Source organism: Acomys russatus, chromosome 8 (assembly GCF_903995435.1).
Source record: "Acomys russatus chromosome 8, mAcoRus1.1, whole genome shotgun sequence".
NCBI classification, from domain to species: domain Eukaryota; kingdom Metazoa; phylum Chordata; class Mammalia; order Rodentia; family Muridae; genus Acomys; species Acomys russatus.
In genome coordinates, this window is record NC_067144.1 from 4,308,965 (window position 1) to 4,381,053 (window position 72,089).

Sequence of the window (72,089 nt, forward strand, 5' to 3'; positions counted from 1 at the left end):
CAGAAGCAGAAAGACTCACATGGTATATACTCACTTATATTTGCATACTAGCCCAAGATGCATGTCCCATGAAAGCCTTCACTTACCAGGAAACTGGGACAGAGGGGAGGACATCCTATTGGGACTCTAGATGAGAGAAGCATGGGAAAATAGCAAAGTAGAAGGATCCAGAAGGTCCTAGAAATCTTCTTGTATTTCTTAATGGATATAGTCATTTCCTCCATTAGCATTTTAATGCATATACATTTAATGTTATTTTCTTGAGTTTCAGTTGTGTTAGGGGATCCAGGGCTGCTTACAGTATGATAACTGGGTTCTGAAGATGCCATATTGCTCTGGTTTTTGTTGACTGTGTTTTCATTCTGGCCTTAGTCATGTGGTTGACTATGGTATTGGCTGGTATATCCTTTTGCCTGATGAAGTTTGGGGAGCATCCAGAAAGAGCCCTGGGCAAAAAGATGGATGTTCCTGTGGGTACCCTCCTCAGATTGGTGGGAATGATCTCAGACTGGCTGGTGGTTCTCAGGGACTTGCCTCAGATATTTGATCCTGGAGACCAAATGGACTACTCAGGAGCCTGGGGGACCCTCCCCTCTCTCATCAGGGGAAGTCCTAGAGTCAGCTGCCCCACTACTGAATTTCTTGCTCTAATTTTAATGAGGTTCAGCTGCCCTGAGACTATGTTCAGACACTGTGATCACTGAGGCAGCAAGTCCAAAGTTGGAGCTGCATATCCCAGTAACAGAGGGTATCCACTCCATGGGAAGGTCTGAGGTTTGGGCCGTAAGGTCTGGAAGGTATCTATTGTGTGGCAATGAGAGTGGGTGCCTGAAGTTGGAGCTGTGCAACCCCAATACTACAGTGAGAGAAGGCATGTGGTCTGAGGCTCAGGCAGTGCCAGTGGGAGCTTGTAAGGTTTTTCTTGTTTTTTTTTTTTTTTGATAATCTGATGTTGGACGTGTGAGTTTACCACACTGTGGCCTGTCATTCACCTGGGAAAATGAGACATTTTGGTTTTGGGTTCCACAGCATGTCCTGTTGGTACCTGTTTCCTCACTGCTGTCCTGCTGTACACACACTGTGCAAACTCAGCACCACCATCTTGAATGTGGTCAGCAGCTTCTTAAGACTGGTTCAACTATCCTAAAAAAGTCATTTGTCTTGGGAAATTTCACTAACAGGGTATATTTCATAAACTAGGAACTTACAAGTTGAAGCAATTTTCTGATGGATTATTTTAGAACAGTGTTCTAATTTTGAACATGCTATTTTTGAACATTTTGAACAAATTTTGAACATTTTGAACAAAATTTGAACACTACTACATAACCAACCATTATGTTATTTGACTTAAGGCCTACTCTGTGACATAGAACCCATACTTTATACTATTTAAGTGAGCAAAAGTCTCAGAATAGATAGGACATGGGACCTAGGGCAAAATAAAATTACATATATATGTATATATACACATATATAATATGTATATATATTCCTAATAATATTCTACTATACTCATATCCAGGTTTGCTTAACTCATTGGAGAAGCCTCTTCTTGCAGCAGATAGGAATAAATACAGAAACCCATAGCTAGACATTACACAGAGAAATGAGAAACCTTGGGTAACTAAGTCCTAAATGGCATGCCTGCATTAAACCTCTTCTTTCAGTGGGCAGGAACCGTATAGAGCAGGGCAGAAAAAGTGTAAGATCCAGAAGGGTTGGAGGGACACCAAGGAAACAAGGTTCTCATAATCAGCACACTCAGACATCAAAGCACATATGAACTCATGAAGACTGAGTCACAATGCAAAGCCATGCACAGGTCCATACTAGGTCTTCTGTGTATATATTATGACTTCCAGTTTAGTGTTTTTAAGGGAGTCCTAAGTGTGTAAATAAGTAGATATATGATTCTTGTGCTTTTCTTGGGCTTTTTTTGTTTGTTTTGTCTGATTCCAATGTGTTAGTTTTTAAATTTTTTATTTCATATTATTCTTTAGAAGCCTATTCATTTTCTAATGAGAGACAGAAAGAAAGTGGACTTATATGGAAGTTGTAGTATTGAGGAAATGGGAAGAATAGAGTTTAGGAAATTTTCCCATCCTGAGTTTTGAATGGACAAGAATACTCACAGTAGAATTTCCCCCTATAGCATTACTGTAAGACAGATGCATGGTCCAATTCAGATAATTTTGAAGCTGTCATAAAGAAGGTTTAGGACAAGGAGAAAAAGAAATGATGATGAGGAGAAGGGGTAGAAAAAGAAGGTGGTTGAGGAGGCAACTCTGGGAAGTCATGAGCTAGAAAGGAGCCCTGGAACATGTCAGAACCAGAAGTTATGTCCCTGGACCCTCAGCCTGACAAGGAACATGTAGAGTGATCAGGGAACATAGTCTGGTGATAAGATGCTGAGAACAGAAACAATATTAATCATACTAACCATTTCCCATTGCATCAGTTTGATTCTCTTGTGATATGGTAAAATAGCATGGTCAAAACTAACTTGGAATGAAAGTCCTAATTTCACCCTACAACTTCCAGATAATATCCCTTTACTGATGGAAGCCATGGAAGTAACTAAAGGGTCTTGGTGAAGGATGTGGTCCAGGAATACTCTTTAGGGATATTATGTTTTCCATGGTTCTCTGTGCATGACCTGGCAACTGTATGTGCTATGAAATATATAATGTTGGAGCATTAGGGTTAGGTAGCTGTTGGCTGTGTACTTGTTGTTGCTTTAGTTGCAGAGTTTGATTGCTTTCCAGGCCATTGTAATAGCACCTGGGTAGAAATAATTGATCAGACATCCATTAAAGGTTTGTTAGTCTGGAGCTCCTCACGGGAGGGTGAGAGCTCAGACAGAGGCTATGGGCTAAACTGTAGTCCCAAAGAGAAGGGATTGGGAGGACTGGTGTGTGTTAGTTGTAGTCTGACAGCAGGGTACAGGTCTCTTGATGCAGCTGGGGCCTTGTACTAGGCACTTAATGGACTGTGGACAGAAATCAAGAGGCTTAATGTACTCATGTGAATTATTATCCTTAGTCCCTAACTCTTGGTAGTCACATGAACCTTTGGATCTACTCTCTAAGACAAGTTTCATGTCTTCCTCTCTGTTACCTTCCCTTGCTGGCTGGAGAATCCATAGAACTCATATATATTCTTGAATCCATGGGTCAGGACATTTTTCTGCTAGGTCCTGTGTTCTTGACTTTCACGCACTGTCCTTTGTCCTGTTTCTATTTCCCTCTGTTTTGGTAATTTGCTTATTACCAGTATATACCCCAAGGTCCCTCATTTCAGTATCTGCTAACATAGACCCAATGTGCTGCACTACACCATGAACTGTACTCTATGATTGTATTAGGAGCACTATAGATTTTGATTTATGTATGTATGATTGCATGGTGCTAGTCATGGTCCTGAGCTGAAACTCTAAAGCCTTTGGGGGAGTCAGTCCTAGAATATCCTTCTGTTATGACACATGCCTGATCATTGGTAGAATGAGGCTGTGTCAGTGAATTTGGACCCCACCTTTCTTAAGTTGTTCCCTCTGTCTTCTAGGAGGCAAAGAATAAGAATCATGATCTTCATCATCAAAGGAGATACTTCTCCCTTCTTTATTTCATTTCCACTTCTTCCCATATTTTCATATTCTCTAGTCCAAGGGTCCCTCTCACTGATTTGAAATGTTGCAGAGTTGAATATGGGCCCTGAGAAACAGAATTGGAGTAAGGTCACTTTAGTGATAGAAATAGAGACTGCTTACTAAGGAAGAATGAGGCATTTCTTCCAATAATAAAAGTTGGTTGGAAAGATAGAACAAAGTATAAGGCTCATAAGTACCAAGGCCCTCAGAATCATGACTCTTTAATAGTCATTTAAATATACCAGCTGATTTTATTCACATTTATATTTATATGTTCCATATAGCCCTGATTGGTTGGAAGAGATTTCCAATACTTTTAGTAGTTGGCTTTCTTCATATGTTCATTTTCATGCTTCTTGCCCCATGCACTATTCTGCCACTGCAACTCACACTAAGAGCTGTGATCCCAAATTATTTGGAGCTATCTTTATGCTGATGATCTCCTGTAACATCTTCCATGACAAAAAGGGACACAGTCCCTGCCTGAAAGAGACTATAAAACTCTCTTTGCATTATTTATATGTTGCATATGCAGCTTTGAATTCCCTATTGCATGAGTTAACTGGAATATTTACATCATAAATTTAATTTAAAACTAAATTATACCTTATGAGATACAAAAATTTCAAGACTACACATATGGGTTTAAGGGCTGATGAGAAGGCTTAGCAGGTGAAGGTACTTGCCACAAACCAATAACCTGAGTATGAGCCTGGAACTCACATGGTAGAAGGTGACAATTGAGTAGTTTATAATTGCCCTCTGACAATGTGATCTCTCTCTCTCTCTCTCTCTCTCTTCTCTCTCTCTCTCTCTCTCTCTCTCTCTCTCTCTCTCTCTCTCTCTCTCTCTCCCCACTTCTCAATAAATAAGGAAGTTATTTTTAAATACAAAATTTAAGCAGGAATAACACCATTTAGCCAACCAATAGCCACAGAAAAGGCAAGATTGAGGAATGCCATGACCATAATTGTCCTAAGAGAGCATACAGGATAGTTATATATCTGAGTAGATGTAAATATGAGAGGACAGTAATCTTGATAATAAGACATTCAGCTCAAGGTGCCTCATGTTGCGGTGACCCCTAACTGTAAATAATTTATGTTGCTACTTCATAACTGTAATTTTACTACTGTTATGAATCACAATATAATGTAAATGTGTTTTTCTGATGGCCTGAGGAACCTCTGTGAATGGTTCATTTGACTCCCTCAAGGGCTGCAACCTACAGGATTTGGATCCACTGGGATAAAATAAGTAAGTGTAGGAGAGAAAATTCATTATTATTCCTATAACTCCAGCCCACAATTGTAATGTGAATATTAGAAAACCAGGAAGATGCGCAGGAGACACTATTATTTCTCTTATAATCCCTTAATGGGTCATGTATAAGCTGTAGATCCTCTGAGATCGCCACTGGTCTGACACCAGAATTAGGTTCTGGTCACATATTTGTTGTGTCTCTTTAGCCTCCCCATTCTGTGTAACAAAGGCATCCTCTACCTTAGAGGTCACAGTTGTGATATATGGATAGAAGTCACTGATATGACACACACATAGTGATCTTCTTGACTTGGAGCTTCTCAAAAGATGGTAAAGACAGAGTGATTGAAGTGTTTTTTGAGCTCATCAATAATGTGACCATGGTGAAGAATGAGAGATATGCTTGTAGCAGTTGAGCTCAGTGTGTGAATAAGGCTCCATTTAGAGCTCTGGTTGACAAATTCATGATATGCAATGTAGGATAAACTTTCTTTAATTGCTTCCAATGTTCTGAAGATTTCTTGGCCTAGATACCTGTGTACAACTTTGTGAGATTATTATACATCATGGCCTTCCTTACATGAAAATTTCCATGTCTGTGCATAACAAGAAGAAACAAGCAACAACAAAAGAAAGCAGATTATTTTTTAACTTTTAGAAAATCAAGGAAAGGAGATGCAAGCTTAAGATGGCCATCTTAGTCACTCTGCGAAACCATACAATACTGTGAAATAGATTCATTAAAAAGTGTGAGTTTTACCCAAAGTTATGGTTGCAGCCTTTGGCTGCAGCTGTACTAGGGGCATGCCTAAATGTATGTGTCTTCATGAAAGAAAGTTGATCTCACTGAAGATGACTAGTGTTGGACGTCTTTCTTTGAAAATACTACATATTCTTGGAATTATCTTCCAAAAAATTCTTTTTTTTTTCAGCTGATACTTTATAAACTTTGTACAGAAGATCAACTTTTCATGAGTGCAGAACTGCTACCCACAACAACTGAGGAAGATCTTGGGCTGTGAGAGAAACAGGAAAAGAATCCCAGCAGCAAAAGCTCGGCTGTTTTATCTGCTGACTGGATGGGAACCAGACTGACATGTGGACCTCACAGTTTCCAACAGCCTAGAACACACTCACATATGTCTTTTTAAAGCTACCTTTCAACTTCCTATAGACAGAGAAATGGAGCTTTCAATACTTAAATACAATTGAGAGATTTCTCAGTGAAACATAAAATAAAACTAGCAACACAGACAATAAAATGAGAGAAATCAACAAAGAACTTTTAATATTAACTTTAATATTTTGGTTTCAGCTCCTCATCAAAAGACCCAGATTGCTTGTCTAGATCAAGAAACAAAAGTCCTATCTTTCAGATGTATACAGATAAAGAAACAAGAAGGGATGAAAGAGCATGAAACCACTAGAGTTTATAATATCTGTGGATATGTGAAGACATTACTCTTTTTTGATGTGCAAGGTTGTCCAAAAATTCTGTTTAGACTTGATTTTGTGGGCATTTTAGTTATTATTAATGTATAACTATGGTGGGACATACACAAAAAGACAAGCTTTCAAGATCCGCTTCAGAATTTTGTATTAGGAGAGTGTTAAGTAATTTAATAAATTATTCAGTGGCTAATTAATGGGAACATTGCCAAAATTTCTGTCCCTGATATTCACTATTCTCTGTAATAAAAGAAGGCAACAGAAGGAGCATTGTCTCTGGGTTGCAGATGGGACTCAGTTGATACTGACCTTGCCCTCAGCAGAGCTACTGTGTTGGTAGCAGTATTTTCATAGCCTAGAACACACTGAGATATGAGATTCAACCTCATTTAAATGTCTTTTCTTTCCTGAGGCCATTACCTCTAAGAGTCACAGAAAGTACTTCTGTGAAGCAGAATCAAACAAATACTGTAAGATCCAAGTTTCCAAAAGTTTCTTTTGTGTCAAAGGCTGGGGTTTGGATTGTTGTGGCCAGGAGCAAGTCTTACTTTTATCTTTCCTTCACTTTGTACCATTGTTGAAGATGTCTCCAGATTTTCAGGACTATGTCACTGAGCTGATTTCTGAACCAGGAGCTCTGGTGCAGGCAGCTGCCATGTACCTTGTGAGCAACAATGTTGTACATGGGACCCTAGTATGAAAGATTAACTAAAAGGAGTAAGTCCTGGGTCAAGGGAGAGATGGGGGTGCTTAGAGATTCTCTACCTTGTGACTTGTGTTAAGGCCCATGCCTACCATCAGTCTGGTGTACACACTTGATGAAGTTACACATGAAAGGACATGAGGCCAATGGAGAAACATGTGGCCCCACTTAGACTTCCTGAACACCTGGCTTTGGTGGACAGTTCTCAGACTACACCCTGCTTTGACCTTGCATGACTTGAGTCTAGTCCTGAACTCAATCTGAACAGCTTTTATTATTAAGTTAGAGTTCCTGAGTGCTAATCTTGGGGCCATTTCTAAGTTGAATTTACTAGGTTTTACACTAAAATAGGTGGAGAATGCCCAGATCCTAATCTTAACAATTAACTCATGCTGTATCCCTAACCTGATTTAATATTCCTTTCTTATCTTAACAATTTATACAATGCAGTCTGATCACAGTTTCCCATCTCACATCGCCTCACAGATACTGCATATTTCCATGCCCATCCAACTCTAAGCACCCCTTCTCTCCTCTATTTTAACAGATGAACTAAAAACCCAATTAAAAAGCACAGTACACACAAAACCACACAATTAAAAACCTTAATATATGTAACATACAAGCAAAAGATCTTTAAGTTTAAGAATGCCCAAAGCAATATGAGACAAAATATCTACAAAATCCCAATTGAGTTTCTTTTGTGTGGCCCTCTACTGCCAGGCATGAGGTCATGCCATAAATGTGGTTTATATACTCCCAGTGAGATCTATTGGAGAAAAAACATTTTTGCAAGCAGTTGCCAATTGAAATAGTTTTTTGATTAAATAATGGCTAGTTCTTGTTCACTTTCTCCTATCTGTGCTAAGATCTAAATCTGTGCAGTCCCTGTGAATACTATCACAATATCCAGTGCTCCTATGTGCACCAGCTCTATTGTGTTTGGAAGATACTGTTTCCTTTGTGTCACTCATCTGCTTTAGCTCTTACAATCTATTTGCCTCCTCTTCTGCATAGCTTCTTGAGCACTGACAGGAGGGATTTGACGAAGACAATCCATTTAAATCTCGATATTTTATAGTCTTCTGCACATTGATCACTTGTGAGTCTCCATATTAGTTTTTATCTTATATAATAGGAAGTTTCTCTGATGATGGCTGAGTAAGACACTGATTTATAGGTATAGCAGAAAGTCATTAGGAGACATTTTATTGATGTGTCTTTTTAGGAGAACAATACTGTTTGGTTGTCCTCTAGGCCTATGGACTACTTAGTCTCAGGTTCAACAACATTCAATCAATGCCAGTCATGGGTTTTATCTTGCGCAGTGGGTCTTAAACCCAATCAGAGAGTGGTTGGTTTCTCTCACAATGTTTGTGCCATTATTGCCCTAACGTGTGCAGACTGTTTTAGATTGCAGGTTTTGTGGAAGGATTGCTGGTTTACCTTTCTCCTCTGGTAGCATTCAGAGCACCTTCCAGTATTATGAACACTAGACACTAGGGATAAAGGCTCTACTTATCCACAAGCTCCACATTTTCATGTTCAGTGAGATATATAAGCAGTATTGAGTAGTATGAGCTTATCATCCATTTGTCAAGAGCCATCAAAAGTCTTTGGAACAGCCTGAGTTGTTTGGGGCTTTTCATGGGGCCCCTTTGCCAAAAATTCAATTATATATCACACATCCCTGGCACAGGAAGTTTTACTTGTGGGACAAATATGTATGGTTGAAGCATTGTCTCTATTATTATTTGATGAACCCATTTATATTTATTCCACATAGGTGCATATTTTGAGATGCTAATACAGTAATTGGTTGCTATATAATTCCTCAACTGGCCTTTGGTGTTAGTTCTCCCTACCTCATCGTTACTCCCCATTCCTACTTAATCTTCCTCTTCCAGTCTCTCCCATGCCTCCCCACAATTATGTATTCTATTCAACCTTACTTGAAACATACTTTCTTTCCACTTATTTCTATACTCTATATTTAAACTCTGTTGTTATACAGACTGGAGAATACATATCAAAGGTTTAAAAGCTAGCATCCCTCCATATAGCAGCTAAAACCTCATGGTATTGAGGGTCCCTCTAACTATACAGAGAAACCCAAGAAGCTAAAAATTAAGTATTGAAAAAAAATAAGACACAGCAATAACAGAAACTGATAGTGGTATGTTTTATCATTGTTTGGAATCTGAGAAAAAAAATCATATAGGCTGATGTGAGATTACTTCCTTGCAGCCATTTAAGGTCCCTAGAGTTAGGTCAAGTCTCATCCATAGTGCTCTCCTCATGGGTTAACTAGAAGGTGTATCTTTTATGAGATATCCGTAGTTCTAGTGTCAGGTAGTCTCTAGCTACGTACTTGCTGATGTTGTTTGCAGGGATAGTGGAAAGGAGTAGCATATGCTCTCCAGACAACTCTCATAGTACTCGAATGAAAGCTTTCGTAAGGCACAGAAGTTTGTAGAAAGTTCCTCAGAAGAAGAAGAGAGTAGAATGACTGGGAGTTGGCCTCTGGCAAAAATCAGAGACATTGTGTGCATTAGTCTTGAAGTGATACATAGGCCTAAAGCTGAAGAAGAGACTTTGCTAGGGTTCCCTCCTGAACTCAGATCAGAAGTAACAGTCGGGAAGCTATTTATTTGAATGATATTCTCCAGCCCTTGGCTGTTGCTGCTTCACATCCCACTTTGCCTCCAGACTCTTGCACAGCCTCACATACTTTCATTATCTATCATGGTCTGCTCCTCCCTCATGTTAACTGGAGAAGCCTTGGGTCCTTAACTTTGCTATGGACAATGCTGCCTGGTCATCCCTTGCCAGGTCCAACATTCTGGATCTTCATTTGGTATCTTTGATCCCTAAATTCAGATTATTTAGATGTGGGGAAATTAGCTTGTTTCTTAGGCACTGACCTGGTCCACTCATTCCAGCTGTTGACCACGGAAAGCCCTTTGCAGCGTTATAGAGAAGACTTGCTTGGCAGGCCCTGGACCTCAGTCTCAAGGTTTATATGCAGTTGTAACTGATCCTACTTTAAATGCTATCTTAAAGTCTCAAGAAAGATCTGTCATATTGAGACAGATTCTTCTCCAAACCCTTTGCTGTCATTAGTTTCTATCAGGACTTTCCCCCAAGACTCTTCTGTGAAGTTTCTTCAGTTGTAGGACATAGATTTGCCAACTTTTCAATTTTAGTCATAAACCACATGGTAACTGGAGTATCATGCATATCTTAGGAAATGTAAACGGATCCATTTTCTCATGGGAAATACGTCTTTGTCCATTTCTCACTGTCTCTTCAATCTATTGATATCCCCTGTACAAGGACTTTCCTCATTGTTTTGATGTTTTTCTGTCATGGCTGTGGAAAAAACAAATCCAGATCACTTGCTTGTTTGGATATAAGCCAATGTTGTATTTAAAAACCAAGCTCTGGCACATTGACAACCAAATGACATCTGATCATTGGGCACTTAGGAATAACCCACTGAGATCAGAGCTTTGGGGGTGCTGACTAGATGGCTCAGTGGTTAAGAACACTGTCTGCTCCACCAGAGGACCAGGGTTCAATTCCCAGCACTGATACGGCATTTCACAACTATCTGTAACTCCAAGAGCTGACACCCTCACTCAGACATACATGCAGGCTAAACACCAAGGCACATAAAACAGAAATAAATAAATTATTTAAAAAGACTGCATGTTCTCACAGAATCTGATAATAATTTTTTTTAAAAAGAAAGAAAAAGAGATCAGAGCTTCTTTGTGCCTCTCTTAGGCCTTTAGTACACATTAAATATGAGTAAATTCATATATCCAGAGCACTGCGAAGGAAGATGCTGTTAGGGATCATATTCCAATAATAAGTACCCTGTAATAAGTGATGTGAGGCATGTCTGTGTAGGCATGTGTGTGTCCCCAAGGAGTAAAGCCCTGTGTCTAGAAGATGAAGGGGTGTGGCAGTAAGAATCTATTGGAGGATGACAGGAGATAAACAGCACCAGTGTGGCCTAAGGTAGGAAGGCTTTCTAGAACTTTAATTGTTTTAACCAAAGATTTAAGGAAGTAGGTGCCTTTTGAATTCCTTAGATATTAAAAAAAGGAGTTGATCATCGTGATACAAGCTGGTAATACAAGGACTTGAAGCAGAGAGTGGGTGGATTTTGAGTGAGTTCATTCTTAGGCTGTGGCTGGACAGAGAGATCCTGTTCAAAGAAAAAGAAAAGAAATACAAAAAATAAAAAAGAAGTGAAATGAAGAGTCTTACCCTAGAAAGGAGGAGCATTAAGAACATTAGCACTTGTCCATATCTAGAATGAGAATCTCATCCTGTTTGCAGAGGATGGCAGAGACTCAGAAGCCTATATCTCCACACCAGGTGCTCCTATCCCCTGGCTCCTACCTACTACTGATGTTTTGCCAAGTGGACTTGTAGTTCATCTGTTTTCTAAACATTGTGATTGCATTATAGAACAGTATCACTCTAGGTCTTGGTCAGAATAGCCTTCCCCCAGGGGGTCAATGGCCGGACTTATAACTATTCAAACTGTTGAGACTAAGTGACTGGTGACTTACTGGCACCCAAACAATGCATCCCCATCCCCAAAGCTCAGAAACACTGTGGGAATAGAGGTATAAGAATTATGGAAGTTGAAGAAGAAGGACGATGTGGTGGGGCCCTGTCTTATGAATATCACATGAAAATGGCAAGCATGAAAACACAGCAGCTAGAAAAAACTGGAAAACACACACACACACACACACACACACACACACACACACACACAACATAGACCTAGGGGAGGGAAACAGGGTGAAAGCAGGAGGGAAGGAAGAATGGGAGGATACAAGTGATGGGATAACAATTGAGTTGTAACCTGAATAAATTAATAAGATTAAAAAGAGAAACTTTTCTCAGTGTTTAAAAGTTTTCCTTGTTACACTTACTTATTTAGGTTTACTTCTAGATGCTGTGCTTACTATTTTGAATCTACTATAAATAGAATTGTTTCTCCAGTCCCTTGTAGTATGTGCACTACTATTGAATAGGACAGTTTGTGTTTTCTGTCCTACTAGATGGCTGTAATGTTTAGTTTTAATCATTTTCTTTGGAGTCTTTTGCTGCTATGTACACAGACAAATACTGAGATGCTGTACATCCTTGTTCAGGCAGGGCTAATTACAATGGCCAGATTGTAAGATTAGCCAAGGTATAGATGAGAAGATAAAGGAAATGTACTTTTTTTTCTATAAAAAATTGAGACTTATTCAGCCATAGAGAAGAACAAAATTATTTTGTGTTCAGAAAAAGAGAAAAACCAAAGTGTAGGCTGGCGTATATGATCAAAGTAAATGTACTAGAATGAAAATATCTTTGTGAAACCATCACTATGTTCAATAAATAGGCACCAACAAAAATAAAAAAGTCACCAACCTTCATAAAACAAAGGTTTGAAGTAGTTCAGCAGTAGAATATTTGCCTAGCATGAATCTGGATTCATTAACAAACACTGCACAATTTATGCAATGGCTGGTTGGTTTGAACAGAATTTTACTATCTATGCCTTTGTTCTTGAATTTTAGCTCAGTGTTTTCAGTAATTAAACATTACAACAAGCAGAACTTTGTGGTGCACACTTGTGATCCTATCACTTTGGTGGTAGTCAGACAGAGCTCTGTGATTCTGTGGCCAGTTAGAAGACCTTGTTTCAAAGAACTAACACAAGAAAATAACAACAAAACAGCAGCAACAATGTTGAAATAAAATGATGAAAAATATTTCTCTGGGCAGCACCTGGGTGGGGAGAGGTTGAGCTGGCTACTGAAGCCTGTAGGAACAATGAGATAATTCTGTGACTTCAGCTTTGAGTCACAGATTTCACTTCCATGAATTAAAGTAAGTTGCTGCACAATTTCATCTCCTGTAGGTCCTTTTAATGCAGAGGCTAAGATTTTAATTGGTGTGGCTGAGATTCCATAATGTTGCTCTATTTCTGCAAACACCATTGTTTTGAAAACTTCCTGATCCTTCAAGTTCTATCACTGTGCTGATTCCTCAAACAGAAACTTGGCATTGACAGTTTTCATTCATTGTCCAGGTCCTGAGAACTATGGAACAGTTGTCTTGAACAATGTCTAAGTTGCTAGGGGGTTGGGTTAATCAATTGGTAGGAGCCTGGGGTAATCTCAGAACACAGGTGCACCCTGAAGTATTATGCCATGAGCCAGGAAAGAAATGAGATATGGTTGGGATGGGAATACTGGGGATACTGGGGACAGTCTTGTTCTGTAGAGTACGCAGATATTTAGTCATTCCTGGAGCCTTCAGCCATGATGTTATAAGACAAACCTCAGAATCTAGTTCTGAAGTAAAAACTTAGTCTTTCACATCCAGCACTGAATGCCTTTGTTACATTTGGCATGGGAATCACTTCTTGTTTGCTTTAGTTCAACAAAGTTCTATTCCAATCAAGGCTGATTAAAACCATACTACAGTCTTTATGAACCCTTTGTCCCTCTCCCACACTCACACATGCACACATACAGACACACACTCACACATGCACATGCACTGTCTATCTTTAGCCTAATTTTGCTTGTCTGGATTGATTATGATAACCTTTCAATTTCCCTGGTACTATTTATTTTGACTTGAATGATAGAAACTGGGATCTTGTTTAGAATTGTTCCTGTTTCCAAATTGCAATTTTAAGACAAAATCACAAGATATCAGTAGAAATGGAGTTGACACATGATTAGGTCTATTAAAGAATGAAATTAAGGAAGAATAAGACACTCATATTGCACAATTGCATGGTGTGATCAGAGGTCCAGAGGAGAGTGGAAAAAATGGTATCTCTGTAAAGATGGTGCTTCCTGTGGTGATAATGTAGGCCATGACCCTGATTAAAAACTCCAGGGCGCCAAGACATTTCCCATACTACTCTGAATCCCAGTGAAGTATACACTAAAGATAAATGAGGCAGAGAAGAATTGCAGGTTTGAAGTAGATATTTTATTGTGCATTTTGAGAGCAGGGAGAAGGGCAAAAGCATTAGAGGTATACTTGGGCATAATTCTGATCCCAGCCTCTGTGGCTAAGATGCAGTTCAGAAGACCTAGGAACACTCACTAGGGCACAAGCTCTTCTCCACAGTGTTCCCTTCATGAACAGCCTTGCACTTGTAAACATTTTTAGATCTCCACTCTTCTTCTGTCAAGGACAGGTAGCTGACAGCCATGTACTTGTCGTTGCTCTGTTTGGAAGGCTGGGTAGTCTCCACACCCTTGGTAATAGGTGTGCCATCTGCCTCCCAGGACACATCCACAACACCTGGGTAGAATTCATTGATCATACACACCACTGTGGCTCTGGTGGTCTGGAGCTCCTCAGCGGAAGGTGGGAACATAGTAACTGAAGGTGTAGCCTTGGGCTGGCCTGCAAGGTGGAAAAAGAGAATGTCAGAATTTTGTTCCCCTAGAAGGAAGGAAACCTGGAGATAGTGTGTAAAGTGTCTTTGAATTTAGTGACTGTGTTTGAACATACATAGTACAGAAGATGAGGTATGTATTTCTTTCATGTATTCCCTATGTACCTAGGAATTATGCACCCACACATTTCTTTAGCACTTCATCCAACACATTCCCTGCACCTTGATACCCAACACAGACATCTAATCTTCTACTTCTTGCTCTTGTACCCTTCTCTCTGCTTTTTATGTATATCTGCAGTCTGTCTGCCCCACTCAGAAGACAGTTATGATTTAAAACCTGTGCTTTTCTTGGCAACCTGCTGTCCTTCCTCTGAGTGCCACCAGGTCTCCCCCTCCAGGGGCCATGGTCAAATGTGAGGCACCAGAGTACGTGAGAAAGTCATATCACACTCTCCACTCAACTGTGGAGAATGTTCTGACCATTGGCTAGATCTAGGAAGGGGTTTAAAGTTTACCTCCTGTATTGTCCTTGGCTGGTGCAGGGGAGGTAATCCCCATCAGGAACAGTCATAGGGGAGAGGAATAATGGGAAAATGGGGGTGGGGAGGGAGGAATGGGAGGATACAAGGAATGGGATAAACATTGAGATGTAACAAGAATAAATTAATAAAAACAACAACAACAACAAAACAAAACAAAAAAAAGATTAAAAAAAAAACCTGTGCTTTGAGCCTAAACTTTAAGCCTGGGAATTTTTTCAAACAAGTGTGTCTCTAGGGTCCAAGCATAGCATGTACCTGCTTCAACTGTTTTTCATTATTCAGAACGAGGTGAGATTTCTCTCTCTGGATAAGTTGTATAATTTTCATGCATCAGGACAAGATAAATGCAAACTCAGTTGCTCTATCTTTTAAGCAGTGTCTTAGAGAAACCCAGGAACCCAGATTCCCAAGTACACCTCCAATTTCTCTTCTCTTGACTTCCTGTGTCAAGTGCTTCCTTCACTTTCTTCTACTTACTAAAATTTTCCAAGTACTAGGTTGGTTTCTGCTCTTTTCATGGATTTCTATGGAGGCTTTCAGATTGATTCTATCTCCTGCCTGTCTTAGGAACGAAATCCTAGGACAGTACTACTGTACAGGTTATCTGGCCTCTGACATGTTATTCCTCTGCCTCAGTTCTGTGTGTTCAACATTATCTAATTAAACATCTGCCTTTCCCTGTATGCTTCTGGTCTTCCTTCTATGTGAGATCACAATTCACTTTACCCCTCACAAACTTCACTGGAAAAAGGGGATGACACAACACAGTACTTATCAGAGTGCTGCAAAGCCCAGAGGAATGACAGAATGACATTGATAAATTGTCTGTTTCAGTCTTTGAGATTAGACAAGAAAAGGTACAGGGAACTATCTGAAATGAGACACAGAATCTAGAGAAGCAAGAGATAATTTACCTAGAATGAAGTGTAGGCATGCAGTGGAATACAGACTCAGAAATAATCCAACAGAAACCATCTCAAATCTTAGAGGCAATAGAAACAGAGGAAGAATGAATCACTCACCTAAGACGGTCAGTTTGGTCCCACTGCCGAACACCCCGCACTATGATACAGACTCATACAAAAACCCTATAGGCTCTTTACTCTCAAGCTGCAACTGTGATATATTCAGTGACTGATGATTATAGGAACATGGTGATCTCACTGAAAGATTCTTCTTCCCAGGCTCCATATGTCCTCTGGGACAGCCTTGTCAGAAACTCAATCACAAAATTTCCAAACTCCCTCTGGAAGAAGCTCTTTATAGTATAAGAAGGGACAGAGAGAAGTCTTCAGTGACAGCCCAAGGAGGCCACCAACTACATGGAACCTATGCAAACTCTGCAGCTCCCTGCAGCTCATGCCTGACAAAAACAAAAACAAGATAAAAAACAAAGAGAGCTCAGAGGTTGTTCAGGAGGCAGCAGATCGAGTACACACACAGCCATTAGTTTCAATCCACATCTCATCTTCTATATATGGTAGAATGATTACCGATAATACATTATTGAGCACTGTAGAATCTTGACATGCAGCCATTTGATGACAACTTGGCTATTTTATGTTATGAAAAAAAATCAATAAAAATTTGAAGTTTGATATACTATCCAGGCATTCTTTTTAAACACAGAATTATAATTATAGCTGAAAAGAAACATCTTTTGGAATGTACTTTCTTAACATGCTGCAATGGAGAAGTTTTCTGTAATAGCTTAAAATTCTATAAAATTCTAGGTAAAATGCATGTTAGAGTCTGCCTGGTGGGAATATGGGAATATTACTATTTCTGTGTTTCCCAATTTTTGTGCTCAAATCTGTCAGTAGAAACTTGAAACAAAACTATGAGGAAGTGAAGCTATGAGCAACATCAGAGTATGGATGACTGTTGGCCCTTTCCCCAGGAGGAAACATTGTTGTGAGATTACCCAGGATCTTCAATTCCAATCATTAGGCACAGAAGTTATCATGGCCTAGCATCAGAAAGGTGTTGTAGGACACAGATTCTAAAAGCTCCTTCTAGTTCAGAAACTGGCGATGTGGGGTCCAGAGATCAATCTTTATGCTGTGAACTGTATCTCTGAGTCATTGTTCAAGAATATTTATGATTTTTCAGACTATGCTACTGAAGTGTGTAATCTACCAAAGAGTTCTGAATGTAGTCAGTGTCCACACTGCTTATGAGCTATAGAGGAGGATGTCTTGAAGTCCCAAACTTTAAATATTTATTGATCTGGACAGAGGCTGAACCACTAAAGGATGACTGTCAGTTTCAAAGACTGGTTGACATCACTCTAAAGTGAACATTAGGGTGTTGATGCACATGATAAGACTTGTCCCAGTAAAGACTTGCTACTCCTAAATCTACCCAAGTCAGTGTTCTTAAGTTTAGCTGTCAGGTCACAATTGGTTTTCCTTGATCTCAGTTTACATGACCTTGAGTAATCCTCAGTTTGACTTTGAAACCACTTCCTATATGGAATTATTCATCATCCTTTCTGGTCTGAGGTTGGATCCATTTCTAACAGGGTGAAGCTATTGTGTCTGAATGATTATCCCACATCACCCACTCCTGTCAGTATAGAGGACTGTGAACAACAAGTTTTGAGACATATAATAAAATTCTCTTAGTTTATTGAAAGAATCACTGTTTGGGGGACTTGCTATATAATATCAAGTAAATAGTTTAACTCTGACCCATTCTTTACCTGATATGTGCTTTAAATAATGAGTTTCCCTGCATGGCAGGATTCAGAGAACAATACAGATGAGGGGAAAAATCATTCCTGGGGTGATACTCTCTGTATGTTTTAAATGAGAAAAATTTCTCACTGAAAAGCATGATCTCACCTCCCAACATTGTAGATTAAAAGCTTTGGAAAGTAAACATACAATGGGAACAAATGGGACAAAGCAGTAGCTCTGATTAACTAATGATATTTTATTGAACATTCAGTGGGTAAGAGAAGGGTTGAGATGGCTATATAGAGATGAGACCCCAATCTGGGTCCTCTAGATCCAGGCTTCCCAGGATAAAGAGAAGGCTAAGCTCCTAGAGACATTCTGCAGAGGACACACTCTTCTCCACAATGTCCCCTTCATGTGTTACTTGACAGGTAAAGAGATTGTTCGATTTCCATTGCTCTGGTGTCAAACTCAGGAAGCTGCTGGCCACATACTTCTTGCCCTCTTTGCTGGGTTTTACAGTGGCCACACCATCAGTAGTAGGTGCACCATTTGTCTTCCAGGCCACTGTCACAGCACTCGGGTAGAAGTCGTTGATTAGACACACCAGTGTGGCTTTGTTTGTCTGAAGTTCCTCAGGAGAAGGTGGAAACACTGTGATTTTGGGAGTGGACTTAGGCTGTCCTGTGTGAATAAAAGAAGGGGATTGATTTAGGAGAAAAAAATAAAACATATCAAAATCACAAGTGAATTAAACATTTACTTTGGTCATCTTATTCACCTGGGGTTTTCTCTTTTTTTTTATGTGCCCCGTTGAACCTGGCTGAGTACAGACACTCTTTTATATTAGCCTTTTCCAGGAAAGTCTCCCAAGTTACAAGTCCTTTATTCTTCCTTTCTGCCTCAATTTCCCCACTATCATCAGAAATAACTGTGCTCTCTCCACCGTATTGTTTATAATTGAACTTAGAATTTGCCCCATATCTGATCATCTTTCCCAGCCCAGCTATTTTCCTTTGTTACTGTGGTGGTCAGAACTCTCTGATGAACAGGATATTGCACCTTGCTTTGAAGACTGCATTTCAACTGAGGAGATTCTTTTTTTGTCCTCAGTACTTGATGGAGCACTGAGAATCCTCTTATCTTGAACAGCAGGATCTCCACATCAATTCACTTAGCTTTTCCACTATGTAGTTGGTTATATCTAGAGAGGATCTGTGGGGCTCTGGTGACTCTTGCACAGTTTGAGCTCATCAAAATACCATTTACCACGTTGTAGAGGTTACTTGCCTCAGAACACAGAGCATAACAGCTTTTTTTCTCACAGCAGCAGCTTCTTTCCCTGTCAGGTAGTATTCTGAAATCCCAAGTTTGTATCTCATTCCCAACATCCTAAGTTTAATACATGCTACTTTATGAAGATGGGAAGCTGACAATTGGAACATGAGACAACATAATGCATGGTTAAGGGGCTTTTCAGAAGGAATCCCGATCATCTCTAGTGATAATCCTGAGAAGAGCAGGGTCTGCTTACCCTACTAGTCAGGGCTCTCTCTGTGTCCATCAAGCTTCAGCATCCCAGTAAAACAACAGAGACCTGAAAATTTTTACAACCCTACTTTCTCACTACACTTCTGTGGTTTCCCACATAGGAAACCCAAGTCTCTTGAAGCTGGGATTACACATCTAGATCCAACCCTTGCCACACTTTTATAGCTATTTGGGCTCTATGAAAGACTTAGTGCCCTTTCTTTGACATGGTCCACAGTCCCCAATTGTCAATCTTCCTGAGAACAAGAATTGGAGTCCTTGTTTCTGGCCAGACCCTAGATAATATACCTGAGATCACAGCATATGTATTAGAAACTGAGGCCAGCTGCTTCTACTCTCCTGGCCCTTTCTGCAGGCTACTCTAAAATTGTCTATCTTCCCTAGTTGCCATGGAGAAGGGTAAGGATTCAGTTCTTAAGTCTGAGGAGGGCAGATGAGAGAAGGTTTCCATAAATAAATAAAAAGCAGACCTTTGCAAGACAACAAAGGCTAGCATGAATGAGAAGAGGCATTAAAACTACTTACCTAGGACGCTGAGTTTGGTTCCACTGCCGAAAACATACCACAGTGACTGAAACTCAACATAAAACCTGTGGGGCCAGTGCCTGGACCTGTTTTCTGTCAGCTTGGCTGGATCAAAATACTAGCTGGCTATTGTGGGTGGAGCTGTGACCTCATTTGAGGGAAGATGAGTGATAACCTTTTTCACAGGCTTGTCTCCTGTCAGGAAGACACCCCCAAGGAGTTGTCTCCTCTGTTTTATCTCTGATACTATCTGTGCTGACAGCAATGCAGTGGACACCAAAGAAATCTCCAGTGACACATTATTTCAGGTGCCTTTGTTCCATGGAATAAAATTCTAGGACTTTGGCCTCATTTTACAGACAGATTTTTTTCCCAACAAATTTGGATATTCACACTTGGCCACCTCTTTTTGAACTAGGGACACAGAGCCACTCTTGCCTTCCACACAGAGAATTCTCTTTATTTCTTTCCACAGAGATATAGCTCATCTACCTTTCATTCATATGTGTTTTCTCAGAATATAGCATCTCTTGACCATTTTATGCAGTATCTCTTCACATTTTATATAGTTATCTACACACACATACACAGTTATATTTACATATACACACACCAAACAATGGCCATAAACACCCATCTCTTTATTTTTTATGTTAGAATATGGGTAGACTACTCTGGCATTCACCTTCATAGTTTCCTAAAACTTCTCATGAAATAGACAAAATTTGATCCTCTACAGTGCCTTATTTTCAGCCATTTGTCTCCCATCTAGAGCTTGGAGTCATCTCAGAATGTTTTTTCTTTCATTAAATCAACAAAAATATTTTTTGTTATTCTACAACCATTAAAATGCTCAAAAGACAAAGACAAATATCCCACCTTACAAGAGCTCATGATGACAAGAATCCTTAGGTTTTGTTGAAATTTGATTTTATCTCTCAAGATATTTTTTAAATAAACAAAAATTCACATGTATATATGAATATGAGTTTTTAATACGAGTTTAGTGCCCTTAGAGACCAGAAAATGCTGTCAGATCTTCTGAAGCTCTAATTATAGACCATTGATAGACACCTAATGTGGGTCCTGGTGACCACATGTGGGTCTTTTGTGAGAGCAGCACATTCCCTTAACCACTGAGCCATCTCTCTAGCTCCCCAAGATTATTAATTTACATAGAGAGTGTCCCACTGCATTTAGTCTACAATTTAAATTTTCCTTCCTTGTTCTGTAATTTATTTAAATTTTTTCAACATGACAACTTGCCACTGGTTAAAGATTTGTACAAAAAGCATTTTTTTTTTAATATATCAACAGCATAAACTCAGTATTAGTTTCTTACTAAAAGAGCAGCATTCTTTCTTTAACTCTAGAAGGAAACTACCTAAATCAGTAATTCCTTTTTTTTTGTAAAATCAGTAATTCTTTTAAAAAATTGTAAGATCCTTCATATATAAGGCAAAGCATTTGAGTCAGAAACAAGGACAAACTCCAACTTATTCTCTAATATCCTAAAACATTCTACTTCTTTAGACACTGAAATAGGCTTGCAGACATGAATTCATGGTAAAATGCCAGACAATCAACAGAGAAACCTGGAAAAATAGCTGAGGGGTCATTCAACCAGCAAAAGAACTAAGTGGCTGAATGTAGAAGCAGCATCCAAATTCTTCAATAGTCTCTGCTGTGTGAACAATCCATTTGTGATTCCATAATATTATAGAAAACACTACAGAAGTAAACAACATAGAATGCCCTATAAGCATTATTTGCTTTGTAATTAAACTACTTGTCTATTTAAGATAAAGGTTTCTAGATGAAACCTTTCGTGTTCCTAGATGAAAATGCTAAGTATTGTAAGATAATTTCTTTGCAAATTAATCACATACCACATCAATTGTAGTCATAGGGACGAAATTAGAGTTCTTGAAAAAAAGAAATTCTAAAATCAAGCAGTAAGAACAATGCAGATTAGGCATGAATAGTTAGATAAATAGTAATAATGACAAATTGTTTTCCTTCCAGATGCCAAAGCACACTCTAAAGCTAATCTAACTAATATATAATGCACCAAAAGACCAAGGGAAACATGCACAACCTGAAGGTAAATTCCTATTACTGAAGACAATGATGTCTTATGTCATTGAACACAGAAAAGTTGAGCTGATGCCTAATTAGAAACTTCATTCTGCTGATTAGCATTAATTATTCTGAAAATTACTTCGCATGCCACCAGAAGAGAAAGGTGGTCATTGATACCACTTAACCACAGACTATGTGAAGTACACGAGCAACCCACCTACAAGATATGCTGGTACGAGAGTGGCATGAATGTTATAGGGGTAACTAACTATTCTGAGTGGATTGAGGTCAGGAGACTAGGGGTAAATCTACCACAATTATTTTGATAAAGGAACTACAATACAATGATTCATAACGGCAGATCACTATACAAGATCATAACCTTGCTCAACTCATAAAAGAAATATCTCCTTGCTGTAGATGAAATTAATGTTGAGACCAACAACTGTACAACATGGAGAGAGTAAGAGACCTAAAAGTACTCAGTCCTAAATGATCTGTCTTCATTTAACCCCTCCCTCAAAGCTCTTGGAATTATGTAGAAGAGACACGAAGATTACAAGATCCAGAAGTGTTGGATGACTCCAAGGAAACAGCATCACTCAGACACACCAGGGCCTATGTAAATATGAACTCACAGACCGTGACAACAAACGGAAGACCTGCACAAGCACAAAGCAGATGAAATCTAAGCACTGAAAAATAGACACAAGGTCATACATGTAGGCAAGAAGATTTTTGCAATTGATAATCACTGATAAATGGAAAATCAGTTTTCTCCATGAGAGCGATAGTGAGTATGTCAAGTGTAATCCAGGGTGAGCCCCATAGCCACGATTAGCTGGCCAATTCAAAATAAACTTCAGGTTTTTTGTAAGCCTTTTCTGATTTGTTTTGGTATTTTTCTCTTAATGGTTTATTTTGATTTTTGTGTTTTCCTTTCTTTTTTTCTTTTTTTTTCTTTTTTTATTAATTTATTCTTGTTACATCTCAATGTTTATCCCATCCCTTGTATCCTCCCATTCCTCCCCCCCCCCATTTTTCCATTATTCCCCTCCCCTATGACTGTTCCTGAGGGGGATTACGTCCCCCTATATATTCTCATAGGGTATCAAGTCTCTTCTTGGCAACCTGCTGTCCTTCCTCTGAGTGCTACCAGGTCTCCCCCTCCAGGGGACATGGTCAAATGTGAGGCACCATAGTACGTGAGAAAGTCGTATCACACTCTCCACTCAACTGTGGAGAATATTCTGACCATTGGCTAGATCTGGGAAGGGGTTTAAAGTTTACCTCCTGTATTGTCCTTGGCTGGTGCCTTAGTTTGAGCGGGACCCCTGGGCCCAAATCTGCCTATCATATTGTTCTACTTGTAGATTTCTAGGACCCTCTGGATCCTTTTATTTTGCTGTTCTCCCATGCTTCTTTCATTTAGAGTCCCAATAGGATGCCCTCCCCTCTGTCCCAGTTTCCTGGTAAGTGAAGGCTTTTGTGGGACATGCCCCTTGGGCTAGTATAGAGAGAAAAATGCATGAAATTGAGTTGATAGAGAGGTGGAGAGTATCTGAGAATCCTTGGGGTAGGAGAAAGAGTATGATCAATATATATTTAAATAATAAGAATGCAATTGGAGGCATTCAGTATGCTACTATTGTTATTTTAAACAGATTTTATTATTTTCTAGAAATGTCTCAAAAATTGAAAGTTTAATGTACTATTGTCCTAATGTTGTAATAATAATAAAAATAACCTTTATTAAGTATTAACTTTATGCTACATTTTGCAGGTAGGCAACATAATTTTGAAGTTTTCCATTGATTGCTTACGATGGATGAAACATGATATGATCTCTTCTGCGGCATTTATATGAGTTCCCATTTTTTTGTTATTACTATTAATGTTGAGCTCATCCTTCCTGTATATTAGAATTTGGTTATGAATTTCATTATGTTCCCTACTTATTAAATAGTTCATAGAGTGAAATTACAGCAGGAAGATAAAAAAAAACCACTTATTTTACAGCTCACTGCTGTTGCTGGGATAGTGGTACATTTATATCTTATAGAAAGTCTAGGAGAGTGCTAATTCCTTCCAACAAGATTCTGGTAATTCTTACTTTAATTTTACTCCCTTTAATTCTCACCCCTCAGGGATCTTCGCCTAGGTTGCTAAGTATACCTGGGCACCTCCCACATCTCTAGGCATAGACTGTTCCCTACCACACTGTTTCCTTTTAATTTCTTTGGCCTCTGTCTCCATTTTCAAACAATACCATGAAGTTTGCTATTGGAAGCAACTTTTCCAAGATACAATTCAACTTTAATTATTCCCTGCATAAGTCCTTCTGATGCCTCTTCCACACCTCAGATCAAAGGCTAGAACATTAGACTTCTTGGACCCATAGTTCTGCCCAATAGCTCTCTGATGTACTTGGTGTCCTGTTCTCCCTGTTGAATCATTGCTGTTTTATGTGATATTCCCATCACCACCCAGTACTAAAAATATGTGGTGCTAGCATTATTTTCACTGTTTATTTCTCCCAAAATGGACAATGCATCTTATTCTACAACCTGATAGGTTAATTTTCTTCACTCACACGTCCTCTATATTACCAGGCCTTGAACTTTGTAACTGTTTATGATTACCTTAGTGAGTGAAAGTCTTCTCCTTGGGAACAAACCAAGCCAAGACACATTCCCCTCTCAATAGCCTTGCTATCATTCCCAAAATAAATACAGCATTGATCATATAACTACATGTTGTGTTACCTGTCTATTGTTTGCCAAGCTCTTGCTTCATGACAGTCACCTCTCCCCAGAAAGAGAGGGCATATTGGCAGACACTCTTTTGCAGGACCTAGATGTTGAATTTCTGTTACACTTCTCAAGGATACAATGACAGATATGTGTCCTGCAACCCATTTGACCTGTGCAACATGCAGCCAAGGGAAGGGGAGTTTGTTCTGCATCATCATCTGGAACCCACAGTCTGGCAGAATCTCTAGCTAGCTAACACTGTGATAGTGCATTGATCAAACAAAATAGTGAAAGAGAATGGGCAGGAGGAAGATAGGAGATAAATTGTAAAGATAAGGGAGGAGGAGAGGGAGAAGAGGAAGGAGAAAAGGAAGAGGGAGTAAGAGGAAGAGAAAGAGGAGAGGTGAGGGAGAATAGGAGGCAGGACACCACTCCTATGCTGTGCATCTCTCTTTGTGGTACCTGGTTTCTCTCAACTCAGAAGATTTGGGTGAATAAAATGGTATCGCTGGCTGATCAGACTCAGAATCCAAGATTTCTAATCTCACAACACAATAGTAAAAACTAAAGTTATTGTTATCAAACCCATAATCAACAAAATGCAAACACCATATGTCAGAGTCTACCCAGATACTCATCAGAGTTGGGCCCTTCTGCCCTTTTCTAAGGTTACTGCTATACTTTTTAATTAGAGTCCATTGCTTATGACTCAAGGGTGTATACCTGTTCTTCAAGCTCTCCAGACTTAGGGGTTGCTTCCTGCCCATGTTCCTAGGCTGCATCCTCATCCAAAATGATGTCATCTGCCAGACCCTGGTTATCATGGGCACAGTCAAAAACACAGATAAGGTCTAATATCCAAAATATATAAAGAACTCAAGAAATTAAACACCACCAAACCGAATAACCCAATTGAGAAATGGGGCTTGGAACTAAACAGAGAATTCTCAACAGAGGAGTATCAAATGGCTGAGAAACACTTAAAGAAATGCTCAACCTCCTTAGTCATCAGGGAAATGCAAATCAAAACAACTCTGAGATTCCATCTTACACCCATCAGAATGGCTAAAATAAAAAACTCAAGTGACACCACATGCTGGCGAGGATATGGGGAGAGAGGAACACTCCTTCATTGCTGGTGGGAATGCAAACTAGTACAGCCACTTTGGAAATCTATCTGGTGCTATCTCAGAAAAATGGGAATAGGGCTTCCTCAAGACCCAGCTATTCCACTCCTTGGAATATACCCAGAAGATGCTCCAGCACACAACAAGAAAATTTGCTCAACCATGTTCATAGCAGCCTTATTCATAATAGCCAGAACATGGAAACAGCCTAAGTGTCCCCCAGTAGAAGAATGGATAAAGAAACTGTGGTACATATACACTATGAAATACTACTCAGGTATTAAAAACAAGGAATTCCTGAAATTTGTGGATAAATGGATTGAGCTAGAAATGATCATAATGAGTGAGTTAACCCAGAAGCAGAAAGAATCAAATGGTATATACTCACTTATATCTGCATACTAGCCCAAGGGGCATGTCCCACGAAAGCCTTCACTTACCAGGAAACTGGGACAGAGGGGAAGGCATCCTATTGGGACTCTAAATGAGAGACGCATGGGAGAATAGCAAAATAAAATGATCCAGAGGGTCCTAGAAACCTACAAGTAGAACAATATGATAGGCAGATTTGGGCCCAGGGGTCCCGCTCAAACTAAAGCACCAGCCAAGGACAATACAGGAGGTAAACTTTAAACCCCTTTCCAGATCTAGCCAATGGTCAGAATATTCTCCACAGTTGAGTGGAGAGTGTGATATGACTTTCTCACATACTCTGGTGCCTCACATTTGACCATGTCCCCTGGAGGGGGAGACCTGGTGGCACTCAGAGGAAGGACAGCAGGTAGCCAAGAAGAGACTTGATACCCTATGAGAATATATAGGGGGAGGTAATCCCCCTCAGGAACAGTCATAGGGGAGGGGAATAATGGGAAAATAGGGGGGGGGGGAGGAATGGGAGGATACAAGGGATGGGATAAACATTGAGATGTAACAAGAATAAATTAATAATAATAATAATAAAAAAAGATCAATCCTTCCTTGGAGTGAATAGATCAGCCTGTCCAGCTCCTGTCTAACCCTTTCCTGAGTCATACAAGGCCTCAGAAGGCTGTGACTCTACATGGCTCATGGAAGCTGTCATGGCGACATTAAGTTAAATATACCATCCCTAGACCTCAATTTTCTTGTGTGAAATGGGATGGTGTTTTGCAACAGATGGATTTTGACAGTTAGTAACAGCTTGTATCTGCTGGCCCCATGCTTCTCTCTAGTGAACTTCTTTGGATGGCTTCCCTTTTACTGTAGGCTTCTGAGGAACTAGTCTGAAATCTCTTATAATCATCTCTATTCTGTAACTGTCAATGAGAATCCAAAGAAAATAAAGGTTGAAACCACTATTTCTCTAGGAGTTGGAGTACAAAATGACTTAGAACCCAAAAGGAACCCTGCTCTGTAAACCTCCAACTCTCCCAAAATATATGTTCGTTCCCCTCTTTTCAATGAGCCAAGAGCTGGGATATGTGAGGCATTGGTGGCAAAGGATGGGAGTGAGCATGTGCTTTGGGTTGAATTCTCATTTGAATCCCTGGAATACAATACACAGTACAATGGTAATGGTGACACTGACACCCTAGTTCTTTGCCTTAGTATGTAAACCTGGGAATAAGATTATCAATTGTCAATATGTAAGTCAATAAATTTATACTTTGGCCGATTGCCTAAAGTCTGATGCCATAGGATTCAGATGTGGCTGGAGTGGGATTCTCTCATGATGACAGTTCTCTCTCATTTTAAGTGCTGTGGCAGTGCTTGGTGCATAGGAAAATATATTGCCCAGTGTCTTGTAGATAATAGATACTGAGTTAAACATAGTTGAATCTGAACTGAACAAATGAATCTTTATTCTCTTTTGTTTGATGTTGTCTCTCCATGCCCTTCTTCTCAGATGGCCCAAACTGCCTACACACAGAGAGAAAAGTCCTTATTGTTATATTCCTAGAATGCCAGTGAGTTTGTGCCCTCTTGCTTTCTAAGCGCTTTTTTCTGTCACTTGTAACTTTTGCAGTACTGGAGATTGAACATAGAACCTCAGGAATAAGTGCCAACCTGCTGAGCTATCTCATAAGATGTTGAATAAACCTTTTAAACCTTAATTTTATTATACATACTAATTGAGTGTATGTGATATATCAGGACTCATCTACAATTTACAACAACCAGACTAAATTTTTTGGCAAATGCACCAACATTTATGTGTGTGTGTGTTTCTTGAGAAAACTCAAAATTCCTTGATTAGACACAGAAACATGCTATGTGCGTTAAGCCCTAGCCAGCCAAGATCCTCAAGCAAGAGCATCACCTAAGGCCAGAGTTCAAAGCCAACTGAATTTGGCACTATAGGGACATTCCATTAAAAAAAAAGATTTATTTATTTATTATTATGTATACAGTGCTCTCCTTGCACATACACCTGCAGGCCAGAAGAGGGCATCAGATCACATTATAGATAATTGAACTCAGGACCTCTGGAGGGGCAGTCAGTGCTCTTAACCTCTGAGCCATCTCTCCAGCTCCTGGTTGTTCCATCTTTGAAGAATGAAAAAAGACCTTTACAGTGGCTTGGCAGTTAAGAGTACTGCTTTTGCAGAAGATCTGGGTTTCTTACAGGTGGTGGCTCAAAATCACCTGTAATTCCTGTTCAGGGCATCTTACAACCTTTTCAGGCCTCTATAAGCACCTGCACTGACATGGTGAACATACATACACTGAAGCTCACATACACACACATTAAACACATCTGCTCAAGTTCAGACGTTCAGTTCTCTGGTACCTTTCATAAGTTTCTGGCTTTGATATTTTGTTTCAACATTTATATCAAAGACCACTCAGGAGATAGCAAAATGAACTTCCGAGTCCCTTGAGGAGTTTCTTAGACCTCTTTTAGGTTGGATACATTTTTAGTACTTTTATTTCTTGCTGAATTTGTTGGAAATCAGTATGTTTGTTTTCATGGAGTCCAGGATTTGGACAATAGTCCAGAATTTCATTTCACTTGTAAGTATTGTGACTTCTAGCAAGAAATTGATCATGGTTCTTACATTCCCAAGTGTTCTTAATAAGGCATAATTATTTTTGTCATTTATTTATCTTTCTGAGTTTGTTTGACGTATGACCATTCTTGGGACTTAGAGATACTATATGTCCAATACGGAAAATATGAGGTCCCCATTCTTGGCTGTGCAAGGTCGATCCATAACCTCTGCCAGCATCTCCAGAACTGAGGCAGTATGCAAGTAGGGAACAGTCCTACATCTTTCTCACCTCCCCATGATGGTGACAATATTGGGAAAAATAAAGTATAAATTTAATACGGTGATCAAGGCTTGATGTGTTTATCCTTTTCCCAAATCAGTTTCCACAATATTCATGCTATATATTGCCACTGAACAAAATTGTTTATGCAGTTTCTGAGTGCAAGGCCTGGTGCTAATGGCTGGATCACATTAATAAACTACATATATTGTGACTTTCTAAGTTAACACAGTTCTGATCTGTTATAGAATGTGGGCACCCTTACTGGCACTATGAGGCCTCTGATATAGTCCAGTTTTACCGTATTGTGTTTCAAGCCATCTCTTGCCTATGATATTGGACTGTTATGGTTCTAGGTATAGGAGGCTGAATTAGTTCTGGTGGAAGGGTAGCACTGAAGGTGCCCCATGCCAAGCATTCTCATGTGGATGTGACTGTCTCATGGATCCAAGCCTTGAATCTGAAGAAAAAAAAAAGACTGTTCCTAAATGTAGCAAAACTAGGTGCTCTTCTCCAATGTTCTGCATCTGCCATGGTCTCTGGATATACATTTCACCACAGACCACAAAGCATATCCTTACAGTGCAGCCACAATTATAGTTTCATATTTGTAAAGATACTTCAGAGTTCCACATCATATAGTTTAAGACTGTGTTTCTCTGGACTGAAATAGGTTGAAATTTGGATCCAGTCAGGTATCATAGAAGGGTATAGTTGAGCTGACCCTATATTCAATACCTTTGTCATCTGTCCCTTTACTTTCAGGTTAGAGGAGTGTCTCCTGCCCAGGAGCTTCTGTCCAACTCCAGTGTGAGATAGGCACCTCTGGGTTCCTGCTGAACAGTCCCTAGACACTCTCCATCACAACTTTCAGAGCCTTTCCCTGCAGTTATGGTACACACCTTCTTGCAGTACAACTGTTGCTCTTCATTAGTCTCACATTTCTCAAACTAAATAAAAGTATTTTTCAATTACTTGATGTAATTAATTAATTAATTGTATAGTGTGTCACAGGAGTTGGTTCTCTCCTACTACACAAGTCCTTGGAGTGGAACTCAGGTCATCAGGCTTCCAGAAAGCACCTTTACCCAATGAGCATTCCTGATTATCAAAAGCACTAAATATTTTCATCTCATTTTTATTTCCCCTTTTTGGGAAACTGGGGCAGAGAGTGACAAAAGTTTTGGGGACATAAACAGAGTGTTGGATCTCTCTAGATAGCTCTCCAAGGATTGGCTCTACATATCCTAAGTGTGGTAGCTGATCTTGGTTTTTAACTTGACTGAGTATAGAATCAGCTGCTGGGCATGTTTATGAGGAATTTTCTTGATCAGATTATTTGAAACAGAGCCCTCTCCCCTAAATCTGGGCCATGGCTACTTGTGCCAGGCCAGAAAAAACTACACAGAAGAAGAAAACTTGGGGTTTTTTTCCCCTTACACCTGCTGGCAAGTTTGTGTTGCTTGTCTTTTTTCCCCTATTTGTTGTATGTTAATTTTTAAAATTTGTTCACTTTACTTAGCAATTACAGCCCTCTCACTTGTTGCCTCCTGGATCTACCCTCCCTCATATCCCCTCCCTCCCTCCTCTAGTCCTCAGAAAGGGGAGCCTTCCTCCCCTAACATGTGACCTCAGCCTATGAAGTCTCGCCTAGGCTGCCTCTGATTTTTTGTTGCATGTTCCTGTCTATGTTGTTTTTCAGTTGCCTGTCTGTTGTTCTTGCATTCTGTGCATTGACTATATGTATTTGTGTCTTTCCCTTTTTAGCAATACTGTGACTACTTGGGCATCCCCTGGGAGGACCATAATGGCCTTTGAATCAGTAAAGGGCATGGAGGAAAGCCACTCCAGAGATGGTTTCAGGGGACAGTTTCTACTTCATTGCTGTAAGTGACTATTTATATATAGGAAGCCTATCAACTATGGTTGGTTAGCACATTTCTTGAGTTTGGATACTGAGCGCTTGTACCGCTAGTACTTCTAGGAGGAAAAGGCACATAAAAGGAGACATGGAAAGTGCAGACACATCAGCCTGTCAGCTACTGGCTACTTGTACCTGCCTCAGAATTTAGTATTCTGACTTCTGAGAACACTCATAAGCATGGCGTGCCATGATACATATTTAAAAGCACAGTGTGCCAGGTAGGCTAGCTGCCAGATAATGCCTGAAATATTTTTCCCTAAAGTTCTCTCCTCGATGCCATTTTGCTCTCCTGAGAGCAAAGCCTCCTGATCAAGGAGTGGAATATGCCAACAAATACATAATGGCTAAAGAGATAATAGCGTAGGTAAATAAATTATAGGGGTTATGAAAGGAAAGAGGGCATTTAGTCATTGGAATGGTGTCACTCCAAATTTTAGAATTTTCTCTTGCAGGATCCATATCAGAAAATAGTAGGGAATTTTGTAAATAGTTGAGGCCAAGATTCTCTGACATCTCTCCCTGATAACAAGAGAGGTTTAGGTACAAATGCCTGTTAATTTTCATCACTGACATTATTTTGTGTCAATGCGGTAAGCAAACACATGAACATCTTTTTCAGCTGCTCAATTTCATATGCTTCATTCTTGGTATCAGATGTTCAGGGTCTGATGAGCCAAGCCAGGATCAAGATCAACTTCTGTCCACTTTCTGGAAAGACAGAAGTGGAGCCTTTTTCCGGTATTAAGTAATGGGACTAGTGATTGCAATTTACCTGTTATTACATCTTTCCAGGTCACCAGAGATAAACTTATAGGCCCTGACAACAGTGCCCATTGTCATTTGTTTTCAAAAGATTTAAAGTAAATAATGCCACATTAATAATATGTTGAGGGTGAGTCTTAGTCATACCCATAATCCCCCATCTGTACTTATGAATTTGTTCTTTGGGTTGTTTGTGCACTCTCTCTACTACAGCTTGACCTTGGGGATTCTAACAGATGCCAGAAAATTAAAAGTTATGATTTGCTGTATTTTCCCAGGGGTAACTCTGAGTGTTATATTGTTTAAGCTGGTCAGAGACAGTTCATTCTCTATTGGCTTGATGTAGTGGGAGAGAGTAATAATAGCCTTTTTTATTATTAATTTATTCTTGTTACATCTCAATGGTTATCCCATCCCTTGTATCCTCCCATTCTTCCCTCCTTCCCATTTTCCCATTATTCCCCTCTCCTATGACTGTTCCTGAGGGGGGATTTCCTCCCCCTGTATATGCTCATAGGGTATCAAATCTCTTCTTGGTAACCTGCTATCCTTCCTCTGAGTGCCACCAGGTCTCCCCCTCCAGGGAACAAGGTCAAATGTGAGGCACCAGAGTTTGTGTGAAAGTCATATCCCACTCTCCACTCAACTGTGGAGAATGTTCTGTCCATTGGCTAGATCTGGGTAGGGGTTTAAAGTTTACCACGTGTATTGTCCTTGGCTGGTGCCTTAGTTTGAGTGAGACCCCTGGGCCCAAATCTGTCTATCATAATGTTCTACTTGTAGGTTTCTAGGACCCTCTGGATCCTTCTACTTTGCTATTCTCCCATGCTTCTCTCATCTAGAGTCCTAATAGGATGTCCTCCCCTCTGTCCCAGTTTCCTGGTAAGTGAAGGCTTTCTTGGGACAAGAAAATTTGCTCAACCATGTTCATAGCAGCCTTATTCATAATAGCCAGAACATGAAAACAGCCTAAGTGCCCCTCAGTAGAAGAATGGATAAAGAAACTGTGGTACATATACACTATGAAATACTACTCAGCTATTAAAAAGAAGGAATTCCCAAAATTTGTGGACAAATGGATTGAGCTAGAAATGATCATAATGAGTGAGTTAACCCAGAAGCAGAAAGGCTCAAATGATATATACTCACTTATGTCTGCATAATAGCTTTTTATATCCAAAAGTATAATGCATTTATCAATAGGAATTATATTGCTTTGTGGAAGAATGGCTGTAAATTAATTTTATTCATCTGTGAATTAATATCTCTTAAGTCATATAATATTTTTCATTTTTCTTTAGCTTTTCTTCTGAACGACAAATATAGGAATGGTTTGTTCAACATGTCCCAGTTTTGTTCAACTAATTCCTAAACATGTTGTAGTTTATTTTTACTTAAAGGCAATTGCTCCACCTATACAGTTTCATGTATTCTTCACTGAATTTTTATGGGCTTAGAAGTGAAACAATGGCTCCTAGTATGAGGATGAAAATGGAGTTCCCCTCTCATGATGTCTGGGACATCAGAAAAGGCTTTATTATCACTAATAAGAGTGGCTCCGGTCATTTATAATGTATCTGTTTCCTAGAGATTATTAGATAAGCCTTCATAAATCAAGGGCTTAGCTTTTCTGGTGTGTCCATCAGAGTTTGTCCATGTAATAAAGTTCAAGGTTATTTTAGAGCAGACTGGAATAGCAACACCCTCCACTCAGGGGATATTTCCTCTTCCCTAATAATGGAAATATCTGCCCCTCTATCCATAATTCCATTAAACATTCTTCCTTCCTGATATCTAACCATTCAGGGCTTTACTGACTCAATTGGTTCAGTCTAGTGACTTTAGGTTATGACCTATTCATATCTGTTCTACTTGAGATGGATACTTTGGGGAAAGACCCTCTTATAGGAGGAGCTGAGGGCTGTCCCTGGGGAATTTAGAGGAACCAGGGGACAATCATCTGCATCATATTTAAATTTATAACTTTTTGCCCAATGCATGCCATTATGACATGTTTTATACTTAGTAGATGTTCTTTGGATGCTTCCTTTTTCTGCATAAGGCAGTCTTTCATAAAATTCCCTATTTGTTGACACAAATGACAAAGTTCATTAGACTTTAGAACTGCTGCAAGAGCTTTGGTAACAACGTTGGTGGTATATGTCTGAGTCCCTATTTCTGGACATGCAAGGATCCAATCATCCAGAGGTGAATTAATTATCAGACTACACCCTCTGCATCTCTGCTGTGGCTCCATCATAAGCAAGCTCGAGCACTAGTATTCCAGCTGCCTTAGCATGCTACACTTTCTATTCTATAGATCTTTGTACTCAGCCAGAATTTTAGTAAAAGGTTCAATAGGTCCCTGTCTTAAGTCTTTAAACTCTCTAGAGGGCAAACTATTTATAGTATCTGGGAGCCTCTTGATCTTGCAGTGAGAATGCTCCTGTAACAGCCACATTCAATGGTATGCTTGCATTTTGATTTCTTTCAGCCTGAAGTTCACATTGATCATAATAATGTACCTTCAAAATAAAATATTCCCATATGTCTGTACATGCTTGGGCACTTGCTTATAATCTTCCAGCATGTTTAAATCCATGCCTTTGGATTCTAATTATTGCATTACATACAGAGACTGGCATCCGTCATTTTTAACAAGCAATCTGCAACTGCTAGATAGTTCTAAGGACATGTGGTTACTGTGTTAAAGGTCTCTGAGGGGTAGGGTTTAATCTCAGTGGAAAATCAGACGTTTTGGGTTGCTCATTGGGCCAATAATCATCATGACTAGAAGAAAGTCATGATAAAAGGATGTAAATATGTGGAAGATGAGATTCTTCTAAGCTTCAGTCTTCAACTATTGCATTCAAATGCAGGCATAAAGAAGATGGCACTAAGGGCTGTCACCTGCAACACTTCCTGTCACTTACTGTAAATTCCTCTTCTTGATGGACAGGCTCTCTTTTGTGGTACAACAAAAATTTATATCAGTGCCATTTTATCTTGGTTCCTTTTCATTGCCTTTATCTCTATCTGCCACTAGAAATGCATGCAGTGGGTGCTTTAACTATTTTCCTCTAACCTGATAGACAATTGGTTATAGCCATAATAACAGGATAGAAAGACTAACACAAGGAACATCCAGTCCTAAATTCCTATCTCCACGAATTATTTAAAACTCTCTGACACAGCTAAATATCAGAGTCCCTCAACAGAAAACAAAGGGTTTATCTTTAGGAATGCATACCAAAGCTTTTCTAAACTCAGGCATTTGTACTTTAATTCTTTTTAAAATTAAATTAAATTTATTTTTTATTAATTCATTCATATTCCATCCCAACAGTTATCTCATCCCTTGTATTCTCTCATTCCTCTCTCCCTCCTGCTTTCATCCTACTCCCCTCCCCTCTGACTGTGACTGAGGGGGACCTCCTCCCCCGTATATGCTCATAGGGTATCAAGTCTCTTCTTGGTAGCCTGCTATCCTTTCTCTGAGTGCCACCAGGCCTCCCCATCAAGGAGACTTGGTCAAATATGGGGCACCTGTACTTTAATTCTTAAAAAATTTTCTTGTGGGCATTTTAGCACTTATATTGGAGCTGACCCAACAGCAAATTTCCAATTCTGTGGAGGAATGTTTTGAATGGATGCAACTACTGTAAATAAAGTGCTGTTTAGCCAATAAGCTAGGCAGAAGGAGGGGAAGTGGAAGGCGGGACTTCCTGGAGAGGGGAGAGTGAGGATAGGCAGCTGGGAAAGAAGACAGGTTTACAGTTGAGGAGAACAGAGGCAGAGAAATGGCTGAAAGAGCACCATAGTGGCAAATGCTTGGGGTGTATGTTTGATATATCAGTTTAGAGTAGTTTGTTTACCATAGTTTAGGAGTAGATTTGTATTAGTTTAGATTCTGCCTACCGTAGTGCTGGCAGCTTTAAAGTATGCTTCAGACTCTGTGTCTTTTATTAGCAATCTTAGGCTGAATCAATACATTTTTAATGTAACAAATTGGTGCCCAACATACTTATTGTATCCATACCCTTAAAAAAGAAATACTTTGTTATGATTTTGTGGGGGGGGGAGTAGCTCACTAGAGCTAAGTCTTTATGGCAGAAGGCTCCTGGACCCTTTTTGGCTTTTTTTTTTTGGCTTTTGTTGTTCAGGAGAAACGCTGAAAGCTGAGAGATGCCAGGCAAAGTTACCAACAATGTGAAGGGAAGAAGGTACCAAACTCTTTTCCATAGAGTTGGTAGCAGCTGAAATTCAGAACTTATTAGCTGTCAGGTGTTTGCCAGCTCTCTCTGGAAAGGGTCTACTTATGTGAATTAGCAAAAACTAATTCAAAAGAATGGTGGACAGGGCTTCACTTACTGAAGCCTAAATTGGCACAACTGACCCGTAGAATTTTTTTGTTTAACTCTTGAATATTACTTGAAATTTTTGTAGATTTCGACTGGAACTGAGATGAAATATTAGTGCAGGGTGGTGGTGGCACACACCCTTAATAGGACACAATGGAGGAAAAGACAGGTGGATCTCTGTGAGTTCTGGACCAGCTTGATCTCCACAGGGTGTGACCCCTCTACTGATAAGCTACTTGCAAAAACCAGCCTAGGATTTTTATATATATATTTATTTATTTATCTAATTTATTCAGATTACAACTCAATTGTTATCCCATCACTTGTATCCTTCTGTCCCTCCCTCCCTCCCTCCCACTTTTACCCTATTCCCCTCCCATAGGTCTAAGTCCGAGGGGGACATCCTCCATCACTATATCATCATAGGGTATCAAGTCTCATCTTGGTAGCCTGCTTATTCTTTCCTTGAGTACCACCCAGAAGAGGTGGTCAAATTTGGGGCAGCAGAGTTCATGGAAGAGTGAGTCCCCACTCTCCACATAACTGTGGAGAATGTCCTGTCCATTGGCTATATCAGAGTAGGGCTTACTACTTGTATTGTCCTTGGTTAGTGCAATAGTTTGAGCAGACACCCCTGGGCCTTGATCTACTCATCATAATGTTCTTCTTGTAGGGTTCTAGGACACTCTGGGTCCTTCTATTTCCCTATCTCCTATATTTGTCTTACCTAGAGTCCAAGTAGGATGCCCTCACATCTATGTCAATCTCTTGGTAAGTGAAGACTTTCATGGGACATGCCTTTTGTGCTAGTACCCAATTATAAGTGAGTATATTCCATGTGAGTCTCTCTACTTCTGGCTTAATTCACTCAGTATATCACTTTTAATTCTATCCAATTGTCCACAAATTTCAGGATTTCCTTGTTTTTTAATAGCTGAATAGTATTTCATAGTGTAAATGTACCACAATTTCTTTATTCATTCTTCAACTGAGGGACATTTAGGCTGTTTCCAGGTTCTGGATATTATGAATAAGGCTTCTGTGAACATAGTTGAACATATATGTCCTTGTTGTGTGGTGGAGCATCTTCTGGGTATATTCCAAGTACTGGAATAACTGGGAACAATCGAGGAAGCTCTCTTCCCAGTTTTCTGAAGTAGCGCCAGATAGACTTCCAAAGCGGTTGTACAAGTTTGCTTTCCCACCAGCAATGAAGGAGTGTTCTTTTTTCTCCACATCTTTGCCAGCATCTGTGTCACTTGAATTTTTCATCTTAGCCATTCTGATGGGTGTAAGATGGAATCTCAGAGTCATTTTGATTTGCATTCCTCTGATGACTAAGGAGGTTGAGCTTTTATTTAAGTGTTTCTCAGCCATTAGATATTCTTCTGTTGAGAACTTTGTGTTTAGATCTGAGCCACATTTTTCTTTTCTTTTTTTTTAGTCAACAATTTTTTAAATTAATTTATTCATATTACATCTCAATATTTATCCCATCCCTTGTATCCTCCCATTCTTTCCTCCCTCCCATTTCCCCCTTATTCCCCTCCCCTATGACTGTTCCTGAGGTGGATTTCCTCCCCCTGTATATGCTCACAGGGTATACTGGGTTATTCGGTTGGGTGGTGTTTAATTTCTTGAGTTCTTTATATACTTTGGATATTAGACCTTTATCAGATGTAGGGTTGGTGAAGATCTTTTCCCAGTCTGTAGGCTGTCTATTTGTTTTGTTGACAGTGTTTTCTACCTTATAGGAGCTTCTCAGCATCATGAGGTCCCATTTATTAATTGTTGACCTTAAGGCGTGGGCTGTTGGTGTTCTGTTCAGGAAGTTGTCTTCTGTGGCAATGTGTTCCGGGCTCTTCCCTACTTTTTATTCTAACTGATTTGTTGTCTCTAGTTTTATGTTGAGGTCTTTAATCCACTTGGACTTGAATTTTGTGCATGGTGACAAACATGAGTCTAATTGCTTTTTTCTACATGTAGACATCCAGTAGGATCAGTACCATTTGTTGAAGATGCTACCTTTTTCCCATTGAATAGATTTGACAGCCTAGGATTTAAAATGACAAAATTTTCCTTCACAGACATGCAAGCTGCATGTCTCCCACTTCAAAAAGCCTTTGTTTGCTGAGTTAAAGTGTCACTGCTCTGGCAGCCAACTTATCCCTCTAAACATGAGCTAGCTTCATGGGGGACAGGTGGTGGTCACACCAAGTGCAAAAAGACACTGAAGACTTACAGGTGACAAAGTACACATCAGCCTAGTTATATCCCCAGAACTCAAAGGCTAAAGTTAATATACTTAAAAGGGCAACCTTAATGCCTTTTCTTTTGCTCAGGGCAACTGGCTTGTCTCTAAAACAGGATACATTTTTGCGGAAGACAGGTAGCAGGCTAGCCTATTCATCAGGTGTTATAGAGCCTAGAGAAGGACATTTAGAACTCTACAATCTTGTTTTGGTTTCAATTAAATAATGATGGTATGTTCTTTGATAATGGCAATATTATATTTCCTCTTTGATTGAGGTCAAAATAAAACAGACCTTGATGAAAGGGAGACTGATAACTTAAGTCAGTCTATATGCACATGAATTCAAACTAGTCTCAATTGTTCTGTACATCCTGCACACCTCACGCATTTATAGTTTTAGAACTGTACAATGCTTCTGAGAAATTATATAATTTCAGAGCAAATTACCAGACACTGATACTCGATCAGACCTGACAGGATTTATCCTCCACCATGCTGAGATGCTGGCATCCTGCATTCGTTGTGTTTCATCCATAAGTGCTTCAGTTGCTGTTTGTCACCAGAACGGAACATCTCCCATGACAGCTTTGAAGAGTGCTCCTGATTCCAATTGGTCCAGCAATTCAGACTGTCATACATAGGACTTTTATTAAGCTTGAATTTCTCTCTCTTTTTTTTAAATTAATTTATTCTTGTTACATCTCAATAGTTATCCCATCCCTTGTATCCTCCCATTCTTCCCTCCTTCCCATTTTCCCCTTATTTCCCTCCCCTATGACTGTTCCTGAGGGGGCTTTCCTCCCCCTGTATGTGCTCATAGGGTATCAAGCCTCTTCTTGGGAACCTGCTATCATTCCTCTGAGTGCCACCAGGTCTCCCCTTCCAGGGGACATGGTCAAATATGAGGCACCAGAGGTCGTGTGAAAGTCATACCCCACTCTCCACTCAACTGTGGAGAATGTTCTGTCTGTTGGCTAGATCGGGGCAGAGGTTTAAAGTTTACCATGTGTATTGTCCTTGGCTGGTGCCTTAGTTTGAGTGGGATCCCTGGGCCCAAATCTGCCTATAATAATGCTCTACTTGTAGGTTTCTAGAACCCTCTGGATCCTTCTACTTTGCTATTCTCCCATGCTTCTCTCATTTAGAGTCCCAATAGGATGTCCTCCCCTCTGTCCCAGTTTCCTGGTAAGTGAAGGCTTTCGTGGGACATGCCCCTTGGGCTATTATGCATATATAAGTGAGTATATACCATTTGATTCTTTCTTCTTCTGGGTTAATGCACTCATTATGATCATTTCTAGCTCAATCCATTTGTCCACAAATTTTGGGAATTCCTTGTTTGTAATAGCTGAGTAGTATTCCATAGTATATATGTACCACAGTTTCTTTATCTATTCTTCTACTGATGGACACTTAGGCTGTTTCCATGTTCTGGCTATTATGAATAAGGCTGCTATGAACATGGTTGAGCAAATTTTCTTGTTGTGTGCTGAAGCATCTTCTGGGTATATTCCAAGGAGTGGAATAGCTGGGTCTTGAGGAAGCCCTATTCCTAGTTTTCTGAGATAGCACTAGATAGATTTCCAAAGTGGCTATACTAGTTTGCCTTCCCACCAGCAATGAAGGAGTCTTCCTCTCTCCCCACATCCTCGCCAGCATGTGGTGTCACTTGAATTTTTGATCTTAGCCATTCTGATGGGTGTAAGATGGAATCTCAGTGTCATTTTGATTTGCATTTCCCTGATAACTAAGGAGGTTGAGCATTTCTTTAAGTGTTTCTCAGCCATTTGATACTCCTCTGTTGAGAATTCTCTGTTTAGTTGCAAGCCCCATTTCTCAATTCAGTTATTTGGTTTGGTGGTGCTTAATTTCTTGAGTTCTTTATATATTTTGAATATTAGATCTTTGTCAGATTTAGGATTGGTGAAGATCTTTTCCCAGTCTGTAGGCTGTCACTTTGTTCTCTTGACAGTTTCTCCTGCCTTGCAGAAGCTTCTCAGCCTCATGAGGTCCCAGTTATTAATTGTTGACATTAAGGCCTAGGCTATTGGTGTTCTTTTCAGGAAGATTTCTCCTGTGCCAATATGTTCCAGACTCTTCCCAACTTTTCTTCTAAGTGACTTAGTGTCTCCGGTTTTATGTTGAGGTCTTTAATCCACTTGGATTTGAGTTTTGTGCAAGGTGACAAATATGGGTCCAGTTGCATTTTTTTTTTACAAATAGACCTCCAGTTAGACCAGCACCATTTGTTGAAGATGCTATCCTTTTTCCATTGAATAGATTTGGCTTCTTTGTCAAAAATCAAGTGACCATATGTGTGTGGCTTCATATCTGGGTCTTCGATTCTATTCCACTGATCCACTAGCCTGTTGCTGTGCCAGTACCATGCTGTTTTAATTACTATTGCTTTATAGTACAGTTTGAGATCAGGTATGGGGATTCATCTGGAGCACCTTTTATCATACAAGATTGTTTTAGCTATTCTGGGTTTTTTGTTTTTCCATATGAAGTTCAGAATTGAACTTTCAATGTCTTTAAAAAATTGTGTAGGTATTTTGATAGGGATTGCATTGAATCTGTAGATTGCTTTTGGTAGAATGGCCATTTTTACTATGTTAATTCTCCTGATCCATGAGCAAGGAAGATCATTCCATCTTCTCATTTCATCTTCAATCTCTTTCTTCAGATTTTTGAAAATTTTTTCAAACAAGTCCTTCACTTGCTTAGTTAGAGTAACTCCTAGATATTTTATATTGCTTGTGGCTAATGTGAAGGGTGTGGTTTTCCTAATTTCTTCCCCTGCAAGCTTGTCATTTGTGTATAGGAAGGCTACAGACTTTTTTGAGTTAATTTTGTATCCAGCCAATTTGCTGAAGGTGTTTATCAGCTGTAGGAGTTCTCTGGCAGAATTTTGAGGGTCACTTATGTACACTATCATATCATCTGCAAATAAGGATAATTTGACTTCCTCCTTTCCCATTTGGATACCCTTGACCTCCTTTTGTTGTCTTATGGCTCTGGCTAGAACTTCGAGTACTATATCGAAGAGATATGGAGAGAGTGGGCAGCCTTGCCTTGTTCCCGATTTTAGAGGAATTTCCTTGAGTATCTCACTATTTATTTTGATTTTGGCTACTGGCTTGCTGTATATAGCCTTTATTATATTGAGGAAAGTGCCTTGTATCCCTGAACTTTAAACATGAATGGGTGTTGGATTTTATCAAATGCTTTCTCTGCATCTAAAATGATGATCATGTGGTTTTCAATTTTCAGTTTGTTTATATGGTAGATCACATTGATGGATTTCCGTATATTAAACCATCCCTGCATGCCTGGAATGAAGCCTACTTGGTCATGATGAATGATATCTTTGATGTGTTCTTGTATTCGTTTTGCAAGTATTTTATTTAGTATTTTTGCATCGATGTTCATAAGAGAAATTGGTCTGAAGTTCTCTTTCTTTGTTGAGTCTTTGTGAGGTTTAGGTATCAATGTGACTATGGCCTTATAGAATAAATTTGGTAATTTTCCATCCATTTCTATCTTTTGGAGTAGCTTGACTAGTATCGGTATTAGCTCGCCCTTGAAGGTCTGGTAGAATTCTGCACTGAAACCATCTGGCCATGGGCTTTTTTTGGTTGGGAGACTATCGATGATTGCTTTTATTTCTGTAGGGGAAATGGGACTATTAAGCTTGTTTATCTGTTCTTCACTCAACCCTGGCAAGGGAAATTGATCAAGAAATTAATCCATTTCCCTTAGGTTTTCAAATTTTGTGGCGTATATATCTTCAAAGTAGGATCTTATGATTCTTTGTATTTCTTCAGTGTCTGTTGTCATATCTCCCTTTTCATTTCTGATTTTGTTGATTTCAACGCTGTCTCTCTGCCTTTTAGTTAGTTTGGCTAATGGTCTGTCTATCTTGTTGATTTTTCTCAAAGACCAGCTCTTGGTTTTGTTGATTCTTTGGACTGTTTTCTTAGTTTCTAATTTGTTAATTTCACCCCCGAGTTTGATTATTTCCAGATGTCTACTCCTCTTGGGGGTTTCTACTTCTTTTTTTTCTAGGGCTTCCAGTTGTGTCGTTAAGATGCTTATGTGCGATGTTTCCAATTCCTTTTTAAAGGCACTTAGTGCTATGACTTTCCTCTTAGCACTGCTTTCAATGTATCCCACATTTGGGTATGTTGTTTCTTCATTTTATTGAATTTCAGAAACTCCTTGATTTCTTTCTTTATTTCTTCCCTGACCCAGGTGTCATTTAGCAGAGAGTTGTTTAGTTTCCACGTACATGTAGGCTTTTTGTTATTTCTGTTGTTGTTGAATTGCAGCCTAAGAGCATGGTGATCTGATAGGATACAAGGTATAATTTCAATCCTCTTGTATCTATTGAGGCTTGCTTTGTGACCTACGATGTGATCAATTTTGGAGAAGGTTCCATGGGGTGCAGAAAAGAAGGTATATTCTCTCTTGTTTGGGTGAAAGGTTCTATATATCTGTTCGATCCATTTGACCCACGGCATTGGTTAATGATGTTATTTCTTGGCTTAGATTCTGTTTCCATGACTTACCCTTCACTGAAAGTGGGGTGTTGAAGTCTCCCACTATTAGTGTGTGTTGATCGATGTGTGGTTTACTTCATTAACAGATCTTTTACAAATGTGGGTGCCCTTGTATTGGGAGCAAAGATGTTCAGAATTGTGATGTCATCTTGGTTGACTTTATGTTTGATGAGTATGAAGTATCCTTCTGAATCCCTTTTGATTAATTTTTGTAGAAAGTCTATTTTGTTCGATATTAAAAGGACTATGTCTGCTTGCTTCTTGTGACCATTTGCTTGGAATATTTTTTCCAACCTTTTACCCTGAGGTAATGCCTTTTCATTATGGGTGAGATGTGTTTCTTGAATGCAGAAGAATGTTGGATCTTGTTTATGTATCCATTCAGTTAGTCTGTGTCTTTTTATTGGAGAATTGAGGCCATTGATGTTGAGAGATATTAATGACCAGTGACTGTCAAGAGTCTTAATTTTGATGTTGTTTCCAGTCGAGCGTTTGTGTAGTTGTGTTTTTGCCATGGGATAGTTATCTATTTCCTGGGTAGTTTTGGTTGTAGCTTTACCATTTTGGATGGAGTTTTTCTTTTAGTACCTTCTGTAAAGCTGGATTTGTGGATAGGTACTGTTTGAATTTGTTTTTGTCATGGAATATTTTGTTTTCTCCATCAATGGTTATTGATAGTTTTGCTGGGTAAAGTAGTCTGGCTTGGCATCTGTGGTCTCTGAGGGTTTGCAGCATCTCTGTCCAGGCCCTTCTCGCTTTTACGGTCTCTGCTGAGAAGTCGGGTGTAATTCTGATAGGTTTGCCATTAAATGTTATTTGGCCCTTTTCCTTTGCAGCTTTTAATATTTTTTGTTTGTTCTGCATGTTTTGTGTTTTGATTATTATGTTATGGGCTGTTTTTCTTTTCTGTTCAATTCTATTTGGTGTTCTGTAGGCCTCTTGTAAGTTTATATCCATCTCTTTCTTTAGATTCGGAAATTTTCTTCTATGATTTTGTTGAGAATAGTTTCTGGGCCTTGGAGTCTGATATCTTCTCTTCAATGCCTATTTTCCTCAGATTTCTTCTTTTCATGGTGTTTTTAATTTCTTGGATGTTTTTTGTCAGGAGTTTCCAGATTTGGCATTTTCTTTAATGGTTGCTTCAAGATCTGTGATTGTATCTTCTAGACCTGAGATTCGTTCTTCCATCTCTTGATTCTGTTAGAAATGCTTGCCTCTGTGTTGCTCGCCTTCTTCTCTGAGGTCTCATGTTCTTGTTTTTCTTCTGTGTGTTTATCATTGAACCCATTTTCATCTTTAGATTTTGAACTTATTTTTTGATTTCTTTCATCTGATTGTTTGTATATTCCTGAGTTTCTTCCATTGCCTCTTTATAGGTCTTCAGAGCTTGAACCGTTTTATTTATTTCTTTCATCTGGTTGTTTGCATTTTCCTGAAAAATTTCCAGTTCCACTCTATGTGCTTCTTTTATGTTTCTCACCTGTTTGTCTGTGTCTTCCTGCATTTGTTTACGAATTTTATTTGTTTCCCCCATTATCATCCTCATTACTAAGGATTTGAGGTCATTTTCTTGTATTTCCACTGTATTTGAGTTCTCTGGGGGTGTTTTCTTTTGGATAGCTGGAAACTGGAGACACCATGTTGTTTGGGGCTTTTTGTGTATGGTTTTAAGCTGTCCTTTAGACATCTTGCCATCTCTGTTTTTGTTGGGTAGCTTCCAAAGTTTGGTGGAGGGAGCCTGATTATAGATTCACTTGTTTTCTCATGATTTCCCTAGGCCGGAAGCTCTGAAGCTTCACTGGTGTGGATGGCACGAGGCCAGCCCTGTCTTTTTGTACTCTCACAGCCAGTGATCCTCAGCTCCCCTGTACTGTGGGTCCTGCAATCTTTCTGGGTCTCTGAATGAGCGTTGGATTAGGCCAAGGTATCCACAGCCTTCTGGGTCCCCTGCCAAGTCCAGCCAGGGACACTGGGCCCGAACCACACACTGAGCTCAGCTATATTCTCAGGGCCCGGACCATCTGCTGAGCTCAGCTAGGGACTGTGGGCCCAATCCATGCACTGAGCTCCTCTAGGGACTCTGGACCCCAAATTGCATGCAGAGTCCATCCAGAAATTTTGGGCTGGGACTGCGCACCAAGCTCAGCTAGGGGCTTTTGGCCCGAAGTGAATGCTGTGGTCAGTTATAGACTCAGGGCCTGAACCATCAGCCAAGCTCAGCCAGGAATTCTGGATTCAAAATGTGCACTGTTTTCATCCAGAGTCTTAGAGCCGGGACTGTGCCGAAAGCTCAGCTAGAGTCTCTGGGCCCAATGTGTCTGCCAAGCACAGTTTAGGACTCTGGCACCAAACTGCATGGCGAGCTCCACTTGAGTCTCCGGGCGAAGTTCTGCACTGAGCTCAGCCAGGGACTCTGGACCCACACTGGATTCAGCCTGGGTCTCCCAGCCTAAACTGCATGGAGAGTCCAGCCAGAGTCTTGGGGCTGATGAGCCTTTGTGCAAAGCTCACCCTTAGTCTCTGGGCCCAATCTGCCCGGCAGGTCTAGCTAAGGACTCTGGGCCGGATCTGCATGCTGACCTCAGTCTGCATCAGTGCCCCAGAACTGCATGCTGAGCTGAGCTAGTGTCTTGGGCAGAACTGCTTGCTGAGCTTAGCTAGCGCCTTGGGTGGAACTGAGCGCTTCGCCCAGCCTGCATCACGGCAAGGGAGCTGTGGCTGAGCTGAGCTAGTGCCTTGGGCAGAATTGCTTTGCTGAGCTGACCCAGCATCTCCACGCACTGTGCACTGAGCTGAACCCTGGACTCTGGGTCTGAACTGTCCGCCAAGTCCAGTTTGGGTCTCAAGGCACCACGAGACAAATCCTTCCCAGAGTCCCCTCTCCAGCAGTAACTTCCACCGGCACCACACCAATTGCATCCACCGAAAGGATTCGAGGTGCAAACCTCAGCCACCGCTGGTGCTGCTGCTGGTGCCCCTGGTGCTGCTGCTGCTGCCACTGCTGCTGCCATTGCCTCTGCCTCTGCTGTTCCCATCTGAGAAAATCCGTGCTCCTCCCATGTGCAGGGTCCTGCAGGTCCTCCGCACCCTGGTCCCTTCGAACTGCAGAGCACTCCTGCTGCCATAGCGTGGGGACCTCAGTGTTCCTGGTGAGAAATCTGTTTTACTTCCCTGAAATTGTTCACTGGAGCCTCCAAACACAGTCCACACTGCTTGCACCATCTTGGATCCCTCCTGGATTAACTTTTAAACAAGTGTGTTTTCACTTTTGAAGCAAATGAGACTTGTCAGCAAGTCTAAGCCTTGAATCTAGAGATTGTAAGCTGAAGATATCGAGATTCTATTTTATGGATGCATTTATTAATTTATTCTATTAATAAGTTCTTCCTTTTTTCAAAAGTATATTTATATAGACTTTTAAGTGGTTCAAAAAATTGTAACCAAGATCTCTCAGCATATTACAGCTCCTGAGTTTAAATTGGAATATATGAACACAGTTTTATTCAACAACAAAGAGAAATGTTCCATTATAGGACCTCAAATATGCAAAGCATATTCATATATTTATTACACTTCAATAGATGAGTCAGAGGAAAACAGAAAATAACCTTAAGATGGAACAAAGGGACAAGCTTCATAAAAGCTCTCTAAGTTCTTTCCATACTAATGTAACATAATCAAGATGCTGTGCTGTTTAAAACAGGTAGAGCATAAAGCTGAGAAGATGGTTTGTTCCATGAAAAGAAACTCAATTACCTATAATACTGAGTAAGTACACCTATTAGATAGACAAATAGATAATTAGATGATATATAGATAGAGAATCATATTGACAGATTGCTGAGCTATAGATACATGCATATAGCTACTGTTCTCCACAGAGAGAAGTGTAAGATTTAATGAGCTGAAATGCTTATCAAACACTTTTACCCAAACTTAATTGATAATAATGTTGGAAAAATGAAGTGGCTATTAAGGACAACATAACTGTAATTCACATCAATTAATTCACAAAGCAATGAAGAGTAGGAAATTAATTTGCTTAACTCTGATTTCCCTTCTGAACCCTTGACAACAGTCACTGTCACATCATGAGCCAGAAAAATATTTGCCTCAAACAACAGCAAACCAGGAATCTGTTGAACATTTGTTTAAAGTAATAATGTGTGATGAAAATAAACAAACGACCATCCAGCACCACTGTATTTTTAGAAAGTCTTACTTTACTTTTTCTTTGATGAACTGTCTGTGGTCAACATGTTTCTTCAGCTTTAGACAAACTGAGGTACCTGAAAATTACACTCTCCAAACTGTAGAGCTGTATGCAACAGGCTTTTTAGTGGGCTTAGGTTCACAGCTTATGTGAGCCATCACTCATGCGGGGGTGGGCCTTAGTGGTACAGCTGTCTTTGAGTCATCTCTGTTCCTATACATGACACCTGACCTATATTATTGTAAGTGTTCACAAGAAGACTCATTTGTTAACCAACCAACCAACAACCAACCAACCAAACAAAGAAACCAAAATGTTTTTTCAAAGCACCATCATTATACAGTATGTGTACGTGAGCCTCTTGGAATTTCTCCCTTCCTAAAATCTATGTGTATGGAAATTTTGTCTGAAATAAAACATGCTTCACTCTAAAAAACGATATGGGCTTTTAAAGAGGAAGTGAATAAATCTAATAAATACAAGAAAATACAATCAAACAGGTGGAAGGAAATAGAGTAAAACTGTTCAAGGCCTTAAACTGTAAATGAAAGCCAATAAAGAAAACATAACCAAGGGAATCCTGGAGGTAAAAAATCTAGAGAAATAACACAAATTACAAACCTAAGCATTACCAACATAATAGAAATGATGGAAGGCAGATTCTTAGGGTGTAGAAGGTACAGTGAAGAAATCAATGCATACAGTTAAGAAAAATACTAAAACTATAAAGTTTCTAATATAAAGTATCCTAGAAATATGTGACATTATGAAAAGACCAAACACAAGTTTAATAGAAATAGAAGAAGAAGACTCTCATCTCCAAAGTCAAGAAAATATTTTTAACAAATTTGTAGAAGATAATTTCCCAAACCTAAAAAAAAGGATGCCTATAAACATACACGAAGCTCACTGAACACCAAATATATTTAAACAGAAAGAAAAATCCTCCAACACCATACTAATCAAAACACTAAATGCACAGAGCAAAGAAAGAATAATAAAACTTGGAAGGGAAACATGTCATGTCACACATAAAGGCAGACATCTCAGAATTATCCCTTGACTTCTCAACCAAGATCCTAAAAGCAAGAAGGGCCTAAACAGATATCCTACAAGCATGAAAAGACAGATGTCTTCCCTGACTACTAAGAAAAACATATAATAACCAACTATGGAGAACACAAGATATTATAAGACAAAATCAAATTTAAATAGCATCTATCCCCAAATCTAGCTCTACAGCTGATACTAGAATGGAAAAGGAACTCTATAAGAATCTCCACAAGAAAACCAACAGAGCCAAGTATCTTCTGACCAGAGGAGCTTGTGGAGACTGAAGCTCTAACCAAGGGCCATGCATGAGACTGGACTTAGGCTGCTGACATACATAGATGATGGGTAGCTTGGCCACCATGTGGGTTCCCTAAAAAGTGGAGAGGATGCTGTCTTTGGTATGGACTCTGTTGCCTGACTTTTAATCACTTCCCACTGATGGGACTGATTTTCCAAACCACAAGGGTAAAAGATTCACTCAGTCCTAATGGTATTTGATTTGCTAGTAGGTTTGTGTGTGTGTACTTTCATTATCTGAGGAGTAAGGGAAGGGATGTAGGAGAAAGAGGCTGAGAGGGTAGGACCAGAGGAGAGGAGAGAGGGCCTGTGATCAGGATGTAAAGGGAATAAAAACAGATAAACACATAAAAAGTGGGACAAAACTAATGAGGAAGGGGTAGAGCCTCAACTCATTCAAGAGTCCCTTGGCTCAGAAAATCATCCTAACCTGTGGACCCTGATTACAATAACCTCACAGGGACTTAGTCATGACCAGTATCCTTACTCTGCTGATGTGTGCACCTTCCACTACATTGTGCATGCTTTATATTAGTCCTTGCTGAGAGACCAGTACTGACACCTCACTCAGCAGGTGTTTTGTGACATGTCACTTTCATTTTCTTTCCTCTCTCTTAGTCAAAAAGGAATGCTTGTAATCAATTCTTGTCATTCTAATAAAATATGATCCTTTTCTTAACCAGGTAAGTGTCCAGGTCATTCACAGTGTCCAGGTCATTCACAGTGTCCAGGTCATTCACAGTGTCCAGGTCATTCACAGTGTCCAGGTCAATTTTTCATACAGGAACAGACTCGATTGCTCCAGCCAGAGACAACCTCCTCTTGAAGTCCCAAAGAAAAAAATAAGTGACAGGTAATGGCTAGACAACCATGACAACTCTCAACCACAGGCATGATACTCTAACCCCAAATAAAAGACAAAGGCCCTGGGGAATCAGATCTCTCACTGTGAACTTCTCCGTGGTCTCAGGGTGCTCTCCCAATGAATGTTAGCCATGATGGAGATACCCAGGCTCACACCTTGGATTGTATTCTGCCAGAGAGGTTTTTTTTTTGGGGGGGATAAGTCCTTCACTTACCTATGCCTAGGTTTTTGCCTGTGACCCTGTTTATGGTGATTCTCAGGAATGTGATCACTTACATTAAAAACAAAAACAAAAACAAAACTGTCCTTTGACTCTTGCTGAATCCCTGGCCTATTATCATCTGCTCATCTTCCTTTGCAACTACCCCACTTCTTCTTGATGCCATCCTGCTAACTTCTCCTGGTGTAAAAGTCTAAGAACAGGAATTTCCCTCTTTAACTGACCCCAGAGGCTGGATGTCTTAGGACCAGAATATAAAAGTGTTGTTGGAAGCCATAACTAGGATAACAGGCCCAGGATCTGTTCCTATGACAAATTAATCTTCTTCTTCTTCTTCTTCTTCTTCTTCTTCTTCTTCTTCTTCTTCTTCTTCTTCTTCTTCTTCTTCTTCTTCTTCTTCTTCTTCTTCTTCTTCTTCTTCTTCTTCTTCTTCTTCTTCTTCTTTTTCTTCTTCTTCCTCCTCCTCTCCTCTTCCTCCTCCTCTGTGTCTGTTTCTGCTTCTTCCTCTCTCTCTGTCTCCCTCTCTCTTTCTCCCTTTATGCTTCTCTCACTCTGTGTGTGTGTGTGTGTGTGTGTGTGTGTGTGTGTATGTGTATGACATTATAAGGCTCACATTTCACATAAGGCTCACATCAAGACATAAGCATAAAACTGTGTAGAGTTAGGAGGGATTTGCTCAGGAAACTATTGGTCATATATACATATATACAGTTTTTAATGTTTTTTGAGAACTTCATAAATGACCTTTGCATATGCATCACTTCACTCTTCTCTCCCTGTCAATTCCTCCCATCTCTCATGCCCAAAATTCATAAAACCTTAAACAGTCAACATTTCTGCAGCAGATTTTTGAATGTTGGGATACTAGACATGAAACATCATGCCATTTATATCACTTTTAATTAATAATTGAATTATATTTTGTTTAAAAACAAGAAATGATCAATAAAATAGGTCATTTGAAGGAAATAGTTAAGTCAACAAAAGTGTTAACAGCATCAATACCATGCTGGTCATTTATAAGTTGGGAAGACAAATTTGTAGTAAGGTGAGTGGTTGTCAGAAATTCTATGACCAATGTATTTTACACCATCTATTTTATAACCTAGCCATAACTAGGATAACAGTTCAGCATTTAGACAATGGTGATTTTATATATAAGTCCAGGTGCATGGGAAGCAAGGATGCTGTATGGGGCAGGGTTTCCATTGAGCCTGATGGATCTCAGTGCTGTCCTCTCTCCCCTGTGCTGCAGAGAATGAGTACTACATGATTACCTCTGCAGAGAAAGTTGAGTTTTCAAAGGATGCCAGGCCAGAAAGTTCAGGATACTGGAGGGATCATTGTCAGGTTCCCAAACAAATATCATCTTCAATAATGTCAGAGTCACTGCAAGAATGGTTCTTGCTTGTATGTGCAACATGACGAAGCTTTGGAAGATTTTTATGTAAATTAGGGAAAGTAAGAAGTGACAGTGAGTGTCCAGGAAATGGTGGAGACACTTAAGTTTATGTCCACAAGTGGATGGTTCTCCCTGTTCTCCAGCATCCACCCATGAATACAGGCTATTGGCATTAGTTAATATTTTTGATGTGGGTAGGGATATATTCAGTTTCATAGAATCTTAGGTGATCCAACCCAGAAGAAAGTGGGGAGTAGTTGTTTATTTCAACCCCATTCCCAATCTCCCCATGTTCTCTCAGAAGGAGAGAGAGGCCCCTGTCTTTTTAAACCCTGACTGACAGCATCTTATTAACAATCAGATTCCTGGGGCTTATATTCTGAATGTGCTAATGTTCAGTTAGATTCTAGGCACATAATGACTCTTCAATAAGCATGACATAACTATGACCATAAAATAAACATGAGAGTCTAATTTTTGCATGAAGAAAAATGAATGAATTAACTAGAGTTTAGATTGTTCTGTTCAGTTTCTTCATTAAAAACACCTTAGTTCTATAAAATTTAGATTAAAAAAAACCCTTGAGGTAAAACAAAGAATGAATGCATGACTCAGAACTGGTCATCACTATTAAAATTTTCATTTTGGACACCTATCTACACATTCCTGAGATAAGAAGGAAGTTTTAGCACTAACTTGTTTAGTACAGTTTTTAATGTTTTTTGAGAACTTCACAAATGACCTCTACATGTGCATCACCTCGCTCTTCTCTCCCTGTCAATTCCTCCCATCTCTCATGCCCAAAATTCATGATACCTTAAACATTCAATATTTCTGCAATCAGATTTTTGAATATTGGGATACCAGACATTCAACTCTTTTTTAAACCTCATGGGAGGTTTGGGAATGTGATGTCATGTGTGGAGAGGAAGGAATTCTTAAATGACTTCAAGGTCTCTGATCTAAGGCACTGGAGTTCTGTAACCCCTTGGGAGATATGATTGATTGTTTCATGAATGTATCATTGTCTCATGTTCAGCTTGAGTCTAAGTTCAATAGCTTGGCACCGGATTCCCCTTAGTTATTCCTGGAAGACTTTTTCACTTATTATTTCTTACCAATCTTTAATTATCTATTACTTCACTGGTTCAAAGAGCCTTTTTCTGCCCAGGACCCACATTTGCCACTCTTGACTGGATCACAGTGAAAGGAATCTCTACCATCTTCCCCATCTTCCATTCTAGTCTCTCCAGACTTCTCTTAGTCCTACTGCAGCTAGACTGTTAAGCCCATCCATGCAGGATATCACCATTACTATGAGACTCAGTCTCCTAGTGTGGACCCAAGATTCCACTAGTGCTATCCAGCTGTAAGTTTCAGCCTATTTTTCTAACCCTTGTGCCTTTCTGCTGACCTGAAGAACAACTTGCCAACAGGGAACCCTAAGTGAACACACTTGGCTGGGAATCAGGGACCCCACAGTTGCCACACATTGCCAGGACTGAGACTGGACAACAGCAACAAAGTATAGAAGCCTGCACTAACACAACTGTGTAAAAATAAAACTTATGAATAAAGGGAAAGGAATACAAGTTGAAGAAATAGAATATATTTAATTTTTGTCATAAAATATATTTTGATCATGCTTCCTCTTTCCTTTAACTGCTCATATTTCTCCCCAAATCTCTACCGACCCAAATTAAAGTCCAACTATCTATCTATCTATCTATCTATCTATCTATCTATCTATCTATCTATCTATCTATCTATCTTCTATCATCTATCGTCTATTACCTACCATCTCTTGCTCTCTTATTCAGTTGTTTTCTTTAAACCTCAACCATAACCCCTCCCCTATCCTCCTACTTCCTCCTCTCCATCCCTCCCTCACCCTTCTATCTCATTTCCCCTACCCCTCAAAACTTTTTAGGTTTAACATTTTAATCGACTATTGTATCAACTACTTCAATCATATCTTATATACCTGAGATTCTCTCTTTTATCTCTCGTATTCTGCTTATGTGTCTTTAGTTCCTGTCCTCTTTCCTAGGTTTTCCATCTCCAAGATTGCCTCAGATTGAATTTTCATTATAGTGCCTATTTCCGTTTTCAGTTCTTGAATGCTTTTATTCATTTCCTTATGTAGTTTGACTGTATTTCCCGGTATTTCTTTAAGGGATTTATTCAATTGCTTCACCTGTTTGATTGTATTTTTTAGGGATTTATTTTCCTCTTTCAGTGTCTGTATCATTTTCTAAGATCAGTTTTGTTCTTCAGGTGTGTAAGGATATCCAATACAGCTTGGTTCTTGTGGTGTAGTATGGTCCTGCAGTTTGTTGCTTGTTTTCTTATGCTGACTTTTAGCCATTTGGTCATCCTTGGCATTAACAAGCCTGGTGGTGCTTCATAGTTGTTGGCCTCTAGGATTGTAAGTATAGCTGGTGATCATGAATGGTAGCAGTCCTCTGGTTTTCCTGTGTGGTATCAGGCTTCCAAGAATACAGGGAAAACTGGCAGTCTATGATGGCTTTTGGTTTCTGGGACTGCAGTTAGAGATAGGGACCAGGATGTGGGGGACAGTGGATGCTGTTGGTCTCCCTGATTGCTGGTGTTCCCTTATGGTTGCTGATCTCTGAGAACATAAGTAGAGATGTGGCTTGGAAAATGGAGTGTGTCCTGAAGATGGGGCTTAGAACAAGCTTGGGGGATTCAGCATGGAAGTCCCAGGCTAGACTGCAACTCTGCAGCCATGCTCTAGAAGTCCAGGAGTTGGGGGAGGGTTCTCATCTGCTGTTCCTCTGTGAATGCCAGTCTCCAATAATGCAGGTAGAGATGTGGCCTGGGAAATGGAGCATAGCTCATTGTATGGTAGCTCCATTTTGATTCCTTTCACATGTGTATTTATTTTAGGCAGCTTCTACAATATTTCTCCTTCCATTATTCTTATACCAGGCCTCTTATTTGATATTCTACACCTCTCTCCTTAAATGAATATTTTTTAGCTTAAGGACAATATTATCAGATCTGTAAAGAAAAGACCCTGGAAGGTCATCTGTAAGTCTGGGTAGCTGACCAGAGGTGAATTATGATGAGTAAGACAACCAGACATCATGTTTGAGATAAGTCAGCACAGAGATCAGTTCCATGGTGGATATGGTGGGTAGAGTGAGATGTTCTCCATAGGGTCCTGTATTTGACCAATTGGTCAAAAGTTGGTTGTGCTGTTTGAATAAATTCAGGAGAGTGATATTCCTGGGGGAAGTATGTCATTGAGGAGTTTGCAATTTCAAAGATTTGCACCATATCCAGTTTTTCTTCTGACATTTAAAATGTGAACCTCCATATTCTGGTTATGTTGCACATCTGTCATTTCTCCACCATCATTGATTTATATCCCTATGAAGCCATAACCTCCTCCTAAAACTCTCCCTTCTATAAGTTGCCTTGCTATAGTGTTTTATCAAAGCAACAGAAACTTAACTAATATAGAATCTTAACATCTGCACATGATAGGGAAGGAAGATTTAGAGGAAGAGCAAGGAAGTACAAAGTAATGGCAAAAAGAGGCTTTGGATTTTGGCCACCATATGAAAGAACAAAACTAGAAGGAAGAAAAAAGGAAAGGTTATGCCATTCTAAATAAGGACTCAGAAATGTGAGCAAACCCAACAGATCTTACCAGCAGTTTTCAGGATCTGCTTCTGTGGAGTTCAGACAAGTGAATTTGGCTTCAGATGCTCCTCTTTGAAAATAACATTTATTGTGATGGCACTCTATCTGAACTGTCCAAAAGAATGAAGTACAGATCTTGGTAAAACAGGAACATTTTGTAGGGCTTTTGGAGTTTATTTTCTATAATGTTTTTGCAGTATCACTGGTTATTTTAAATCCAGAATTGAGATTTTAAAGATAGCCATGATACAGAGCAAAGAAGACTCTCAAGGAGAATATAGCAAAGTCAAATATAAGCATTTTTTTGCAGGGAAAAATGACATGAAATTGCTTTTCTCTTCCTTCATTGTCACTGAAAGGGCTTCATAAGTAAGGAGAGGGCTGCAGGAGTGACATGGAGAGGGCCATGTGCATTCATGGACAATGTTCAGCCTGTGTGGCTGTTTTACATTATTATTTCCCACGACAATCAGGTGCAACCACACTTTCTCCTCAATGTTCTTAAACTGTGATTTTTGGAAATTTGCTGGAGTTACAAACTACTTAGTGCATAAGACAAGAAAGCTATCTTACAAAGAATAGACATCTCTATGAGCTTTAGTGAAGTAACAGTGAGAACACTAGGCCCACTGTTCCTATTTAAAGATCATACCACCAGCCTCTAAAGTGTGTACACACCAGATTTTATTTTTACATAGTCATCATTGTTACATACCAGTAGACTCTATACAGTCGCTGTCATTTACCTCACTTTCCCCAGGAGCTCAAGAGGATTGATAGACCAGTATCTTAACTTCTTGATTAATAAGCAGAAAACATCCAATGATTTTGATAGCTAAGTCCTTCAGATATTTGTTTTCACAACCATAGCTTAGCTTTGGAAGCAAGAGGTCCAAATAGTTTCTGTCTTACTTCCTCCTTCATCTGGCTCACTGTGTTCACCCATATTGTCCTCCAGTGCTATAATATGCACCACAGATGTATACAGCTTCATCTTCAAGCATGATATTGGAGATGCTTAGGTAGCGATCAGCCCCTGAACTGGAGCCAGAGAAGCGGTCAGAGATTCCATTCCCCTTGCTGTGGCTTCCATCATTCTTAACATACATTAAATATTTAGGAGCCTTGTCTTGCTCTTGCTGGTACCATGAAATGGTGTAGGTGCTGTGTTGACTACTCAAGGTGCAGGTGAGTTTGGTTGAGCCTCCCATTGAGGCAGAGGCTGAGGGTAACTGAGTCAGCACAGGTTGGGAGAAAGAACCTGAAAATAGAGAAACTCATTATGTCATGAGGTGAGAGAAAAGCATAGAATATATCTGGCTGACAGATACTTTTCTTGCACTGGAGAAGATCAGTGTGCAGGTGACTCTCCTGACCTGTACAATGAAGGAGGAATAAGAAGAGAAGATTCCAGGCCATGGTGCAGACACAATTGAGCTCTGCGGAGACAGGCATAGTACAGGTTCCTCTTATACTTAACCAAATCTCAGAGAAGTGAGAAGACCCTTCATGCAAATTTTTTCTTGGTCAACCAAATCCTTCCTTAGGTGTATGTCCTTACAAAAGTCTGGGTGTTATTTCTAGTCTAAGGATGCCCAAGTGATCTTAGTGTCTCCATCTGCTTCTCACACTGAATTCTGAGCAGTCACAAAGAGATAATTTTTTTTTGTTCTCAGCTGAGAACACTTGTGGACACCCTCTGACCAAATTCAGTTATATCATGCCTGTGCCCATATGACTTTCCCCAAGGCTTTGACCACTCAACACTTCTAAGGTCAGAAGGATTTTGTGCCCTCTGAGGATGACTTTTACATCATTCCTTTTGCTTTGCTTTCCTAATCTGGGAGTTGCAACCCTCACAGAAGTTTCATATCCAGAATCCTGCATATTAAACATGAAGGATATTAAATATACTTCCTAACAGTAGAAAATTACAGTTATATTGTAGAAACAAAATAATTTTATTATTGCATCTCACCACAACATGAGAAACTATATGAAAGGGCTGCAGCATTAGGAAGATTTAGAACCACTGATACAGATTTTTATCTTGAAAGATCTCTTTATTCAGGATTTTTTCCCCACACAAACTGAAGACAAAGAAAGTGTCCATGAACTCCTTGTTAGAATGTTCAAAAAGCCAGGATTCTTTTGCTTTCTATTGGTTCCTCAGCATATTAACTCATAGGTATACACTGGTGAATATTAATAGCTATAAGCATACATATTATAACGCCTAATTCCATCAATGTATTAGAAATTAAGAAAAGTTAGAAAACCACATGACAAAACAAAACTGAAATTATAAAAATATATTAACTTGGTATAAAAATATAATAGTGAGCCTGTGTTTGAGAATCTTAATCTTTAAAATCTTTTAATATACATTTGTTTTATTACACATGCATAAAACAAACTATATACATCAGAGAGAACCATGTGACAATCATGAGTTCTATAAATGTTACATTCATTGTTATTTGGCTATTTGTAGTTGTCAAACTTGAAGTAACCATCTTTCCTATCTTGTTGGGTCCAAATTTCTAAATGAAATTCAATATCTATCTTATCTCATCTGTACTAACTTAACTCCTTTATCTAAGAAGATCTCATCCCCTAACCAACTAAACTTGATTGTAAAACTAAACTATCTGCTCTTCAATACCCTTCAGAGAACTGAGAAGGAATAAAACTTAAATTCCTGAGTGAATCAGCAGCGCAGGTTAGCATCTTCCAAAATTAAAAAATGACTGAGACGGTTTACTGCCTGAACAGTCACTCAATACTCTCTATAATGTTGGAACTTCACTTTTGGCTTTCTGGCCCAATATTTCTGCCAGACTTATTCTCAAGGCAGGAACTTTTGAGGACTTGCTTACCCTGTCTTGGCAGAGTTCAACAGTCAACTCTTCCTGCATTGAAGCTGCACATTTTTAGGCAGAATTCTGTTTTGTCAGGAATCTTAAGAATCTAATCCTTATGATCATTTCTAGCTCAATCCATTTATCCACAAAATTCGAGAATTCCTTGTTTTTAATAGCTGAGTAGTATTCCATAGTGTATATGTACCACAGTTTCTTTATCCATTCTTCTACTGAGGGACACTTAGGCTGTTTCCATGTTCTGGCTATTATGAATAAGGCTGCTATGAACATGGTTGAGCAAATTTTCTTGTTGTGTGCTGGAGCATCTTCTGGCCCCCAGAAGCAGAAAGACTTAAATGGTATATACTCACTTATATCTGCATACTAGCCCAAGGGGCATGTCCCACGAAAGCCTTCACTTACCAGGAAACTGGGACAGAGGGGAGGACATCCTATTGGGACTTTAGATGAGAGAAGCATGGGAGAATAGCAAAGTAGAAGGATCCAGAGGGTCCTAGAAACCTACAAGTAGAACATTATGATAGGCAGATTTGGGCCCAGGGGTCTCACTCAAACTAAGGCACCAGCCAAGGACAATACAGGCGGTAAACTTTAAACCCCTACCCAGATCTAGCCAATGGTCAGAACAGTCTCCACACTTGAGTGGAGAGTGGGATATGACTTTCTCACGTACTCTGGTGCCTCACATTTGACCATGTCCCCTGGACAGGGAGACCTGGTGGCACTCAGAAGAAGGACAGCAGGTTACCGAGAAGAGACTTGATATCCTATGAGCATATACAGGGGGAGGTAATCCCTCTCAGGAACAGTCATAGGGGAGGGGAATAAGGGGAAAATGGGAGGGAGGGAAGAATGGGAGGACACAAGGGACGGGATAACCATTGAGACGTAACAAGAATAAATTAATAATAAAAAATTTTAAAAAAGAGGAAAAAAGAAAAAAGAAGAATCTAATCCTTAAGTTAGGATTAGAGAATATTGATGAGGAATGTATATATCTTATAGTTTTCCTGAAAATTTATGGAAACTTACTTACTACTTATCTGATATTAAAACATTATAGTTAACTGGAAGGGATTTAGGACAATAGGTGGACAGAAACAGAGCACTCCTAAAAATGAAAAAAAAAAAAAAACTCACTAATGAATCAAAATAGAAGAATTTACTGGGGAACTTGGGCAGAAACAAGAGGGTAGCCATAACCACTTTTATTTGCAGAGGTATGCTTTAAATTATCCATGCTCAAATAAACTGTGTTACATGCATTCCATTTACCATATCCCTCTCCTCCAAGCTCTGGGACTATGTAGAAAATGAAGTAGAAACAGTGTAGAAGACAGGTGTGCTTCAAAAATGCAGCTTCTTTCTCACTGATACTTTCAGAATAATGCACATATGAACTCTGAGAGACCATGACAGAATGAATAAGACCAGAACATGTTCAAAACCCCAGCATTGAGAAGGATAAGTGAACAAATAATCATACCCTTAACCATGAACTAATTTGTAATAGGTAACTTCTGGAAAAAGAAAATTAATTTTCTCCAAGGGACTGTCACTAGATATACCAATCACATTTCAGGGAAGGCCCCATCCCCAGGAATAGTTGGCTAACAGTAAACAGACTGCATCTTGTGTGTGTGTGTGTGTGTGTGTGTGTGTGTGTGTGTGTGTGCATGCACTTTTTGTTTTGTTCTAATTTTTCCTATTGATTTTCCTGTTTTAGTTTGTCTGCTTTGATTTTATTCAGTTGTTTCATATCTTTTAAAAAATATACTATGAATTGCAGTGCTTTCAACTGAAAGCTTATGAAGCAATTACTAGAAAGTATTAATTAGAGGGCTTTATGCTGAATGTTGTTCAGGGTCCCCCACAGGCCTCCTCAGGATGACTGAGCACCACTGCTGGATGTGCCCAAGGTGGATGAGAAAGATAGGGAGTATGCAGAGAGCTTACAAATCTTCACCAAATTTGACCATATGCCTTGGTCACAAAGAAAACCTCAACAGATTCAAGAAAATTAAATAACTGCTTCTATTCTATCAGACCACAATGGGTTAAAATTGGAACTCATGGAAACTGAACAATTTGCTACTCAATGACCACTGGGTCAGAGAGGAAATAAAGAAATTAAAGACTTTCTAGAATTCAGTGAATATTAAGGCACAACATATTAAAACCTATGGGACACCATGAAAGCAGTGCTAAGAGGAAAGATCATACTACAAAGTGCCTTCTTAAAGAATTGGAGAGATTTATACTAGCAACTTAAAAGCAGACCCAAAATCTCTAGAAGAAAAAGAAGTAAATGCACACAAGAGAAATAGGTGACAGGAAATACTCAAACTCAGGGCTGAAATAAACAAATTAGAAACAAATAGAATAATGTAGGGAATCAACCAAACCAACAGCTGATTTCTTGAGAAAATAACAAATATAAGCAAATCCTTAGCCAAACTAACCAAAATGCAGAGCCATGGTAGCCACATTTACAAAATCAGAAATGAAAAGGGGGGCATAACAACAGACACTGAGGAAGTCCAAATAATCATTGTCTTATATTAAATGCTTGTACTTCACAAATTTTGAAAATCTAAATGAAATGGACAATTTTCTTGATGGATACCACTTACCAACTTTAAATCAAGATCAGATAAAGAATTTAAATATACCTATAACCTCTAAGAAAATGGAGACATTAATTAAAAGACTCTCAACCAGAATGCCCAGTTTTAGCACAGACTTCTACTAGACTTTCAAAGAAAAATCAATATCACTACTCCTCAAGCTATTCCACAAAATAGAAAAAGAAGGAAGGAACATTGCCATACTCATTACATGAGGCCATAGTCATCCTGATTCCTAAACCACACAAAGATCCAACAAAGAAAGAGAATTTCAAACCAATCTCCCTCATGTTCATTGATGAAAAAATATTCAATAAAATACTTGAAACTGAATGCAATAACACATAAAAAACATCATCTACCATGATCAAGTAGGTGTCATTACAAGGATGCAGGCATGATTTAACATACAAAAATCCATCAATGTAATCCACTATATAAACAAATGGAAGGAAGAAATATACATGATCATGTCATTAGAAATGGAAACAACGTTGACAAAAATCCATTTAATATTAAATCCCTTTAATATTGAAAGCCTTGAAAAGATCATCAATACAAGGCACATATTTAAATGCAATAAAGGCAATGTACAACAAGCCAATAGCCAACATCAAATTAAATGGAGAGAAACTCAAAGAAATTTCATTAAAATCCGGGACAAGAAAAGGCTTCCCGCTATCTCTGTATCTATTCAGTATAGTACTTGAAGTTCTGGCTAGAGTAATAAGACAACTAAAAGAGATAAAGGGGATGTGAATTGAAATGAACAAAATTAAAGTATCACTATTCACAGATGATTTGATAGTATTCAAAGCTGACCCCCAAAATTTGACCAGGGAGCTCTTTTTTTTTAAAACATATTTTTATTAATTTATTCATATTACATCTCGATTGTTAGCCCTTCCCCTGCTTCCTCCCATTCTTCCTTCCCTCCCACTTCCCCCCTTCTCCCCTCCCCTATGTCTGTGATTGAGGGAGACCGCCTCCCCCTATATATGCTCTTAGAATATGAAGTCTCTTCTTGGTAACTTGCTATCCTTCCTCTGAGTGCCTGTTGTGTGGTAGGGCATTTTCTGGGTATATTCCAAGGAGTGGAACAGCTGGGTCTTGAGGAAGTCCTATTCCCATTTTTCTGAGAAAGCACCAGATAGCTTTCCAAAGTGGTTGTACTAGTTTGCATTCCCACCAGCAATGAAGGAGTGTTCCTCTCTCTCCACATCCTCGCCAACATGTGGTGTCATTTGAGTTTTTGATCTTAGCCATTCTGATGGGTGTAAGATGGAATCTCAGTGTCGTTTTGATTTGCATTTCTCTGATGACTAACTAGGATGAGCATTTCTTTAAGTGTTTCTCAGCTGTTTGATATTCCTCTGTTGAGAATTCTCTATTTAGTTCTGAGCCCCATTTCTCTATTGGGTTATTTGGTTTGGTGGTGTTTAATTTCTTGAGTTCTTTATATATTTTGGATATTAGACCTTTGTCAGATGAAGGGTTGGTGAAGATCTTTTCCAAGTCTGTAGGCTGTCGCTTTGTTCTACTGAAAGTGTCTCCTGCCTTATAGAAGCTTCTTAGCCTCATGACGTCCCATTCATTAATTGTTGACATTAAGGCGTGGGCTGTTGGTGTACTCTTCAGGAAGTTGTTTCTGACCAGGGAACTCTTAAAGTTGCTAAACACTTCCAGCAATGTGGGTGCATAGAAAACTAACTAAAAAACTAAGTAGCCTTTCTTTATAAAAGTGATAAACAGGATGAAAAAGAAATTAGGGAAACAACAACCTTCACAATAGCCACAAAAATATAAAATATCATATTGTAACTCTAGCTAAGCAAGTGAAATACTTGTAGGATAAGAACTTCAAGTTCTTGGTTCTTGGATAAGGAAATTTATTAAGATATTAGAAAATGGAAATATCTTCCATGTTTATGGATTGATAGAATTAACAGTAAAAATGTTCATCTTATGAAAAGTAATCTACAGATTCAATGTGATTCCCATCAAAATTCCAATAAAATTCTTTACAGAGCTTTAAAGAATAATCTTAAATTTCATATGCAAAAAAATAGACCTGGATAGCTAAAACAGTACTGTACAATAAAAGAACTTTAGTAGTTATAACCATCCCTTATTTAAAGCTGTACTACAGAGCAATAATAATAAATTTTATTGTATTGGCTAATCAGGGGAATTGTATCAATGACCTCGAAATAAACCCACATATCTATTGACATCTGATGTTTGATAAAGAACCAAAGCCATTCAATAGATAAAAGAAAGTATCTTAAAGAAGTGGTGCTGGTCTAACTGGATGTCTAAATGTAGAATGATGGAAATAGATCCTTATTTATCACCCTCCACAAAACTTAAGCCCACATGGGTCACAGACATCAAGATAAAACTATATATACTAAATATATTAGGAGAGAGAGTAGGTGTAGCCTTGAACTCATTGGCACAGGAGAAAATTTTCTATACAGAACACCAACAACTCAGGCACTAAGAGCAACAATTTGTTAATGGGACCTCATCAGACTAAAAATTTTCTATAAGGCAAAGGACAACATAAATAAGACAAAATGGAAGCCTATTGAATGGGAACCCTACATCTGACAGAGAGTTTTATTGAAAATATACAAAGAACACCAGCAAACCAAACAACCTAATTAAAAATGGAGTGCAGAATTAGCAGACAATTCTCAAAAGAGGAATCTCTAATAGTCAAGAAGTACTTACAGAAATGTTCAATATCCCTAGTCAATAGGGAAATTCATATAAAAACATCTATAACATTCCATTTTAAAGCTGTCAGAATGCCTAAGATTAAAATCTCAAGTGACAGCACATGCTGGTGAGGATGTGGAGGAAGGGAATTTTCTGCCATTGCTGGCAGGAATGAAAACTTGTACAACTACTGTGGAAATCAATCCCCAGTTTTCACAGAAAATTGAGAATAGATCTACATTAAGATGCAGCTATACCACTCTTATGTATATACACAAAAGTTGTTCTACCATACCACAAGGACTCTTACTCAAATATGTTCATAGAAGTTTTGTTTGTAATAGACAGAAATGGGAAGCAATCTGTATGTCCCATCAGACAAAAAATGGATAAAGAAAATGTGGTACATTTATATAATGGAATGCTACTCAACTATTAGAAAAAGACATCATGTAATTTGCAGGCCAGTGGATGGAATTGGAAAAGATAATCCTGAGTGAGGTAACACAGACCCAGAAAGCATGCATGCTATGTGCTTACTTATAAGTAGATCTTAGCCATAAAGTACAGGATAATTAAAAGCTAAAATTCAAAGACCCAAAGAAAGTAAGTAGGTCCCCAGGGAGGATGCATGAATATCATTCAGAAAAGGAAATAGACATCTGAAGTAGATTGATGGAGGGAACTGCATATGAGAAGGAATGAGAAGTGTAATGGGGTGGAGATCAGGTGTGGGGAAAGTGGGAGGTGTGAGAAGGTCTGATAGAGAGAATTGAAATCAGTAGGGGAATATCTTTGGGACAACAGAGATTTGTGGTATTATATGGTGGCATCCATGACTTCTAACAGTGGGATAAAGGAGATTGAAGTTGACACCTCTTGCAGCCAGGTGGGACTTCCAGTGGAGGAAAGGGGCAGAAATATGTCCAGAAAACCTTCAAGCCAAAAGTTATCTTACCTACAAGATATGTAGGGATAAAGATGGAGAAGAGACTGAGGGAGTGGAACACTTATAAATATCCCAACTTGAGACCCATGCCATGGGAGAGAACCAAGGCCTGTTACTATTAATGATATACTCCTATGCTTGCAAATGGGAGTCTACCATAACTGTATTCTAAGAGAGTCCATCTAGCAGCTAATGGAAAAAGATGCAGAGACACACAGCCAAACAGTAAGTGGAACTCATTGAGTCTTGTGAAAGAGTTGGGGGAAGGATGGAAGGAGGTAGAGGGGTCACAGACAGAATAAACAAACTTGTCCCCATGGGGCCTCACAGAAAATGAATCAACAACCAAAGAGCATACTTGGGCTGGATCTAAACTATTTACACATATGTAGAAGATGTGCAGCTTGATCAACATGTGTGTCTCCTAACAATGGGAATAATGGCGGTCTTTGACTATGTAGCCTACATTTGGATCCCTTCCCCTTAGCTGGGCTGCTTTGGCAGCACTCATTGTGAAAGGATACATTTAGTCCTGCTGTGGCTTCAGATGCCAGTTTGGGTGGGTCCTCATAGGAGACCAACCCCTTTCTGTGAAGAAGATGGGGGGGGGGAGTCAATGGAAGAAGAGGGAATGAGGATGGGACTGGGAGAAGAGGAGGAAGGGAGCGTGTATCAGGCAGTACAGTGATTAAAGAAAAAATAAAGAAAAAATATTTAAAATAAAATAAGAAAAAGGGAAATATGGTTTTGTACATTTATAACCTCATGTAAAGAAATCATCAAATTACAATAGAAGCTATTAGCTAGTGACTGACTTAGACTACCACAAGTGAATATGGTGACCATGTCAGGACTGAGTTGACAGGTTTTACATAATGAAGAATGTTTTCTTGATCAAGAGTTAGTGACAAAATATATACAGTCTCGATTAGCATGTTTGGTCATGAGTCTGCACTTAAGAGTTAAGATTTGGCTAATCTCATCTGGTATGATCAATTGAGGGATCAACACTGGCAAACATATTATTTTATGATTGCAAAGGGATTATAAAATATGTAATGAAGTAAATATAATTTGTGACCAAACCAATTTTTGTATTTTGATATGAATATCTTGGATTTTTAAAAATAATCTTCCACCGTATGTATTTTAGTATCATCCATGATGAGATGATTTTAGCAAGAGTTAACTGAACATTTCAGCATTTAGGCCATATGATAATGAAGTGGAAATAAGCATAACAAAACCAAATTTGTATATTTGAAGCTCTAGGAAATTTATTCTTGGCCCTATCTCAGGTAGAACCATTGTCCTGACTATGAACAGCTATTATTAAGAGGCTTTTTATAGTTCATAAAGAATAAGTCTATTTGTCAGTTTTATTTAGGGATTATGTGGCACATGGAACTGTGTATGGACTTCATATTGTCAGGAGTAGAATTAAGTAGCATCTTTTTAATAAAAGTTTTATGTTCATTTGTCAGATTTGGAGAACTCTCTGTTTCTTGTAGTGATGACTTTTTTCCCCCCAAAATGGTAAAAATGTATAGGACATAGCTCTCATTCTTTAGCTCACACCTATTTCTTTCTTGATAGATTGTGAAGACTGTACTCTCATCCCCAGTATGGATTCAACTCTCTTCCTTAACCCAAAATACTGAGTATGTCAGGACAAGTTTCTGTTTTAAAACAGGACAATAAAAATCCTGATAGTAGATAGAGCACCTAGATATTTACATTAGTTGCATGGCCACCTTCTGTATTAAAGTTCATTGATGTTACATACTGAAGACAATCATTATTTTCTTCCTTGAATAAAGATTCTGAGACAGAAATTTGAGCCATGGGCTGTGTCACTACAGTGTGAACAAGACATTGAGTGGGAAGAAGAAAAAGTAGCCTCCATCTCCTCTCTTCTCTATGAAGATCCTTTGGAATAAAGTTGTACAGAGCTCCTCTAGACCAAAGAATCTGTGTCTTACTGAGAGAAAGCCCTGTTATCACAACTGTGACTTGAAGTATGTGAGAGCACACAGTGCTCATGAGAGTGGAGAAAGGCTCACCCAGGAACAAACACAGAGTGGTTCTCCCTGGTCTGAGATTACATGTGAATACAAATGCTACAGCCTGACATCAGATGTCTGTGGAGATGAGCAAGTGTAAAAGGAGAAATGGGTGAGAGTTCAAGAGAATGTTCAGGAAATTACAAGTCACTTTTAGACTTCGTGGAGAGTTGGAACAAAACATAAACAGTCATCTTAGATGAAGAGCACAGGCCCAGGAAACATACACTCAAACTGAGTACTTTCTAGAGTATTTGAACCTCAAGGTGAGTCTCCAGGGATGCTTGGCCATGTAGAAACTTTGCCAGCCTGGGACCAGGCTTCTTAAACACATTTCTTTGATGTTTCCTATAAACCTGCCACTGTCCTTTGTCTTATCCTGTAAATCTGACCCAATGTAAGCATAACATCTTGAGGTATAGGATGGACTCTTCTGTCTTGAAGTGTTTGTCAAGACCTGCCCTTAACAAAATTCCCTCATCATTCTTTGTTGCAGCACTACCACCCTCTGCTGGCACACAGGTCTCATAGCAGCAGCTTCTCTCTCAGTTAACCACAACCTATGTAAGTTGACAGTGTGTGGGGAGATGGGATGGGACTCTATTCTGATTCTACCAGGTGTACCGACTCTGGCATGCTTGGAACAAGAAAGAGAGGAGAGGGTGTTCAACAGGCTGTGGCAGGGAAAATCCCAAGACTTTATTTAAATATCTTTCTATGGTGTTTTGTTTTAACTCATTTATAGTAGAATTTAATGTATGACTCTTACAAAATCTGAACCATAGAAAAACATGCCTGACCTTAAATGGAATCTATATTTTATGATGTTTAAGGCAAAGCTGAAGCAGTTGTCACCTCAATGTGAGAGGGTCAATTTTCTGTAATTGATATTGCTGTGCTGAGATATCATCATCTCTGTTCTATCATTATTGCATCATATCCTTCATAAGTCAGCCATGAATTTGTACACCTGTCTTGACTGCTCTTTTCATAAAAGCAGAAATCCACTATTTTTCCGGGCAAGGAAACTTGTCCTTACCACAGAGATAACATTCTCTCTTTAAGCTCCTGTCCTTGAATTCTCAAAGAAGGAATGGCTTCCAGGGGTTACAGGGCATTGGCTTCTTCCAAACACCACATATATGTTCAGTACATGAGTATACTTCATCTGTTTGTAGCACATGACTTTCAAAAGCAAGAACACATTTTTATATTATTATAGATATCCACACTTCAAAGAAGGCAAAATAAAGAGACAGGCAGGGTTCATACAGAAAACAGGCCGTAGTTTCCATGTCCTGGTGTTCATACAGGTGTACTGTATTCATACCTGAGACATTATGATGTAGGGCAAGGTCAAGATATAGAGAAAAAGTACACCATTATGACTGAATGTCTGAGATTATGTCCCACACCACCCAATCTTGCCTTGAAGCACCTATAGCAGTTCTGTATATTTTCATTCAATCTGCTGATGTCTCTGGAACTGAGTCCAGATTAGAGGCAGAAAACCTATGGGCACAGCTCCAACCTTGGTCCCCCTGATACCAGGATCCATAGAGACAGCCACGGCCATTGCTTCAAAGAGCAAACCAATCCTCCAAAAGAGAACAACCAGGTGAGCAAATTAAACAGTCTTATATCCCCTAGGGAAATGGAAAGGGTCATCAAAAGTCTTCCAACCAAAAAAAGCCCAGGGCCAGGGAGAGTCAGCTTAGAATTCTACCAGACCTTCAAAGAAGAGCTAATACCAATATTCTTCAAATGATTCCACAAATTAGAAACCGAAGGAACATTACCAAGCTCATTCTATGAGGCCACAGTCCTCTTGATACCTAAACTACACAAAAATCCAACAAAGAAAGATAATTTCGTTCTTTATCTGCTTATTTGTTTGTTTATTTTGATTTTCAAGAAAGTTTCTCAGCAGTGACACACACCTTTGATCCCAGAACTTGAGAAGCAGAGCCAGGTAATCTCTGAGTTTGAGGCTAGCCTGGTTTACAGAGTGAGTCCAGGACATCCAAGGCCACACAAAGAAACCTTGTCAAAAACAAAATGAAAAGGGGGACAAGACGGCAGTGATGAAGATGTGTACTGTCTGATCAGCAGGGAAAAGACCACAGATACTAACTGCACCCACAGACCAAGGGAGTAGAGCATATCTGGATGAAAGAGATCCACACAGAGCAGTCTTCTGGTTACCTAGCACTCCAGGAATGATGACAGACCAATTCCCAGTGCTGGGTTGAGACCCTAACTGTAAGCAGTGAGCTGTGAGTGGTGGCCTTGCTTGGTGGCACTCTCAGTTCTTGGGACTGAAATTGCAGCACGGGTGCTGCAATGCTCCTGGACTAGGGAAATCTACAGGAAATGGGTGGATTGGGGTTTCAGAACCCCCACTCACACCCTGTCAGTCCCCCAGAAAGACCAAATGCTACAGGGGCACCCAGATGGCTGTGGGTACAATTGCCAGCCACTGTGTGTGCTCTGAGAAGGAAACATGGTGGCCTTCCTTGGTGGGCGAACTACGGATTTGGGACTGAAATCACAGCAGGGGTGCTGAAATCCTTTTTGTCTAGAGAAATATATGGAAAACAGGTGGATTGGGGTCTTAGACCCTCCACTTGCCCCATGCCAGTCCTCTAAAAGCACAGGTGCTACAGAGGTGCCCAGATGGCTGTGGGTATGATCACCAGCCACTGTATGCGCTCTGAGAAAGAAACATGGTGGCCTTCCTTGGTGGGCGAACTAAGGATTTGGGACTGAAATCACAGCAGGGGTGCTACAATTCTCCTGGTCTACGGAAATCTATGGGAAACAGGTGGATTGGGGTCTCAGACCCTCCACTTGCTCCATGCCAGTCCCCTAAAAGCACAGATGCTATAGGGACACCCAGATGGCTGTGGGTACTTTGGCAAGCTGCTGAAATCAGGGGTACACAGCCATAGTTGCATGATCTGAGACCAGAGACACTGCTGGGAGTCAAAGACTGGAGCAGTCCTGTGTGCAGGGCTGGGCAGAAGTGAAATGGCTAGCCCCAGAGGATTGTCCTGGCACAACTGGTCACAACAGACCCAGCCTAACCAGGCTTCACAGACTAGCTGGGATACTCATGGTCTTGGGAGTGGCTGGGCCGGTGAGAGGAAATAGAGGAAAAATCTAGCTAACCAACAGCAATCAAAAGGCAGTAGCTGCTCTCTTCCTGGCAGGTGGAACCTAGGCCCTCCTACCTGGTTGGAGCAGGCAGAATCCTAAACAACCTATAGAAGCCAACAGGGGTTCAGGCGCTCTAGGGTGAGCTGAGCCTAGGACCCAAAGCCCTAGGGCCTGAAGGCAGGGTATTCAAAGCCCAGCCAAAGAAAGGAAAACCAGATCTATATACACTACCTCAAAACAATACTGCAGCTGCAGAGCACAAGCACCTACCTTGAATGACCCACTGGGGAGCCCTGGGTGTGGAGAAAGGCCTTCAGGAGCAAAAACCAGAGCACCTGTCAGTCCCAGGGAAGAATTCCCTGACCAACACTGACAAAGGACCTCGACCTACAGTCACTTAAAGCAAACTGCTCTCAATGACCAGTGAAGAACTCCAGAAGATACCTTTCATAATCAGACATAACAAGACGACTAAAGGCCAGTGTAGAAACATGAACAACAAAACCCAAAACAACATGGCATCTCCAGATCCCAGCTATCTCAAAGAAAGCAACCTGGAGAACTCAAGCACAACTGAAGTACAAAAAATGACCTAAAATCTCTAGTAATGAAGATGATATTGGAGGAAACAAATAAAATCTGTAAACAAATGCAGCTAGATGCAGCCAAACAGGTAGAAGACATAAAAGAGTCCAGGAAAATTCAAACTAGTTGAAGGAAATCAATAAAATAGTTCAAGATCTGAAGATGAAAGTGGGAACAATAATAAAGACACAGACAGAAGAAAATGGGGGAGAGAAAGCTTAGAGAAGAAAGCAAACAACACAGAGGCGAATTTCTCTAACAGAATACAAGAGGTGGAGGAATGAACCTCAGTACTAGATGATATGATCATAAGTCTCAAAACAACCATCAAAGAAAATATAAAATCAGAAAAATACCTGACACAAAACATCCAAGAAATCAAGGACACCATGAAAAGACAAAACCTGAGGACAGTAGGCATTGAGGAAAGGAAAGACGCCGGATTCCAAGGCCCAGAAAATATTTTCAACAAAATCATAGAAGAAAACTCCTCCAACTTGAAGAAGGAGATGCATATAAACATTCAAGAGGCCTACAGAACACCAAATAGAACAGACCAGAAAAGAAAATCTTCCTGGCACATTATACTAAAAAAATATATATATATATATACAGAACCAAGAAAAATATTAAAAGTGGCAAGGGAAAAGGGCCAAGTAACATATAATGGCAAACCTATCTGAATAACACCCGACTTCTCAGTAGAGACCATAAAATCCAGAAGGGCCTGGTAAGAGGTCCTGCAAACCCTAAGAGACCACAGATGCCAAGCCAGACTACTATACCCAGTGAAACTATCAATATCCATTTATGGAGAAAACAAGATATTCCATGACAAAAACAAATAAAAAATACCTACCCACAAATCTGGCTTTACAGAAATTACTAGAAGGAAGAACTCCACCCCAAAGGAACAAACTACAACCTAAACTACACAGGAAGTATGTATCTACACCATCGCAAAAGCACAACCACATAAACTCTCTACTGTAACCAACATCAAAATTAAGAGACTTAGGAGTCACTGGTCATTAATATTGCTCAACATCAACGGACTAAATTCTCCAATAAAAAGGCACAGGCTAACTGAATGGATGCATAAACAAGACCCAACATTCTTCTGCATTCAAGAAACACATCTTAGCCACAAGGATAGACTGTACCTCAGGGTAAAATACTGGAAAAAATATTCCAAGCAAGTGGTCACAAGAAGAAAGCTGATGTAGCCACTTTAATATCCAATAAAATAGACTTTCAACCAAAATTAATCAAAAGGGATGAGGAAGGACACTTCATACTCATCAAAGATAAAATCAACCAAGATAATATCACAATTTTGAACATCAATGCTCCCAATACAAGGGCACCCACATTTGTAAAAGAACTAACAAAGTATAAACTACATATCAGTACCCACACATTAATAGTGGGAGACTTCAATACCCCACTTTCATCGAAGGATATGTCAATGAAAAAGAAACTAAGCCAAGAAATAACTGCATCAATCAATGTCATGAAACAAATGAATGTAACAGATATCTACAGAACATTTCATCGAAACACAAAGGATTATACCTTCTTCTCATCACTCCATGGGACCTTCTCCAAAAGTGATCACATAGTAGGACACAATGCAAACCTCAGCAGATACAAGAAGATTGAAATAATACCTTGTATCATATTAGATCTCCATGGTGTAAGGCTGGATGTCAACAACAACAGAAATAACAAAAAGCCTACACATACATGGAAACTAAACAACTCTCTACTTAATGACACGTGGGTCAGGGAAGAAATAAAGAAAGAAATAAAAGACTTCCTGCAATTCAATGAAAATGATGGAACAACATACCTAAACTTGTGGGATACATTGAAAGCGGTGCTAAGAGGAAAATTCATAGCGCTAAGTGCCTTTAAAAAATTGGAAACATCCCACATAAGCAACTTAACAACACATCTGGAAGCCCTAGAAAAGAAAGAAGCAGAAACACCCAAGAGGAGTAGACATCTGGAAATAATCAAACTCAGGACTGAAATCAATAAATTAGAAACAAAAAGAACAATTCAAAGAATCAACAAACCCAGCAGCTGGTTCTTTGAGAAAATCAACAAGATAGACAAACTGTTAGCCAAGCTAACTAAAAAGCAGAGGGACAGTATCTAAATCAACAAAGTCAGAAATGAAAATGGAGACATAACAACAGACACTGAAGAAATACAAAGAATCATAAGATCCTACTTTAAAGGCATATATGCCATAAATTTTGAAAATCTAAGGGAAATGGATACTTTTCTTGACTGATTCTACTTGCCAAAATTGAATCAAGATCACATAAACAAATTAAATAGTCCTATTTCTCATATAGAAATAGAAGCATCATTGATAGCCTCCCAGCAACAACAACAACAACAACAACAACAACAACAACAACAACAACAACAACAAGCCCAGGGCCAGAGGGTTTCAGCACAGAATTCTACCAGACCTTCA

At 39.4% G+C, this 72,089-nt stretch overlaps 1 protein-coding gene and 1 gene segment (V, D, J or C); both read right to left on the reverse strand.

Moving 5' to 3' along the window:
• Positions 1-14,122: 14,122 nt before the first annotated feature.
• On the reverse strand, positions 14,123-16,241 carry LOC127193220 (immunoglobulin lambda constant 6-like). The segment is given in 2 exon segments: positions 14,123-14,513; positions 16,073-16,241. Coding segments are annotated over 2 exon segments (489 nt in total).
• A 1,726-nt stretch (positions 16,242-17,967) lies between these two features.
• LOC127193374 (immunoglobulin lambda-1 light chain-like) lies at positions 17,968-56,147 on the reverse strand. Its single transcript, XM_051150698.1, has 4 exons — positions 55,983-56,147; positions 55,553-55,867; positions 19,808-19,849; positions 17,968-18,415 (listed from the first exon to the last, which is right to left on the reverse strand). Exons 1-4 carry the CDS (start codon positions 56,059-56,061, stop codon positions 18,099-18,101), a joined length of 753 nt encoding a protein of 250 aa, XP_051006655.1. The 5' UTR covers positions 56,062-56,147; the 3' UTR covers positions 17,968-18,098.
• Positions 56,148-72,089: the final 15,942 nt, after the last annotated feature.

Coding starts and splice junctions, on each gene's coding strand:
- LOC127193374 (XM_051150698.1), bottom strand. CDS start 56,061: ATGCCTGTCTCCGCAGAGCTCAATTGTGTCTGCACCATGGCCTGGAAT. Junction 19,850..55,552: donor TTATAGCACTGGAGGACAAT/ATGGGTGAACAC, acceptor AGTTTCAGTCAC/TGTGGTATGTTTTCGGCAGT. Junction 18,416..19,807: donor AACCAAACTCAGCGTCCTAG/GTAAGTAGTTTT, acceptor TTATTCACACAG/GACAGCCTAAGTCCACTCCC.